Source organism: Protopterus annectens, chromosome 1.part0 (assembly GCF_019279795.1).
Source record: "Protopterus annectens isolate FY-2018-M chromosome 1.part0, PAN1.0, whole genome shotgun sequence".
Taxonomy (NCBI): Eukaryota; Metazoa; Chordata; order Ceratodontiformes; family Protopteridae; genus Protopterus; species Protopterus annectens.
In genome coordinates this window covers 67,684,077-67,756,165 of record NC_056725.1, presented here as the reverse complement: position 1 = coordinate 67,756,165, position 72,089 = coordinate 67,684,077, and the positions used below count along the sequence as shown (strand labels likewise).

The 72,089-nt window shown below is 38.9% G+C and overlaps 1 protein-coding gene across 2 annotated transcripts; it reads right to left on the bottom strand.

Annotated features, from left to right (window-relative positions):
* Positions 1-29,318: 29,318 nt before the first annotated feature.
* LOC122811864 (homeobox protein otx5) lies at positions 29,319-71,313 on the bottom strand. Of its 2 annotated transcripts, XM_044084116.1 has the most exons (4): positions 70,946-71,313; positions 61,047-61,198; positions 37,154-37,776; positions 29,319-29,901 (listed from the first exon to the last, which is right to left on the bottom strand). In XM_044084116.1, exons 1-3 carry the CDS (start codon positions 71,040-71,042, stop codon positions 37,156-37,158), a joined length of 870 nt encoding a protein of 289 aa, XP_043940051.1. In that variant the 5' UTR covers positions 71,043-71,313; the 3' UTR covers positions 29,319-29,901; positions 37,154-37,155. The 2 variants fall into 2 exon arrangements, with proteins under 2 accessions (XP_043940051.1, XP_043939966.1); XM_044084031.1 differs by lacking the exon at positions 29,319-29,901 and having other exon boundaries at positions 36,571-37,776; positions 70,946-71,312.
* Positions 71,314-72,089: the final 776 nt, after the last annotated feature.

Sequence of the window (72,089 nt, the reverse complement as noted above, 5' to 3'; positions counted from 1 at the left end):
AACACATATCCTAATAGAGACATACATATATGTGTGTATAAAACATTAGTGAAACCTTACTATAAATAAGATGTGCTTCAAACACTGGTCATAGCTAAAAACAAACAGTTATATAACATTATTTAACATTTAATCTCCTGTTTTTTAAAACAGGCTTTAAAGGAATTTTGTCATTCAGACCTGGACTGACATGTGCCTTGAATCTAATAATCCATTTTATCTCTGTTCTTTCCGTGTAATTTCTGATATCCCCCCCCCCCCTAAAATGGGTTATTTACCTGGAGAACCATACATTTGAAAGTATGCATAATATCTGTTTCTAGAACATGTTTAGATAAAGCATTGGTACTGGACTGAGTACATATTTGATAAAGGTGTTCTCTTATCCTGTCCCTGAACCTTCTATCAGTTTTACCTACATAGAAGGCAGGGCAGCAGGTACACAATGCAAGGTAAACTACGTGTTCAGTGTTGCAGTTGGCAACAACGTCAAACAAGAAACATTGTGATGTAACTGGGTGGACAAACATATTATAATTGTAGATGTAGGAGCAGAAATTACAATTATTACATGGATAAGTACCTTTTCTATGAGAGCCATTGCTAGAGGCTTCTATCATGTTAGGGTAACATAAAGTTCTATGCAAATTCTTTTTATTCTTAAATATAAACTGTGGATTTTCACCCACAATTTCTTTAATTAATGGGTCAACAGTTAAGACCTTCCAGTGTTTATAAATGATCTCTTTAACATCATTAAAATCATGTGTATAAAATAAAGGACATTTCTGTATAACTTTCACATAATTGTTCACTCTTCCAGGGTTATAACAACTAGAATACATATTTCTACCATAATCAGAAAAATATGGACAGGCTCTGTCACTCCTGTATTGTTCAATGCTTTGATAACAGCCAGATATTTCATGTATGTTATATGATCTGGCTAACAACCTCCCTTTAAGGTCTATTAATTCATTCTCATACCCCTCTTGGGTTGGATTGAGCCTGGAGGCTCTGATGTCTTGTCCTTTAATAATGTTGTTAAAGACAAATTTCACATGCATGCTCCTTCTATGTAACAAACTATTCCTATAACAAGGTTTCCTGTAGACACCAGTATTAAGTTTACCATTAATCAGTCTCTCTATATATGCATCCAAAAAACTGATCCTATAATTAGACTCATCCATGGTAAATTTTAAATAATTTGTGAGTGAATTCATTTCATCAAGAAAAGTATACAATTCACTTTTGCTACCTGTCCACAAAAGAAAAAGATCATCTACGAAACGTTTGCAGAAAATCACAAATTTCTGAAAACTGTGTAGGGGGAATAAATATTCCCTTTCCCAGATAGCCATCACCAAGTTGGCGTAGCTATTGGCACAAGGCGTGCCCATAGCCATGCCATCTTTCTGTATGAACATATCATTATTGAATCCAAAAATATTATTTTCCAACACTATTTCAAGTAACGAACACAACAAATCTACTTTAGTAGGTGTGAGTTCAGTATACTGTCTGAGGTACTTATGAATACTTTCTGTGCCTTCTTGGTTAGGAATAACCATGAACAATGACTTAACATCTAAAGTCACTAAAAAGTAGAGCAGAGTATCTTCTATTGTATCCATTTTAATATAGAGATCTAACAAAAACTGTTTTGTATGCTTAAGGATGAAAGAGTTCTTATAAACTATAGGCCTTAAGGTTTTTTCAATATAAATCGAAATGGGTTCAGTGACCCAACCCCTACCAGCCACTATTGGTCTCATTGGGGGGTGGGCTGTGTTCTTATGTAACTTGGGTAGGCCTTGAATAACAGGTATTAAAGGATTCTCAACCCAGAAAAAATTAAACATCTCTACACTAATAATTTCACTCTTCTTTAGGTCCTCTAGAGTGTTATAAACCCTTGTAACATGATTTTGAACATCTCCCAAAGGAATAGGCATATAAAACTTCCTCTCATCAAGCATTTCGTACATGAAATAATTATATCCAACCATGTCCATCACTACTACTGGCCCGCCTTTGTCGGCTGGCCTGATGATAATGTTCTTATCATTTTTCGGTCTTCTCAATGCTGATCTCTGTCGGTATGTTAGACTACCTTTCTTATTTTTATAAGAATGGTTACATAGATTATAAATATCTTCCTCAACCATTTTGTTAAAGGCATCTAGTAAGGGCTGGTGGTTAGGAATAAATGTACTTTGTTTTGAAAAGTGTGGAACTTGAACATTAGTATTTTCATTTCTAAAAAGTAACTTCAACTGTACATTACGAACAAATAATCTGGTATCTAAAATAGTATCTGTGAGATCACTATTACTGGTAGGTATGAATGATAGACCCTTATTCAACAATTCGGTTTCATCTTTGTCTAAGGGTCTATGGGAAATATTCCATACTATGTTGGTGTTAATGTCTCCCACATTTTCTTCAAGGCAGGTCCTTTCTGTTCTCCAACAGATGCTTTCCTTTTCTGTCTCCCCCTGATCATGGATCGACTCCTTCCCCTTCTGGAAATGTCGGTAATTAGGAAAGGGGGATGGGGTGTATCAAACCTGAGCAACTAGTGGGATGAGATACCTTTCTCCTAACTACTGGTTCATGGTTAACTGATGTAGTTGAATTACTACTAGAATGTAAATTAACTACTTCTGAGTCTCTGGTGTTACTGGCCCTACTAGACCCTCTACAGTCATCACTAATACGAATATCAATGCTATCTACTGATATTAACATGTTGGATGCTTCAGTTACACTAGCAGAAAAATTACTGTCAGTAGTTACAGCAGTTCCAACATTATCAGCACTAGTATTGTTTGTAATATTAACATCAACTACAGGACTATTCACATTCATAGAACTGAGTGTAGATATATGTACAAATCTATTTCTCCCCCTTGTTTGATCTTGTCCATTATTGAAGTTACGAGGCCAAGTAAACACTTGACCATGTGAAAAATAAAAAATGTCTCCTTTTAATTTGTGTCTCTTCTATTCAAGAAGCTGTTTCTCGAACAGGAAGACACTGTCAAGTAACCGTTCCATCATCCGTTCGACTTCTACAGTTGGAAATTTCTCTAACAATTCAGTTTGTTGTTTTCTAATCATTTCTTTAAGCCTATCTTCTTCCGGTTAAAAGAATTCATTCAGCAGAGACATATAGTTCAAGCTCACCTGAATATTCAATTGTTGCCAGCGGTATAGCAGTTCCGGGTAAGTAGTTCCAGTGGTGGGCATTTTTAATACTTGGAGCCCTCTCGGTATAATCTTCTTTTGAATTCACGCTTCAAAAATGATAGCGTTGCATCTGCAGCTGTTTGAGCTTAAGAAAGTCTGTTTCTAGTGAGGCAAAGGCTTCACTTAACTCATTGAAATCAATCGCATTGTGTACGCTTTCATTTCCTGCATCCACTGCCTCATACGCAAGCAATGGATCGGCGTCTCCAGCCACACAGCTCAAAAACCGAGCTTGATAGGTTGTGTCCTTTATAGGTTTTCCTGGATTATACAGTAGTTCCACAATATGATTAAGTTGTTCGGCCATGGTTCCCTGGTGGTGGTAGCAATAAAAATATGATGATGTACAGCAAATAAATAAAATGCAAGCCACCAAGGGGTAAATGCTCCTAAGCCAGTCACAGGCAACAATGTAAAGAGAATAAATAATAATACTTAGGAGCAACCCAATACAAAGTAGAGTCTCCAGCATCAATCAAACGATAATTAAATGACAAAAATGATGAATGGTGGAATATCCAAAGATGACTTGTTCTTGATAAAACCAAATATATTTTATTTAGGCACACAAAGGAGGTAAGCGCTTTCACCAAAAGGCTTCCTCAGACCATTAGCAAACAAATAATCAAGCCTTTAGCTGCCTTATGTATAACAACTGATTAATTGAGTAATTATAATCAATGACATCACCAGAAATTTAAAGTCAAAAACCAGGTGATGTAAACATATCATGAGACATATATAGATATAACATTTCCCTTGTATAACAGCTTAATACTGTATCAGGTATTAAAAACACGTATCCTAATAGAGACATACATATATGTGTGTATAAAACATTAGTGAAACCTTTCTATAAATAAGATGTGCTTCAGACACTGGTCATAGCTAAAAACAAACAGTTATATAAAATTATTTAACATTTAATCTCCTGTTTTTTAAAACAGGCTTTAAAGGAATTTTGTCATTCAGACCTGGACTGATATGTGCCTTGAATCTAATCATCCATTTTATCTCTGTTCTTTCCGTGTAATTTCTGATATCCCCCCCCCTAAAACTGGGGTTATTTACCTGGAGAACCATAAATTTGAAAGTATGCATAATATCTGTTTCTAGAACATGTTTAGATAAAGCATTGGTACTGGATTGAGTACGTATTTGATAAAGGTGTTTTATTATAGGTTCATAGGTTCATACTAGGCTATCTGCCCTAGGGCATTTATAAGCTTAGCCAGAGTGTGTTTGGCTTTCACCACTCATTTTAAATTAATTTTGCTATACCCTTTTTCGAGGTTAGTATACTGTGTCTCTGTCTAACAGTGACACAGAAGTGATACCCGGGGTAAACCTACGATCTCCCATCCACTCATCAAGATTCCTCTTGAAGAGAGTCAATGAGGGACTCTGCCTAACCTGGACTGGGATTTTATTCCAGAGTGAAGGGAGCCTCTGGATTATATATCTGTCCCTCCAGCATGTCCTATTTATTTCAGTGTTGAGGTTTAAGTCTCTTGAGCGCATAGCTCGATGGGATTTGGATTTTCTGAGGTGCAGCATGTCCATTAATTCCGGGTTGGACATGGCTTTATACGTCAGGCACAGATCACCTCTGAGCAGGCGGTATGCCACTGAGTAGAGCTGGAGTTTCTTTAATCGGGCAGCATATGGCATCTGTTTGAGCCCTTTGATCCTCTTGGTGAGGTACTTTTGGGGTCTTTCCAGTTGCTGCAGGCGTCTGGTAAGGTACATCCCAAAAGGGGCATTGTACTTAATTATGGGCCTGATGAGGGATGAGTAAAGAGGCACGATGACCTCCCCTGATCTAGATGTGAATCCCTTCATGATTAGGCGGGCTATATAAAATGTTTTTCTAACCACTTTGGCCACGTGGTTGTCAAATGAGAGATTGCTATCAACTTGGGTCCCCAGGTCCCTAATTACTACTTCTGTACTTAATGGATTACCACCTATGTGGTAATTTGTGGGCACTTTGCTTTTGCCAAATGACTATACACTTTTTGGCGTTTAGCTTGAGGCCATGGCTCTGGCACCAGTTGTGTGTTTCTATGAGGCCCTTTTGGAGGCTGCTTGTGTCAGCTGGAGAGTCGAATATGGCGCCCAGTTTGCAGTCATCTGCGAACTTGGACAGCCACAGTCCTTCCGTGTTGGCCTGTACCTCCGAGAAATATATACCGAACAAGAGAGGTCCCAGGACTGAGCCTTGTGGGATGCCACTTGTGACTGGTTTGGAGTCTGACATGGCTCCAGCAATTCTAACCATGTGAGTTCTGTCCTTGAGCCAGTTTGCAACCCATCTAGTGACACAGGGGTTTATATTTAAGCTGGTGAGCTTATCTATAATGCCGGAGTGGGGTATTGTATCGAAGGCTTTTGCGAGGTCCAGGTAGGCTGTGTGGACCACGTTCCCCTCGTCAATGGCCTTGGTGACTGTTTCAAAGAAATCAACCAGGTTTAAGAGGCACGATCTGCCCTTAACAAAGCCAAACTGGGTAGGATCCAGTGTCTGTAGGTCCCCAATATCTTTATTTATGAGGTCCATGATGATCCTTTCCATAGCTTTGCAGACCAAGCTAGTCAGGCTTATGGGGCGATAGTTTCCAGGATCTGTTGAGGCACCACCTTTGTGGAGAGGGACCACTGTTGCTGTATGCCATTCTTTGGGTACATATCCTGTAGTAAGGCTGAGATTGAACGGTAGTTTTATGTTTGGGTTTAGCTCTTCTTGGAGTTCATGTAGGACGCAGCCCGGGACACCGTCTGGTCCCATTGAAGCTGTGTTTTTTGCTTTGGAGAGGGCGGCTCTTACCTGAGCATCTGAGATGTCAGGGGGGCAGCACTCTGCTGGGATAGATATTTGCCCTTTTGGTGGGGAGGGGGGAGAAGTTTGCGCTGAACCTGTCAGCTAGGATGTTGGCAATGTCTGTGGGTTCGGTGTATGTTTTGTCATTTTGGACTAATTCTGAGCATATCTGGGAATTCCCACCCAGGTTCCTAACATAACTAAAGAAAGCCTTGTGATTATCCTTAGTGTCCTGTGCAATTTTTCTCTCGAAGCTGGCCTTAGACGATTTTATGAGTGCCCATAGTTTTTTGCTAATACTGATCAGAGATACCTTCCCTTTTTGGGATTTTGCACTATCAGGTAGTAGCTTCCTCCTTCTATTGTACAGTTTGTTTATGGCTGGTGTCCACCAGACAGGATGTCTGCCTTTAGAAGATTGGGTCTTGGTTTTATTTGGGATTGCATGATCCATCCATTCCTGAAGGTGTTCAGAATGCGTTTATAAAGGATTTTGCAGTCTGGGCCATATTTTCCACAGGCCCGGGGGCTTTGAAGGATTCCACCTCGGTTTTGAGGAGTGTGAAATTTGCTTTAGAGAAGTTTTTCACTGTGGTTTTCTGGGCAGGGGGTGGGGTCGGGATGTGAATATCCAGTGAGATTAGTTTATGGTCTGATCTTACCAGTGAGGGATACACTTCTGGTCTGGAGCATAGAGTCCCCATGTTGGTGATGATCAGGTCCAGTATGTTTTCCCCTCTTGTGGGAGGGTAACAAGTTGTTCCATAGCATTTGAGTTTAAAAATTCTAGGAACCTTTGGGCTAGGGTGTTGGAGCTAGAGTAATGCTCCCAGTCTACGTTTGGGTAGTTGAAGTTGCCCAATATAATGGTGTTTGGAGAGACCTTCATATTTTCCAGTGTTCTCAGGAAGGCTGAGTGGGGTTCCTGGGTTTGGAAGGGTGGTCTGTAGCAGGCTATAAACTGGAAGGCAGTTTTACCCACTGTTAGTTGCACATGGATAGTCTCTGATGCTTCATGCTGTGCCACCAACCTGGAGGTGTGGGTATCTTTGACGAATATTGATACTCCCCCTCCTTTTGTGGTTTGGTCCACGTTTTGGGGCTGAAAAGCATGGTATGAGGTATAACCTGGTAGTTCTGGGGTGCTCTCGGGAGCCTTGAACCAGGTTTCTGTTACTGCACAGATATCAATGTTCTCCATGCTATGGAGAGTTTTGAGTGCATGCATCTTGAGGTTTAGACTTGAGTAGCATTACTCTTAGTTTCTTATCCCTTGTGATACCTATGGAGGTGGGTTTGTCTTTTGAGCCTTGCCTAAAAAAGGCACAATGGGGGTATCAAGAGCCTTTGCCAATATTCAAAAGCCCAGGGGTGACAGGTGCAAGCCGTCCCTAGCGAAGCATCATGGCTTGTCGAGCATGTCATCCCAGGCTGACAGGCATTGGATCCCCTTTGAATGACACCAATACTTAAGCCAATTGTTGAAATTGATCATCTTGTCTTCATATTGTGGCATCATTCTTGGTGAGGGTAAGATGCTACTTAAGGTCAGGGTCATACCAGCCTGGGCTACATGCTCAGAGAGCTCCTCTATGTCTCTTTTCATGTAGTCCAGGGAGGTACATCTCAGGTCATTCACACCAGCATGGACAATGACTGAGTCATATTTGTACTTGCCTTGGAGTGACCTGAGTGCTTGTGTTATGTGGCGGATCCTAGCGCCTGACAGGCAGCTCACTGTGACCTTCTCCTTGTTCAGCCTGGTGAGCAGGACGTCAGTGTGCCTGACGATAGAGTCACCTATTACAAGTGTATCAGGTGTGTTGTTTAGCCTTAAGGGCTGTGACTGTTTGGCACACTGACTTTGTGAGCTATGTGTTGCACGTGTTTTGTTTTGGGGTAGCGGTTGCTTGGGTGTCTGCTTTGGAGGTCTCTGCTGCTTAGGCAGATTTTTATTTAGAGCCTCCAAGTATGTTTTTGTGTGTTTATGTGTTTGGTTTGCTGTCATGGTAGGTCTATGTGAGACTGGAATTGTAGTGAGTGTAGTTTCCTTCTCCTCCTGACTGGTTATGCCAGTACTGAGTTGAAAGAGCTTAGCCTCCAGTTTGGCTATATGGTTGCATCTCTCACATGTGTTGGAATTTGTTGGGAGGAGGAGAGGGTTGTCTGTGTACATGAGGCAGTTGTAACATTGCCTCCAGATTCCCAGATTCAGCAGCTGGAATTGAGAGGAGATTGACAACTGACCTTTGGACATGCTAGAATAGTATTGGGAATTCCTTTATAATTGAAAAAAGGGCCAATGGGGAACAAGGTACTCAAGGGGAGTTTGTGAGGGTATAGTGCTTTTAATTTTTTAGTGCTGACTTAGTGAGCAAGTGCCAGGTAACTTAAATGCAATATGTTACAGGTAACTTAAATGCAAAAACGACAAACAGTAGCTTTCTTTCAAGTGAAACAAGGAAAATAAGTACAGTAAGCAATGCAGATATCACTAGGGATCCAGAGAAGCGCTGAAAAGCCACGTTTTAGGTGGAATTAGTGTTTCAGGGAAATAACAAGCAAACAAACAGCAAGCATACAAACAAAGCTAGATTCAGCAGGCCTGGATCTAGTCTATGCTACAGCAAACAAGGTGTGCCAATTTCAGTAAGAAACAGTTCAAATATACAGGCACTATAAGCCTTTAACCAGAAATTCCCAGCTCAGAAGGGCAGAGTCCAGCCTCTCCTCCCACAGGAGTGCAGACCACGAACCTTCTTAATGTAAAATAACTGGCCTGAAGCCCAAGTGCTTAAACCAGAACTAATACACTTTTAGAATAACAGACACTGAGCCCTCAATCAGCAGTTCCCAACTTAGAAGGATGCAAGTTACCTGTTCTGCCACCACAGTGCAGGCTACAAACCTTCCTAATGTAAAACAACTGGTCTGAAGCCCAAGTGCTTAATCCAAAAGACTTAGAATGATAGCTTCACTTTAATCATGTTACTACCAAGCAGTAATAAATACAATTGAATACTTTAAAGAATGCCTGGATTAGTGCTCAAGTTATACAAACAAAGCTAGATTCAGCAGGCCTGGGTCTAGTCTATGCTACAGCACACAAGGTGTACCAATTTCAGTAAGAAGCAGTTCAAATATGCAGGCACTATAAGCCTTTAACCAGAAATTCCCAGCGCAGAAGGGCATAGTCCAGCCTCTCCTCCCACAAGAGTGCAGACCATGAACCCTCTTAATGTAAAATAACTGTCCTGAAGCCCAAGTGCTTAAACCAGAATTAATACACTTTTAGAATAACAGACACCGAGCCCTCAATCAGCAGTTCCCAACTTAGAAGGATGTAAGCTACCTGTTCTGCCACTACAGTGCAGACCACAAACCTTAATGTAAAACAACTGGTCTGAAGCCCAAGTGCTTAAACTAAAAGGCTTAGATTGAGTTACACCAAGCAGTAATAAATACAACTGAGTACTTTTAAGATGACACAAAAGCAAAATAAAGTAGGAAGAAACGCAAATACAGTAAAAGCAGATACATTTTTTTTTAAGTGGAAATGTCCTGTCCCTGAACCTTCTATCAGTTTTACCTACATAGAATGCAGGGCAGCAGGTACACAATGTGAGTGTGGTTATTCTGGGAGAGAGACTGTGATAGCGCATGAGTATGTTATTCAACAATGGACTAATATTGCTCAACCATTTTTCTGTCATACTGATAAGACAGCCCCTATGAAGAGTGGCTGTTAAATGCATGGTCACATTTAATAAGAGCACTTCTATGGTGAAAGAGATCATTAATAAACATTGGTTTATTTTGCAGGATATTCCTGAGTTCAAACACTTAATATCTGATAAACTAAGTTTTGGATATAAACGATGCACTACACTTAAGCAAACCTTATGCTATAAGGAACAACCTAAATATTATTTTAACATTACAAGTAAAAAGCAGGGCATGTTTAAATGTAATGACTGTATTTATTGTAAGTTTATATATGAACATTCCCCAGATTTAATAAACTCTGTGTAGGAATAGTGCAAGCCCTATACGGAGTGTACAGTGGCCATGTATGCAGCTCCCCCACGCAGTGTGCCTTGCATATTAATGAAGGTATGCTACTGAGGGAGAGCCATGTAACAAGGTTACTGAATCAGTGTAGGGGGTGTGTTACAGTGCTCGGATATGTGTAACATACCCCCTGTACTGTCAAGGTGCCTGATGGCACTGAAATATAAAAGTTAAATGTGTTCTCTTCCCAAGTGTTTTTCTCTTCCAGGGGGTATGTTACAGTGTCTGGAGAAGGGTATCATACCTCCTGCACTGTCAAAGTGCCATATAAATGTTAAAATGTCATTTCCCTTTTTTTTTCTTTTTTTTTTTTCTTCTTGCGTTGGCGCAGCACTTAGCAATGAACACATACCAGCCATCTAAAAACAGAAACTAGATGCTTTTAATTTTAATGGAATAAGGTCACGTTTAAGCATAGCTGAACAGGTTTAAGCAGCACAGCATGGTGCATCCCTCAGCAGTGCTTAATCATAACCAGATGCTGTATAGAAATGTATAGCTGAAATCTTCACATTCACATTATCTGAATGGTTAGAGTCATGGCCTTATGTGCAGTAGGTGAACGGTTGAGATCCCTAGACAGGCCATTCAGCTTTTACATCCGATAGCATTAATATATAATTGTTTTATTGATGTAGTTATTTATATTTGATAACCGGGTTACTGCAGCTGGTCCAGAAGCCCATTTTCAGTGGAGATGCAAGGAGAAAAGACCCAGCTCCACATAAGTGTCCAATACATTACAGTCACATCCCAAGATAATGTAATTAAAATGCATAGGTTAGGTCATGTACAGTAAAATACATACAGATAATAAAGTATCATTAATGAGAAATTCATGTGAATATATATTTATTATGTAAAAGTCTTGTTTGCCCTTATCTAAGCTATGCTAAGCACTGCTAAGCCAAGCCAAGCAATGCTTAAAAGGACCTGTTTTAGCAGTACTTAGCAATGCGTAGCTCTTCTTAGCTGGTTTGGGCAGTACTAAGCAATCCCAGTTTAAGCAGTCCTCAGCTCAGCTAAGCGGGTTTGTGCACCGCTAAGCATTGCTAAGCACTGCCAGTTTAAGCACTGGTGGATATGAACAGTACTAAGCAAAGCTTAGCATTTATAAAAATGTTCCAATGGTGGCAAAGGTGGGAAAACAGCCTTTTTAAGCTGAACAGGTGGGAATACAGACAGAACCTGTTGATGTTTGATCACTGCAGGAGCTATGGCTGGAGTTGGAGAGGGTCTGTGCTTCCGGGCAAAGTGCTGGGGCATTTTGGAGTCCAGAGTCATGGCTGGGCTCCTTGTCAAAGACTATGGTGACTGGCTGCTGCAGGGCCAGTACCAGGGCTCTGAATGCAAGTCAGAGGCCTGGAACTGGCTAGCACATTACCTCACCACTGCAACTGGAATCCCCCGTACTGGTGAGCAGGTGTGTCATCATTATGATAACCTGATGCAAAGAAAGGGGGAGCTCTTGGCCCAATGGATCCAAGATGCTCGGGACCCCAATGCTTCAGAAGTTTGTATGTAAAGGAACCACTGATTTACCAAATTCTAGTATGAATATCTGATAGACAGGTATGCATATTGGTGTGGTTTCTCCCCACAGCTGCAGAGGAGAGGGCTTACAACCTAGAAGCCCATGCAGGGCACCTGGCCAGGATGCGTGGATAGTGTGGTGAGTACAGATATATCTTGCAATATATTGTAATCTAATTAAAAAAAAGAGTACAGTAGTAACTGCTATTAGGTATAGTCTGTTGTGAGTGCACTGCAATGGATGTGTACATAGACCTGGTCACTAAGTGAGTATTGCCAGGTACAGTTCATTATAGATGGAAGCATGAAAAACACTACTGTTACAACAAGAAAGTTACTACAGCATTAATAATGTTTGGGAATAACATATGTATACTGTATTAATAATACATATTCTGGTAATAAAGTACACTGGAGCTGAAAATGTGAAGGGAATAAATTAACTGCATTCCTAATCTACAGGAAATACAGTACAACTGCAGTCAGAATTACAACTGCAGTCAGAATTGTGAAGAAATAAAGGTAGTACTGCATAGATTGTGTGATAACAGATGCATTCTGATGCCTGCATTATTTAAAGTTTAGAACAATATTGTCAGCTGTATACCAATCACTGTGTCATGTCACCCTCAATAAATCTGTGTTCTGCCAATTGCTGTGTATATTCTTGGCTGTTGTTCAAGAAAGCAAATATTAGAGGTTTTGTGAAGTAAACATGGGTATAACACCATGAAGTGACTGAAGGTTGGCCAATAAATAACTGTCACGCTAAAGTGTAAACGTGGAGCTGTACTACAAGATATAATGCAATATGATATTTGTTCTGCACTAAGATCTGAACCTAGAGTAGTACTGTCCAAGGTATTATAGTGTGTTTCTCCCAAGATTGCCTTGTGTTAACCTTTTCATTTCAGCTATATGTATCCCTGAATGCAGGTAAGCTGATGCAGGCAAGTATGAAAGTGTAATAGCTGTAGACTGCAAATATACCATCTGCAAATGTGTATGGGTCAGGTAGGCAACCCAGCACCCTGATATGGTCTGTACAGATCACACATATTCCCATCCACTGGGGGTTAATTGTGTACACCTGCACTCCAAGTATTAATACACAGTTCACCTATGTGTGTCATGCATGAATCTCATGCATGTATGTTCAACTGTCACTGCAGTCTTGTGTGACACTCTACCTATATTACCAGGTCACAATTTGTCACCAGGTGAGCTTTAGGTACATATCACTCAGTCAACACACAGCAGTGGTCCAGTAGCTCAGTGTGATAAGAAATAAATATGTTGTTCATTTTGCCACACACAGACCAGGGTTTGAATCCAGGGACAGGTACTAAGATATATTTATAGTAACAGACAAGTAGTACTGACTATTTATAGAAACAGTTATGTGCTGTTAACAGATATTCTTCCCACAGAACTTACAGGTAAATAAATGTCTGTAGCTGCATGAAGGGTATAGTAATGTCTGTGTCCAGATCTAGTAGTGCATAAACAGCATTTATCAGCAAGTTGATGATACTCTATTAAATAAGACAACATGAAGTACAGTGCTATTCAAAGTTAATAAGACAAATTAAATGGTCTGTTGTTGGTATGGCTGTATGTCTGCTGATGGTCTAACCCTGTAAAGTAGGCCAAAAGGGGGTTCACAAGGTAGGCACAGGCTTTAAAATGTATTGGCATTGCACACATATAGGCAAGAAATGCACACAGCAGCAAGGGGCTATACTTACAGACATGCACTGAGTTGCCATTGTTGGGATTAGAACCACTACCTATCTAGCATTATACACTATAATGCTACATAGTTACTGCATGTTCCATGGAGCTTATGCATTTATATAGTGTCTGCCACTGCTGTTGGGGTGGATGACATCAGTAGCTGCTGACAGGGAGGCCACTGTTGTGGAGGACAGTAGTCACAGGGCCATAAAATGAGAGACTATTGCACAGACGTAGGCCTGTTGGGTGTGTGTATTCTGCTGTATGTGGAATATACACACACACACAAGGTGGGTGATGTGAGATGAGAACCCGTACCTACCTACTATTACACACTAGAGCTCACCATAATATTTGCATGTGCCACTGGTTACAGCTGGTGTATGACTGGCTGCAGCACTACATCACTCTATGCCTTTCTAGGTCTCTCTGTCTCTCTTCCCCCTCTGTCTGCCTCTCTCTCTCTCTCTCTCTATATATATATATATATATATATATATATATGCCTCTCTCTCTCTCTATATATATATATATATATATATATATATATATATATATATATATATATATATATATGTTACCTTTATTAAACTCTCAACAGATCCAAATATATCTTATATGTGCCACATATGGATAGATAAGGGTAATCATGTCTGAGGGGATAGGGAGAGACAGTTAAGGTTTACATAACTGTATGCACAGAGATATATGGGCATCACAGTTGTATAGTCAGATGTGGCTTCAGACATGGGCTGAAATTAGCTAAGTGTAGGAGCATGCCCAGTATGACCATCAATACTTACAATGGGACTCCAGGCCAGACCTACCTGTACTCCAGTCCAGGATTTTGTCTGCTACAGCCAATTGTCTGCTAAACCTGACAAAACAGTGAAGCACCTCCCTGATATAATGCCTGAGGGATTTCCTGGCTGTGTGCTGTCCATACTATATAATATAATGGATCTAGGGTGTGTACAGAGTGTACTGGCGTGAACAGAGGTTTGCATAATATGTCTGGTACATTTGACATAGCACTGTGATTTTTTGGTATGTCAGTGGTAGTTAATTATAGCTTGATGTGAGGAACCACCAACAGACATTTTGGTTGTTGACTCCATACACTGCAGGAAACCCATGCTACTGCATGAACTGTGCTATTCTGCACTTTCTACATTTGACTGGACAGTAGTTCCTTCTTTCCCTTATATGTGGGCCTTCTTCCTGCCCTGCTCCAGTTCTTGGCTTTGTCCACAGTTGCTGCTCTATGTAGCTGTAGGTATGCTGTGACTGGGGTAACAGATGTAATACCACACACAGGGCTATGACCTTCACATTTCTGAGTGTGCTTGTTTTGCAGGCTGTCCAGCATTTTGCACCATACATCTATTCTAGTCCTCAGATGGTTTGTGTTGTACTGTTATTATAAGGCTACATGCTGCCCATACCTCTCAAAGTCTTACAGCCAGTAATCTGGACAGGACCATATAGAATGGTGGGACACAGGCCCAAACATAGGAACATGATTTTAATACTGGTCTTACAGTTGGTAGAATGGTTTTGTATAAGCATGCATTTTCTGATTAAGTCTGCATCTGAACTGTCTGTCATTATTTTCTCACAGCAACCTTTATTGATGTGCCAATAGTTTGCCTGACAACTGCAATGTATGACAAACAGAACAGATATGTGAGGCATAAATGTGGACACTCTGCAAAACCCTGTACATTTGTGGAGTATGGATGGTGCCCACTGGCTTGTAAGTACTGACACAGTTATGTGACAGCCTTTATATCCTAGTGCTACACTGACTTGTTAGAACCTGCTGTTCTACTAGCCATTGTCCAGGTTACTCAGGGCTGTGTACTGTCCATATCTGTGCCCCCCTGTCCCGCCATTCTCTTTGGCTTTGTCCAGCTTTCTTGCAGTAACAAATACTGACATATGGACATTCTGTAGAACTCCTACCATAGGTGTAGCTCACATGCAAAAGAGTAAGCACAACCAGTCATGAACTATGTACCCTATCAACCACAGTAATGTACTTAGCACACTAAGCCACAGCAGCCACCAGACACTGCAGTTTACTTCCTGACACTGTCAAACACAGACATACATAACACATTGACCCCTGCATATTGGGGAATGGGTACATGTTACCAGGTTGATTGGGACAGCCCAGAGATTGTGCTGTCTGCTGGTCTTACCTTGCAAACATACTGTCACTGAAGTTGTATAGAAACACAGGTGTGTTGGGGATAGGGGACTTTTGCATTGACAATCAAGCATCACTCCCGTGACCCCAGTGTTTGTAATTCCCTCGCATAGTGCAGTGGGTTTTGCTGGCTTGGGGTCTACTGCATATTATAGGGCAGCCAGTATTGGGCAGAGGGTTCCTGTTGCCCCACATAGCTGTCAATTGTCTACAGCTATCCTGATAGCCCACTCCATTCCTTTGCATACATGCAACAGGTCCATGCATATGCCACCACAGTCTACTACCCCATTCATTTCTTGTAAAGAAGAGTGACTTACCTTGTGCCTGCAGCAGTTGAGAGAACAGTGCTGCAGGTCTGACTCTGTCAGATGCATGCAGTACACAGCCTAGACATGGTAAGGTAGAGGTTGTGTGGTGTGGCTGGCATCCTTTTTTCTATGTATGTGAGTCAGAGTGAGGTGTCAGTCCCTAGGTTGTCAGTGCATGTGCTATGCATTGCCTCTTTGTCAAGGCCAGGGCACACTGGGCATGCCTATGTCTGCCTACAGGGATAGGTTCAAGGGGTTCCTCCTCCAAGTCCCCTGTGGCTGTGGGGACCTTGGCACTGGTAGGGGGCTGCGTGTCCCTACCCCTGTAATGTTCCTGCTGCAGCTGTTCCTGCAGAATCATATGGTGTAGCATGGCACATACTGTGAACATGTGGCTGGAGAGTACTGCAAGGCTCCACCAGATATATCAAGGCAGTGAAACCGTGACTTGAGTAGCCCAAACATTCACTCTATTATGTTCCTAACGTATGCATGTGCCTTATTATGGTGTTCTTCAGTAGGTGTGTGTGCATTTCTGATGGGTGTCATCATCCATGGTTCCATTGCTTAGCCAGCATCCCCCAGTAGATGGCCATATGAGATGTCCCCCCAGCAAACGTCTGGTACAGCTGTGAGGCATGCCAGATGTGGGAGTCATGATAGCTGCCAGGACACACATTCATGATAATGCCCTGGACATTGCACATGACCTGGCAGTTGATGGAGTGATACCCCTTGTGGTTGATGTAGACCCTACCCGCTTCAACAGGTGGTGATTTGATGTGCATGTGTGCAGTCTATGGTACCCAGTACCTCAGGGTAGTGTGTTACATGGTGGAAGAGGTGAATATCTCTGACCATCTCCTCAGCGGTGCGGGGTAGATAAATGTGCTCACTGGCATGTGCTTGCATGGCATCCAGGAATTGGAGTACCCAGGATGCAGATGCCTATGAGATCCCCATTATGTCCCCAGTTGGTCTTTGAAAAGTACTTGTAGCTAATATTCTAAGGGCTACACATGCCTTTGTTTCCACTGGGATGGGTTCCCCTCTGTTGGCTCTGGGTCAGAGCTCAGTGAATTCTTATAGTATATGTCTCTGCCCAACCTGTACCACTCTACAATCTCCAGCTCATGTTGTCCCTGGAAGGTCACCCTGGTCCTAAACACACTTCTCCTTCTCAGTCTAGGCCTATTGTCAGCATCATCATCTTCACTGACCTCAGCCTCAAGCACATACAGATGTAGCAGAGTAGCAGCACCCCCTAGCACTTTGTCAGTTAAAATTCCCAAGTGTGTACTCCAATGGTGCAGAGTATATGTGAAAAGCAGATTGTAGGGTGTATGCATACTTTATAGTAGTGTGTTGCAATTGCAGCCTGTATGATTGGCTCACTACGCTGCATTCCACCTGATAGGTGTATCATTGGGGTTTGAATGGGCCAGTGTCTGTTGAACAGGGCTTATCAGTTATTTCTACTTGATTGGCTTTCCCAGGCTATATTTTTGTTTAATTTTTTTCCCTATTTCTTTCACTCTAAGCAGTGTGGTGCACCGCACAAACCTGCAGTGCTAGTGTAAACAATGTTCAGCAGTTTTGACAATCCCCCAACCACAGGCAAGCTCAGCTTTTCTTAAACTAGCTAAAACATGCTCAGCAGAATCAGACAGACCCTCCCTTGCTTAGCTGTATTTAGCTGAGCACGAACAGGTGCTGCTGACCAACAATCCGCTTTAACATACTGTGACACACCCCCTTTTGATGTCAGCTACCTGTGCTACCACTATCTACATGGTTCTAGCCCTACCATGGGTTGTATCTGCAGACACCCTTGCCCTTATTGCTATTCAGTAACCCCAGCTCATTTACATAAAGCTAATTGTGTACACCCTGGATACTTCACTACTCAGGGGCCTTCCTCCACAGCAACTGACACCTGCTATTGTAATACTCTGCATCTTGGGCACTATAATGCAATAAATTTGGAAATGTCTACTTTACACTTTTTTACACTTTTTAATTTTTATTTTTACATAACTGCATGTTTGCTTGGCACTGTGTGCCTCATAAATGTAATATATGTAGTAAAAAAATATATTTTTAAATGATTTGCATTGCTTTCTGGACTCACTGGCCATAGTTTTGTCCATATGCATGCCTAGAGTACAATAGCCACCCTTTTTTGAAGGCTTTTACAGCCCCTGTTTAAATTTTATAATCCTGCACATGGTTTCTATCAAAGTACATTCCCTAGACCAACACGGCACCTACACGGGTGCCTGCTTTTTGAATCGTAAATTGACCTAATTTGCATGGTTTTCACTAGCTTATGAGGTCATTTGCATTCTGCAGACACCTCCGTGTCTGCAAGCTCATGCATGCCCGTCAGCCTTGTTTCCTGGATTGCTCGGTGGCCATATTCCATGTTCACGCTATAACACTATGCATACATGGAGAATCGCTCCATGTAAGCTTTATCATTGGCATACATTTTAATATTTAAATGAGGCATGTCCCAGTTTATGTAGCAGGAGTATAATAGAAGGCCAACTACTGAACCTTGTGAGACACAAGAAGACATGGTCCCTGTGAGGGAGAAAGACTTCTGGACATAAATCATGAAGGTTTTATTAACCCAGTAATTTTGGAGCCAGCTGCACACCTCTTCACAGAATTCATAGTTTGTTTATTAAGAGGTTGTAGTTTACAATATAAAATGCTAATTTCACTGGACAGTAGTAAGAAGAAATGTCTTCAAGCTATACATGTCACCTATAGTTGCTGAAGTATACCCAGCAAAGAAGCCCTCAAGTGGGGAAGGCATGATAAATTATATAACGTCAACTTGATACTACATGGAACATGACATTGTACTGATTTCAGGCTATGGGGATAAGCTTGGACTTTCAAGTAGCTCAGCATATAATAGGGGATGGGGATGATGTAATGTTCTGCATAATATACTAAAGTAATGTTTTCATTGCAGTAAGGTGCTGGAAAAAAGTACTTGTGTTAAATATTCAGCCTGGACAGTTTTGGTATGATATGTCTAATTGCTTTGTGGTGTTCTGTATCTGTGTCAGTCATTCAACACTGCTTAGGTGAAAATCCTGTGTAATTAAGCTCCAAAGTTTGTCATTCTAACCCAAAGTCTATAGAGTGTCTACTCCATGTACATCTGGAAAAAGCTGGAGAATGCTGTTAGCTAACAGCTAGTTGCTGTCCAATGCACTGCAGTATGCAACACGTTTTAGTTGCAGCATCAACAGTAAGAAACATCTTCTGCACATAGGCAGAATGATTCTGAATGAGTTACACACAGTCAACTTGCATGTTATTTTTTCCACACAGTCAACTTGCATGTTATTTTTTCCTCACGTCATTGCCTTTAAGTCACAACCATAGCCAACACATTAACAGAAGGTGTGTATACACAGACGCACGTTTGCATATGCAATGTAAATGCTTACATTCATTATAACACAAACAGTAGAGCGTGTATGAGAACTTACACAAAAAATAACTTTGCTAGCATAAAGTTTTAAGATGAACAACTGCTATATGCTTTCTAAAGCAGTTGTGATATAATATGTAAATTGTATTCAGTTTTCTCTCAAGTACAAGCTACAGGACATCATGGGCTAGGACTACTAGTCGTGCAAATGATACTTGTCTTTGATGCATCTCAGCACACCTGAGGCAAACGGATGCTGGATACACTACAAAGTATTCTGTTTTATTCTTTAAATGGTCAACTTTTTGAAGATGATACTAAATAGTCCTTTCAGTTTCCGTTTTGAACATATCTGAAATATTGCAAAAGTTGCTTTTTTCTGTTCTACATTCTAATGTGTAATACTTCCCAGTAGAGCTTTACAGGTATGTATAGAGTAAGTATTTTTCAAAACTTGTCAGTTAAACAGAACATTGCATAGTTATCTCTTGACTCTTTATATAGGAACAATATGAGACAGGTGATCACAAGGATCATAATTTGCAAGTTCTTGCCATCCCTTTGGAATACGTAATAGTACTTATCTGCCAAACTGAGCACAGCCAGGTGGGTAAATTTGTATCTACCCATCCAGTCATCAAGCCTAGCCTTCGAGGTTGCAAAGGTAGTACTTTGACCTGCATTGATAACATATTCCATAGGCTGGGAATAGTTGGCATGGTTATGCTATCCCTCCAGTGAATCTTTTTATTTTTTGGTAGTGTAACTTTAGGACCCTAGTGCAAATATTTACAGAGCAACTAGCTTTGTGAAAAGATAGGAGGTCAAATACGACAGAGACTTTTATAGCTCAAAAAGTAAGATACAGGTCAATTATAAGCAGCCAGTAGGCTGTCTGTAAGGAGAGATGTGTTAATCCAGCAGGTCATTTGAAGGATTCAAAAAATGTATTGGTCATATTTTTTCTTACTTTTGCATTACATCACATAATGTATGAAGTGCCACACAGCATTTCCAAAACACTGATGAAGGTTTCTGGCCACTGTTTTGCAAAGAAAAAAGTTTTGAAGAGAGCTCTTTCCCTACCATGATGAAAATGAATTCAAAAAGTAAACTTTAACCTCAGTGTCATCATGGTAGGGAAAGTGTGAAATACGTCAATAGACTTAAATGACTTCTTTGGTCCACTTGAATCACTTTTCAACTGAAGCCTTCAGTCAGGTTTTGTGCCCAAGGAATGGCAGAGAGCCACTGTTATTCCCCTGCACAAAGGAGGTCCAACCAATGATCTGGGTAACTACAGGCCTACAAGTCTTACCTACCTCATATGCAAGGCCATGGAAAGAATAATCATGGACATGATGAATGAGGACATAGGTCACCTTCAATCACTGGACCCATCTATACCTTTCAACTGTACACATTTTCGCAGAATTTCCAGATTTTTTGCCTCATATTTCTGTTTCGTTTTTCATAAAATTGTGTTTTTCTGGCAAATTAGTGAAAAAATCATTGAAGACAGAAGTTAGAAAATAATGACAGACAATTGAGTTTCAGACTTCATACCCTTCAGAAAATTCATGCTAATGCAAAACCTATTATTCTATCAACTTTTCTAAGTTTGTAAGAGGAATATTTAAATCTGGCCCTATTTTTGGGCCTTTGTACCACTGTTGCATATGGCTTTGTCCAGATTTCTTGCTCTAAGAGGACCCATAAGATGGGCTCATCATAGTTTCGATTTGCTAAAGGAAGGTCATGCCTATTAAATCTGGTGAACTATTATGAGAGGGTCACAAAAGCATTGGATGAAGGTAAGACCATGCACACAGCTTACCTCGACCTGGCCAAGGCTTTTGATACAATACCCCACTCAGGTATTATAGACAAGCTCACTAATTTAGGTATAAACCCTTTTATCACCCACTGGATAGCCAAGTGGCTCACTGACAGGACCCAGGATGTCAAAATAGGTGAGGCCACCTCCAACAGTCCAATCACTAGAGGAGTTCCCCCATGGCTTGGTACTGTGCCTGTTCCTTTTTTGGCATCTATTTCTCTCAAATGGAAGCAAATGCTAATGGTTTATGGCTGACTAAGTCTACAGATGATTGTAAGTTGGGGGTTATCATCAACTCCCCTGCAGACACTAGCATCCTTCAAGAATGCTGTCTATCTATGCTACCCTTTATTAGTCTATCTCTGACTAATAAATGGTGGAAAGGCCATGGTCTTAAACTCAATGCTAAGAAATGCGTAATTGTACACTTTGGGAAGTCAACCATCCCAGCTAATTACTATGTTAATACTCCCAAGAGTCGACCTAGTGGTCAGGGATCTGGGTATGCACATAGACAGTAGACTTACCTTTGACCACCATGTGTGCCACAGTAGTGAGGAAATCCTTTTATGTTGTATAACTTATAAGTAAGTGCATGGCATGTAGGTCCAAAGAGGTCATTATCCCACTATACTCTGGCCTTATCAGGCCAGTCACCGAGTACAATGCTCCCTTTGGTATGTACCTGGCCAGGCATATGCAGCAACTAGAGCAACCTCGGAGGTTCCTTACAAAAAGAATACAAAGTGTAACAAACCTGCCTTATGCAGAGTGCCTTAAAACCCTTTCCCTCTACTTAGACTCCTAGAGATTGCTGAGGGGGTGATCTATGCCTGACTTACAAGGCAGCTGCAATCACCACACTTATGAATCCCATGCATACTCGTAAGTCAGTCAGTGGCAGAAATACAAGGGTTAGGGACCAGAATTTTTTCTGTGACAAACAGAACATGTGGGAGAGACAAATGTGTGTCCCAGAGACTGCCCTTCCTATGCAACAGGCTTCCCATTCATGTGAAGCTATTTCTCTATTACCCAGTTTAAGTGCAACCTGGACCAGTGGATGGAGAGCAGGAAATTTACACCAGGCCTGGCACCCATGTCCCTTATGGACATAGGTAGCTTATAAATACCTGGCTCAAAATGTCTTATTTGGATACAGGACTTCATTATTCTTTCCGGAAAACTTGACCAGGCTTAGAAAGGCCCCTGGTTTGTTAGCTTAATAATCTATGAATCTGTGAGACAGCTCTCACTATTCCTACAGAGACATCACAAAGCATGCACTAAATTCATTTAGGCTGTGGTTTAATAAAGTGTATGAAGCTCTCTCTTAAAAGACAGCTCAAATACATGTGAAATGAGGACAATGCAAATGCATCACAGCACTTAATTCACTAGATGCACTGATGCACCTTTTCTTGCTTAGAAATCTTTGAGGACTTTCAAACTGAGCAGTATGCTTGATTTGTACATGCCAAAGGGGGTGCTGGATTTGTTGGTGGCTCTGATAAATAAGAGAATTAACTGGACCAGGTAGAAGAACTTTCTGGCTATTTGGGACTGTGATTATCAAATAAGACCAAAATGTCCACATAACTCTCTTATGGCAACCTTTGTCTGAAACAGAGTACCATTTATAACATATGAGGTAAAAACAGTGTGTGCATATTCAAACCCTTGCAGGAGCCAATTAGTATCAATGGAAAACCATGTAAAATAGTACTCAGCTTGCTGTCAGTCAACCACACTTCTGGCATATTTGCTTGGATGTCTGCAAAATAAATGCTGAAGATGAGGAACCCTGTACTACCCTACTTTTATGCTCAGTGAGTGTACCAGCAACTTTCAGCTTTGGATATCAAATGGTTTATATTAAATTCATTTATTTTTTCATTCATAGCAATACTGGGGGCAATGACATGCGCAAGCATTCCGTAACTATTGTGCCTCTGTAACATTTTAAAGAAGCTTATTAGTTCCAGGCGACACATTACTGTGCTGTATTATGTGTGGTTAAAAGGTAGACAACTCACATTTTCCTTTTTTGTCAGATACCAAAAACACAGAACACATATTTTCAAAACTATTTATTTTTCCAAAAGTTATTTTTTTTTTGTCAATGATTTTGAGCTGTATAGCAAATGGGCTTGCACAGTCAAATAATAAATAGTCATCAAAATATTTTACTGGAAATTCCTCTCTATATCACAACACATTATACAGTTATCTATAATAGTTACAAAATATAGTTGCTCAGTATTTTAGTGCACAAAAGTACCTTTCATACAAACAATTGTCTATCCTTTACTAAAATTAAATCCTGATCCAAATAAAAATGTTATTTTCTATTTTATAAGCAAAAGACCAGATCAAGTAGCATATGCATTAGTGGATCAAAAATGCCCACAGTAAACACTTTAGGACAAGCACAACCATTTTTTAAAATGTTCATTAACATTTTATATTCCGAGTTATAAAATAGTTTATATAATGTATATAGAGGTATGTAGAAAAAAATGGCAGTTTAGTACGACTGTACAAATCTTGAGAACATGAATATGCATGCAGATTTGTAAATACCACATAATACAATTTTCACAGTCATCCATATACCGTGATGTTGTCACTAAAATATATACAGTCATCTTTGTATGCCTGACTTCAGGTTGCAAAAAAGCTAAATTCACATTTACTTAAGCTCTGCGTTAAATGTAGTATTGCTTTTAGCATACTTGTATGTGCCAATATGAATGTTGTGGAAAATAACAACATGTAAAAAAAAAAACAGTTTAACTTACAATGTCAATACATAATCTGAAGTTGGGGTTATGGATTTAGAGAACTGTTGTCTGTGTTAAAACAAATTAGGTAATACAACAGCATCAAATAATTTCACAACAGAACTTTCTTTTAATAGAAAATATTATACCACACATTTGTTTACATGGGAACAGTACAAATTATTCTCAGAAAGCAGGTTACAAGGGCATAGACAAGCACATTCCAAGGATACCACAGTGTGTACTTTTTTTTAACCTTAACAACATTACCATGGTTATGATCACTTAGTCAAGCCCACTGCAGTCAGTTTGATAAATGTCTTTCTTACTTGCAGGCTGAATACAACCATATCTTGAAAAGTTATGATATATAGAAGCAAAAAGCAATATACTGTGTATGGGATGGGGGGGGGGGACTACAATCTGGAAGGAAAATTTCACCCACACTCCTGTACAACTGTGCTATTTCATATTTGCCAGTGAAAAAATTATCATATAAACAGCCACTTTCCACAGTCAGTTACTCTCTAATCACTTGTGACATTGACACTACAGCTTACTACGTTATCTTTTGAAGGCTAGAGATGTTTGATTAGATCAGATAATAAGGCTCTACTTATTAAAAAAAAAAAAAAAAAAAAAACACAGCAGCAGGGCTAGCCTCAGTCAATGGTCCTTTCTGCCCATGAATGCTATTTAAGCAAAGTAAGGAGTGACTCTTTCAAATTTATAAGAACAATGAAGAGACTAGAAAATGTAAAGTTTACAGTTTACCCTGCTGTTTCCATCCTTAAATCAGCTTTTGTTGCGAGACACAAACCTACTCTGCCAATATACCTGTGTTGCGCAATACCTTCTATGTCACAGAGCAACATTATAAAATGCAGCATTTGAATGTTTTTTATTTTTTTAATTAAAACTAGAAAACTACAGGAATGAGCTAGCCTTGATACAGAACTCTGCAGAATTAAAAAAAACATGGTAAAGAAGGAAAGTGCATACCATGTAACGACTAAAGATAGTCATTAGTAATTATGCCAAAGCTTACACTAATGCACAGTACAACCACTTGCATAAGTATATAAACTCCGCTGTACCAAACAGAATCAAATCCAGAGCCCCAAGTAAAATCAAGCTACCATGGTGGATTTACAGCATCAACAAACTCAATGCAAAGCACTTGCTGTCCAAGAAAACAAATGAAAGGCCCCAACAATGGAAAAGCACCCTGCAAAGCCCCAACAATGGAAAAGCACCCTCCTCAGCCTTAACAGGCAAATAAGACAACTTGTCAAATCCTCCAAGAGCTCCTTTGAGAGAAACCTAGCAAGTATTGCCAAGGATAACCATAAGGCCTTTTACAGCTACATATGTAACCTAAAGGGTAGGACCCAAGCATGTGCAGACTGGTGGTCAACGTTATCACACACACTGACTCCACAGACATAGCGAACCTGCTAACAGGTTTGCTGAAAACTTCACTCCCTTATCCCTTCCTATCTTAAAACAAACCAGTATGCATGGATTTGGTTGTACGGCCAATTGTCGAACACAACATGTTCAACTGCAGAACACCAGTTTGGCATAATTGTGAACGTAATTATGTCGAAACACCAAACACCCCCCCCTTTTGACCCATGGTAGTGCTTGTTTAGGTGGTAGAGTGGTCGGAAATATCGAATTTTATATGACATTCCGACCATTCGACATTTAAATCTTCGACATATAAGTTCGAAGAACATCCTGTTCGACAATTGGCCATACAACCAAACCCATGTAAACCCAACAAACCTTCCCCCAACCCCCCCCCCCACCTTGTGTATCTGAAGAACAGGTTCTCAAAGCCGTGTCCAAGGCAAAGAACACAGCCTCTATGGAACCAGATGACATTGCAGGCTGTCTTCTAAACAGGCTAAAACATAAACTAGCATCACCACTAACTACCCTTTTCAATCATAACCTTACCACAGGATTTGCTCCCGTGGAATGGAGAACAGCTACAGTTATTCCCTTCCACAAAGGTGGTCTAGCAACAGACCCGGGGAATTTCATACACATAAGCCTGACCAGCCTCATCTGTAAGGCCATGGACCATATTATTATGGACCTCATAAATAAAGACATAGGTGATCTCCCAAACCCTGGATCCTACTCAATTCAACTTTGTGAAGAGCATATCCTGCTTGTTAAATCTGGTGGATTTCTTTGAAAGTGTGAACAGGGCCATCAATGAGAAGGGTTCCTATTAGATAACTGAAGACGTTTGAACTTAAAACAATGAAAAGGCAAAATAGCGAAGCGGCTTTTAAGCAAATTCTTTCCCAGGGAAAGAATTTGCTTGGCCGCTTCCATTACTTTGCCATTTTCGGCACTGTAGTGCGATCTCGGAGTTGGTATATTTAAGTAGGGGGTGTGTGGGCACAGGCCCCCACTTTATGTATTCTTTCAATTTTTTTTTTTGGAACAGTGATTTTTTTTCACTTGGAGGGGGGGGGTTGCTGTTCTGAGCTTTTGAGATTGTAAACTTTCATTTACATGGGGTCGATTATTCATTGTTCGTTTTTTTAAGCATTCAATGATATAATATAGACCTGATGAGAACAATCTGTGCACACAGCATACCTCAACTTGGCAAAGGCTTGCTAGGCTTAAAATGACCTCCGGGATGGTAGCCTAATAATCTCCTGTAATCCTGTGATCCTATGATAAAGTTGTATACAATTAGAACTTGAGCATTCCCGACTATTGGTCTTCATCTATTCTCAACTATTGGTCTTCATCTCCCTTCTTCATGTCTGTAGAGGTTCTTGTTTCTTCCCACCTCACAAAAAAAAAAAAAAAAAAAAAAAACACATTCTAGTTGATTAGAGCCTTTTGAGCCATGAAAAAGATTCCACCCCCATTTTCTTCCTATTCCTTCGTAAAACAAATGGTTCCCCAAATTCCCAGTTAAAAGAACTAAACCTACAGTAACAAATAAATAATTCACATTAGCATAACAGACTAAACTCCAATGCATTCCCTACCTCTGGAACACACTAACCCTGCATATCAAGCAGAGTATCCTCAAATTCTGCCAATTTTATCTTGCCTGCCGGAGGGAACTTTTGAATATGGATTATTCGCTAGACAGACTGATTGACCAGTACTTGTCTAGGAGTCCTATAAACTTTAAAAAAGCAATGATAAATTTAAAAGAATTAAAAAATCTACAATAAAACAAAGTTTGCATGCAAATGCACATGCCTTTTAACATCCTTTAGAGACTCAAAAAATAAATATTAATTGGGTAAAACACACTAAGGACCAGAAATCTCTTTCTCAGATGTTGGCCTGCTCAGGGACACATAAAAAACATAGAGCATGCGAGTAATTTTTGGAAAAAATATCATGTTGCCTATGACTTGTTGCCTTCACCAAATCTGCTGTCATACAAATATTTTTGTTAGATAAGTGAACTGATCTTTCTGATATGATCTAGGCTACAAGAGCAAGGGTATATACAATCTGTGTGTACATATATATATATATATATATATATATATATATATATATATATATATATATATAAATATATAAAATGTATGTATATGTACTCACTTGCACACAAGTACATTTTTGCAAGCTAGGAAACAGCTGAATTAGCCAGAGAAGATTCACAAAGAGATCGGGGTGGCAGTAAAAGCTCCACTCAGACAGTGAGCAGAGGTTAGGTATTTGCATACCTGGAGTTTTGTAGTAGAAATCTTAACCCCAAGCTTGTGTTTTGCCCTACTACTAACTGATCTCTACAATGTTATGAGAAGTAGCACACTACACCCACTCCATTGTAAGACAGTAGTTCCCAGCCATTGGCACCATCAACATTATACAGAAAAAACATGGCACAGTGCATTACATGCTCTATTCAAAGTCATAACAAGTGATTTTTTTTCCCCAGGTCAACCACTGTTTGTAATAATTTGGACATATTCGAAGATGCAATGTTCTTGTTTAAGGAAGAAGAATATACTACCAGCAGCATACTCAGGAGGTAGAGAAGACTTTCTGCTTCCTCAACAGAACTCTTAATGGACCCAAACTTTTGCTAACTTCCACCTCAAAAATGGATTCTTCCATTTGAGAAAACATACTACACTTAAAACAGTGGTCTAAATCGAAAGTAAGCTCACAAATGTTCTCAAATTTAGACATTTTCAACTTGTGATCCTTACGAGTCTAGCAAAAATTAACTAGTTTATTGATTCAGACTCAAATCTCCCCAATTCCCAAATGAGCAAAATACAAAAATGGCAGTCTTCATCTTGAGTTTCTCAGACCTAGTCAGCTAAAAACTAAATTCCTAACCAATACAAAAACAAAGAAATATACCAAAGATGTAGAAAATTTGTTGAATTTGGTATTAAAAACTATTGAGTGAATCAGCCTTTGTCCCCTCCTCCAAACACTGCAGATCACAATCTGAAGTGATGCGTACAAATCATCAAGTCTCAAATGATGCTTAAAATGAAAATAAAAATATCAGACTGTGGGAATGACTAAGTGCACAAACAGTTACCTCAGATGCCAGTTCTTTCTGCAAGTCTCTGAAATAAGCCAAAATGTATCCAAAGAGTTAGATTCCCACACTGTCTGCTTTGGAAGTCACAGAATAGTAAGGTCTGAATATGTATATACATCTTTCAGGCTGCTGCTACCTCTTCAAAGACCTCAAGAGTAAGCAATTTACAAGGGTAAAAGTAAGCCTTTTGTGCATTTTCCAATGACAGCTTTCATGTACCGAATGAATACATATCAGAAATTGTTATCCCACGGCGACAGTTACTGATGTGTGAGGAACCATGACCTCGTGTGTCATTTTTAAATATGCAAGACAAATATTCTAGAAAAGAATACCAAAATTAAAATACACACACACACGCACACACACACACACACACACACACCACACAAATACAGCCAATTTATCAAAGTGTAGTATAAATAACCAACTCTGCAGTCAATAGCTGATAATAAACAATATATTACATACTCTAATGCATGCTTCACCATCCATCCAAGTTTCAGATTATCAATATATTAGCAAGAGATCTTCACCTTCATTATTGCTTATACTGAATTTCAAGTATATCTTTCAGTGTGCATGACAACTGGAACAAGAAAAAAAAAAAAAAAAAAAAAAACTTTTTAACTGCATTCTAAACAAACAAATACGGATACTCTTATGGTAGACATTTAGTACTGTCTTAATGGAAGCTACATTTCCCCGAATGTTATATGTTTTGGAAAATAATACATAAGTTAACTGATTCTGTGCAGTCATTTATTGTTTTTTTCTTTTTAAGATACAAAACCATGAAACTTCAGCAAGAACTCCAATGTCAAACTATGTCAGGAGATTGATGATTAAAAATTTGTCTAATCAAGGGCTAGACCCTGACATATTTTCAGAGACAGACACTACAAACACTAGGAGTACATTATGTAACTTACTTAGTCTGAGCTGTAACAGAAATTACTGGAATTATTTGTTTTGTTGCTAGATCTGTAGAACAGAGTGGAATCTAAGGTTAAATAAGTAATAAAAAAAGTTAATAATACTAAAAGTGGTTGGCTGTTTTATGAACACAATTTGTTCTTAGTGGGAAGAAGTTTGACTTGCACATATACTTATTCACCCCAAGCTTTGTAGAAAACGGTATCCATTCTTCATGGGGACATTCAAGGTATATTTAGGAGTCACTCAGACATGTTCTCTGATAACCATTGTACATAGTAGCTGAAACTCCTTCACTCCACTTTAGAAATGAAAGTTGTAATTTCCAAACAGTCTTAGGAGTCTGAACATCAGGGTGTGAACCATCCATTCATATCCTCAGTTCACCTCCACTCCTTGTGTCTTGCTTAGAAATCTTTGAGGACTTTCAAACTGAGCAGTATGCTTGATTTGTACATGCCAAAGGGAGTGCTGGATTTGTTGGTGGCTCTGATAAATAAGAGAATTAACTAGACCAGGTAGAAGAACTTTCTGGCTATTTGGGACTGTGATTATCAAATAAGACCAAAATGTCCACATAACCCTCTTATGACAACCTTTGTCTGAAACAGAGTACCATTTATAACATATGAGGTAAAAACAGTGTGTGCATATTCAAACCCTTGCAGGAGCCAATTAGTATCAATGGAAGACCATGTAAAATAGTACTCAGCTTGCTGTCAGTCAACCACACTTCTGGCATATTTGCTTGGATGTCTGCAAAATAAATGCTGAAGATGAGGAACCCTGTACTACCCTACTTTTATGCTCAGTGAGGGTACCAGCAACTTTCAGCTTTGGATATCAAATGGTTTATATTAAATTCATTTATTTTTTCATTCATAGCAATACTGGGGGCAATGACATGCGCAAGCATTCCGTAACTATTGTGCCTCTGTAACATTTTAAAGAAGCTTATTAGTTCCAGGCGACACATTACTGTGTTGTATTATGTGTGGTTAAAAGGTAGACCCACTCACATTTTCCTTTTTTTGTCAGATACCAAAAACACAGAACACATATTTTCAAAACTATTTATTTTTCCAAAAGTTATTTTTTTTTTGTCAATGATTTTGAGCTGTATAGCAAATGGGCTTGCACAGTCAAATAATAAATAGTCATCAAAATATTTTACTGGAAATTCCTCTCTATATCACAACACATTATACAGTTATCTATAATAGTTACAAAATATAGTTGCTCAGTATTTTAGTGCACAAAAGTACCTTTCATACAAACAATTGTCTATCCTTTACTAAAATTAAATCCTGATCCAAATAGAAATTATTTTATAAGCAAAAGACCAGATCAAGTAGCATATGCATTAGTGGATCAAAAATGCCCACAGTAAACACTTTAGGAAAGTCATTAACAGACAAGCACAACCATTTTTTAAAATGTTCATTAGCATTTTATATTCCGAGTTATAAAACAGTTTATATAATGTATATAGAGGTATGTAGAAAAAAATGGCAGTTTAGTACGACTGTACAAATCTTGAGAGCATGAATATGCATGCAGATTTGTAAATACCACAATACAATTTTCACAGTCATCCATATACCGTGATGTCACTAAAATATATACAGTCATCTTTGTATGCCTGACTTCAGGTTGCAAAAAAGCTAAATTCACATTTACTTAAGCTGTGCGTTAAATGTAGTATTGCTTTTAGCATACTTGTTATGTGCCAATATGAATGTTGTGGAAAATAACAACATGTAAAAAAAAAACAGTTAAACTTACAATGTCAATACATAATCTGAAGTTGGGGTTATGGATTTAGAGAACTGTTGTCTGTGTTAAAACAAATTAGGTAATACAACAGCATCAAATAATTTCACAACAGAACTTTCTTTTAATAGAAAAGATCATACCACACATTTGTTTACATGGGAACAGTACAAATTATTCTCAAAAAGCAGGTTACAAGGGCATAGACAAGCACATTCCAAGGATCAGTCTGTACTTTTTTTTAACCTCAACAACATTACCATGGTTATGATCACTTAGTCAAGCCCACTGCAGTCAGTTTGATAAATGTCTTTCTTACTTGCAGGCTGAACAATATAACCAGATCTTGAAAAGTTATGATATATAGAAGCAAAAAGCAATATACTGTGTATGGGATGGGGGGGACTACAATCTGGAAGGAAACTTTCACCCACACTCCTGTACAACTGTGCTATTTCATATTTGCCAGTGAAAAAATTATCATATAAACAGCCACTTTCCACAGTCAGTTACTCTCTAATCACTTGTGACATTGACACTACAGCTTACTACGTTATCTTTTGAAGGCTAGAGATGTTTGATTAGATCAGATAATAAGGCTCTACTTATTAAAAAAAAAAAAAAAAACAGCAGCAGAGCTAGCCTCAGTCAATGGTCCTTTCTGCCCATGAATGCTATTTAAGCAAAGTAAGGAGTGATTCTTTCAAATTTATAGGAACAATGAAGAGACTAGAAAATGTAAAGTTTACAGTTTACCCTGCTGTTTCCATCCTTAAATCAGCTTTTGTTGCAAGACACAAACCTACTCTGCCAATATACCTGTGTTGTGCAATACCTTCTATGTCACAGAGCAACATTATAAAATGCAGCATTTGAATGTTTTTTATTTTTTTAATTAAAACTAGAAAACTACAGGAATGAGCTAGCCTTGATACAGAACTCTGCAGAATTAAAAAAAACATGGTAAAGAAGGAAAGTGCATACCATGTAACGACTAAAGATAGTCATTAGTAATTATGCCAAAGCTTACACTAATGCACAGTACAACCACTTGCATAAGTATATAAACTCCGCTGTACCAAACAGAATCAAATCCAGAGCCCCAAGTAAAATCAAGCTACCATGGTGGATTTACAGCATCAACAAACTCAATGCAAAACACTTGCTGTCCAAGAAAACAAATGAAAGGCCCCAACAATGGAAAAGCACCCTGCAAAGCCCCAACAATGGAAAAGCACCCTCCTCAGCCTTAACAGGCAAATAAGACAACTTGTCAAATCCTCCAAGAGCTCCTTTGAGAGAAACCTAGCAAGTATTGCCAAGGATAACCATAAGGCCTTTTACAGCTACATATGTAACCTAAAGGGTAGGACCCAAGCATGTGCAGACTGGTGGTCAACGTTATCACACACACTGACTCCACAGACATAGCGAACCTGCTAACAGGTTTGCTGAAAACTTCACTCCCTTATCCCTTCCTATCTTAAAACAAACCAGTATGCATGGATTTGGTTGTACGGCCAATTGTCGAACACAACATGTTCAACTGCAGAACACCAGTTTGGCATAATTGTGAACGTAATTATGTCGAAACACCAAACATCCCCCCCTTTTGACCCATGGTAGTGCTTGTTTAGGTGGTAGAGTGGTCGGAAATATCGAATTTTATATGACATTCCGACCATTCGACATTTAAATCTTCGACATATAAGTTCGAAGAACATCCTGTTCGACAATTGGCCGTACAACCAAACCCATGTAAACCCAACAAACCTTCCCCCAACCCCCCCCCCCACCTTGTGTATCTGAAGAACAGGTTCTCAAAGCCGTGTCCAAGGCAAAGAACACAGCCTCTATGGAACCAGATGACATTGCAGGCTGTCTTCTAAACAGGCTAAAACATAAACTAGCATCACCACTAACTACCCTTTTCAATCATAACCTTACCACAGGATTTGCTCCCGTGGAATGGAGAACAGCTACAGTTATTCCCTTCCACAAAGGTGGTCTAGCAACAGACCCGGGAATTTCATACACATAAGCCTGACCAGCCTCATCTGTAAGGCCATGGACCATATTATTATGGACCTCATAAATAAAGACATAGGTGATCTCCCAAACCCTGGATCCTACTCAATTCAACTTTGTGAAGAGCATATCCTGCTTGTTAAATCTGGTGGATTTCTTTGAAAGTGTGAACAGGGCCATCAATGAGAAGGGTTCCTATTAGATAACTGAAGACGTTTGAACTTAAAACAATGAAAAGGCAAAATAGCGAAGCGGCTTTTAAGCAAATTCTTTCCCGGGGAAAGAATTTGTTGGGCCGCTCCATTACTTTGCCATTTTCGGCACTGTAGTGCGATCTCGGAGTTGGTATATTTAAGTAGGGGGTGTGTGGGCACAGGCCCCCACTTTATGTATTCTTTCAATTTTTTTTTTTGGAACAGTGATTTTTTTTCACTTGGAGGGGGGGGGGTTGCTGTTCTGAGCTTTTGAGATTGTAAACTTTCATTTACATGGGGTCGATTATTCATTGTTCGTTTTTTTAAGCATTCAATGATATAATATAGACCTGATGAGAACAATCTGTGCACACAGCATACCTCAACTTGGCAAAGGCTTGCTAGGCTTAAAATGACCTCCGGGATGGTAGCCTAATAATCTCCTGTAATCCTGTGATTCTATGATAAAGTTGTATACAATTAGAACTTGAGCATTCCCGACTATTGGTCTTCATCTATTCTCAACTATTGGTCTTCATCTCCCTTCTTCATGTCTGTAGAGGTTCTTGTTTCTTCCCACCTCACAAAAAAACACATTCTAGTTGATTAGAGCCTTTTGAGCCATGAAAAAGATTCCACCCCCATTTTCTTCCTATTCCTTCGTAAAACAAATGGTTCCCCAAATTCCCAGTTAAAAGAACTAAACCTACAGTAACAAATAAATAATTCACATTAGCATAACAGACTAAACTCCAATGCATTCCCTACCTCTGGAACACACTAACCCTGCATATCAAGCAGAGTATCCTCAAATTCTGCCAATTTTATCTTGCCTGCCGGAGGGAACTTTTGAATATGGATTATTCGCTAGACAGACTGATTGACCAGTACTTGTCTAGGAGTCCTATAAACTTTAAAAAAGCAATGATAAATTTAAAAGAATTAAAAAATCTACAATAAAACAAAGTTTGCATGCAAATGCACATGCCTTTTAACATCCTTTAGAGACTCAAAAAATAAATATTAATTGGGTAAAACACACTAAGGACCAGAAATCTCTTTCTCAGATGTTGGCCTGCTCAGGGACACATAAAAAACATAGAGCATGCGAGTAATTTTTGGAAAAAATATCATGTTGCCTATGACTTGTTGCCTTCACCAAATCTGCTGTCATACAAATATTTTTGTTAGATAAGTGAACTGATCTTTCTGATATGATCTAGGCTACAAGAGCAAGGGTATACAATCTGTGTGTACACATACATACATTATATATATATATATATATATATATATATATATATATATATATATATATATATATAAATATATAAAATGTATGTATATGTACTCACTTGCACACAAGTACATTTTTGCAAGCTAGGAAACAGCTGAATTAGCCAGAGAAGATTCACAAAGAGATCGGGGTGGCAGTAAAAGCTCCACTCAGACAGTGAGCAGAGGTTAGGTATTTGCATACCTGGAGTTTTGTAGTAGAAATCTTAACCCCCCCCCCAAGCTTGTGTTTTGCCCTACTACTAACTGATCTCTACAATGTTATGAGAAGTAGCACACTACACCCACTCCATTGTAAGACAGTAGTTCCCAGCCATTGGCACCATCAACATTATACAGAAAAAACATGGCACAGTGCATTACATGCTCTATTCAAAGTCATAACAAGTGATTTTTTTTCCCCAGGTCAACCACTGTTTGTAATAATTTGGACATATTCGAAGATGCAATGTTCTTGTTTAAGGAAGAAGAATATACTACCAGCAGCATACTCAGGAGGTAGAGAAGACTTTCTGCTTCCTCAACAGAACTCTTAATGGACCCAAACTTTTGCTAACTTCCACCTCAAAAATGGATTCTTCCATTTGAGAAAACATACTACACTTAAAACAGTGGTCTAAATCCAAAGTAAGCTCACAAATGTTCTCAAATTTAGACATTTTCAACTTGTGATCCTTACGAGTCTAGCAAAAATTAACTAGTTTATTGATTCAGACTCAAATCTCCCCAATTCCCAAATGAGCAAAATACAAAAATGGCAGTCTTCATCTTGAGTTTCTCAGACCTAGTCAGCTAAAAACTAAATTCCTAACCAATACAAAAACAAAGAAATATACCAAAGATGTAGAAAATTTGTTGAATTTGGTATTAAAAACTATTGAGTGAATCAGCCTTTGTCCCCTCCTCCAAACACTGCAGATCACAATCTGAAGTGATGCGCATAAATCATCAAGTCTCAAATGATGCTTAAAATGAAAATAAAAATATCAGACTGTGGGAATGACTAAGTGCACAAACAGTTACCTCAGATGCCAGTTCTTTCTGCAAGTCTCTGAAATAAGCCAAAATGTATCCAAAGAGTTAGATTCCCACACTGTCTGCTTTGGAAGTCACAGAATAGTAAGGTCTGAATATGTATATACATCTTTCAGGCTGCTGCTACCTCTTCAAAGACCTCAAGAGTAAGCAATTTACAAGGGTAAAAGTAAGCCTTTTGTGCATTTTCCAATGACAGCTTTCATGTACCGAATGAATACATATCAGAAATTGTTATGCCACGACGACAGTTACTGATGTGTGAGGAACCATGACCTGCGTGTGTCATTTTTAAATATGCAAGACAAATATTCTAGAAAAGAATACCAAAATTAAAATACACACACACACGCACACACACACACACACACACACACCACACAAATACAGCCAATTTATCAAAGTGTAGTATAAATAACCAACTCTGCAGTCAATAGCTGATAATAAACAATATATTACATACTCTAATGCATGCTTCACCATCCATCCAAGTTTCAGATTATCAATATATTAGCAAGAGATCTTCACCTTCATTATTGCTTATACTGAATTTCAAGTATATCTTTCAGTGTGCATGACAACTGGAACAAGAAAAAAAAAAAAAAAAAAAAACGTTTTAACTGCATTCTAAACAAACAAATACGGACACTCTTATGGTAGACATTTAGTACTGTCTTAATGGAAGCTACATTTCCCCGAATGTTATATGTTTTGGAAAATAATACATAAGTTAACTGATTCTGTGCAGTCATTTATTGTTTTTTTCTTTTTAAGATACAAAACCATGAAACTTCAGCAAGAACTCCAATGTCAAACTATGTCAGGAGATTGATGATTAAAAATTTGTCTAATCAAGGGCTAGACCCTGACATATTTTCAGAGACAGACACTACAAACACTAGGAGTACATTATGTAACTTACTTAGTCTGAGCTGTAACAGAAATTACTGGAATTATTTGTTTTGTTGCTAGATCTGTAGAACAGAGTGGAATCTAAGGTTAAATAAGTAATAAAAAAAGTTAATAATACTAAAAGTGGTTGGCTGTTTTATGAACACAATTTGTTCTTAGTGGGAAGAAGTTTGACTTGCACATATACTTATTCACCCCAAGCTTTGTAGAAAACGGTATCCATTCTTCATGGGGACATTCAAGGTATATTTAGGAGTCACTCAGACATGTTCTCTGATAACCATTGTACATAGTAGCTGAAACTCCTTCACTCCACTTTAGAAATGAAAGTTGTAATTTCCAAACAGTCTTAGGAGTCTGAACATCAGGGTGTGAACCATCCATTCATATCCTCAGTTCACCTCTACAAAACTTGAAACTTCCAAGAGTTTTGATCTTTGTAATCCAAACAGTCAGCTGCACTGAAATTGAGTTTCCAAGAACCAGTTTGGTCCTTATAGTCTAGGCAATCTACAGGGCTGAATCCCAGACCTGCTGTGCTGTACCCTTGTGTGGACAGAGAGGCTGGAGATTGGCTGAGATGGCTGCCCATTGTTGGGGTAGAGATAGGGCTAAGGGCAGCACCAGGAGCAGATAACTGAGAATGCATTGGGGAGAGGTAGGAACTGCAATCTAGGCCACTGAAGAATGATGTGGACCCTCCATAGCTCTGGCTGTAACCAGGGGCTTGGCTGTAGGTCATTGGGTAGGCTGCTGATCTTTGCATACAAGGATTTGTAGAAGACAGGGGGTCAGGAATTGGAGATATTGAAGCAGGACTCCATATAGAAACAGTGGCACTTGTAGAAGAGCTAGGAGTCACTGATGTGCCTACAGATGGAGGACTGTACTGACCATTGGTGCTAGTCTCTGAATTTGTCTCTCTGGCAGGCGAACTTTTCTTTTTGGTTGGCCGTGGCTTGGTCTGTCCATTGCTTTGCTGTTGCTGCTGACGGCATTTAGCTCTTCGGTTCTTGAACCAGACCTATTTAAGAGAGCAAAAAAGTAAATTAATTTTTATCTAACTGTATATTCACTTTCAAAACTTCTAGATTTTCAGAGATGACAAGTAAATGATCTTGGCTTCAATCCAGCTTTTCCTTTTTTTTTTATGATGATGTAAATGATATATGAAATGGAATTTGTAGCATATTCTGTACCATCATGTAATAGACAATTCTTTATTGGGGTAAAAAACATTTCACTAGACGTGAATAGAAAATTAAAAAAAAAACAGTGAGAAAACAAATCTCATTAAACACTGATTAGGCTGACTTGTTGTATGTATGTCAATCCTGTTGTTCATTTACAACATCTGATGGGTGCGAGGAAATCATGTAAATTCAGTGGACAGAACACACACACCAATACACATGTACTTGCATACTTTCAAGTCAGTGTCATATCATGGAGGGGGTTATGCAAAACATCATATATTTTTCCCAGGGAGTTGATTCAGCCTTCCAGATTATATAGGTGATGTCCCACTCCAAATAAAATCTATTCTCAAAAAGTAGCTGCCATTGTCTGAAGAAAAATCAGTCAGGCAAACTGTATCAGCAAGCTATTTGCTGTAAATATAACCAAATGTCAGCTATTACTTGGCAAAATATTTTCCTTTGTGAAATTTCCCCCAATTCTTTCAATATCATTCATGCAAAGAATCAATGACTGGATCAGAAGCTGCCCCCCCCCTTTGCCAAGGAACGGATGTATTGTGTATTTATAGCATATTTATGGAGCACATTAACCATGGTCTGACAGAGAGAAAGTACATGTGCGTGCATGAGTGTGCATTTCTGTCTAAAATTAATTTCAGATTCATTGATTATACAGACATAGCCAGGCAAACAAAGTCCATTTTTTACTCAGCTCCATTTGACTTGATTATTTTAGTCACATTGCCTTCATGTACTTTAAGAATGGATTGCTTTGGTCATCTCTCACAGCCTGCTGTTACTGATAAAAACGTTTATTTTTCTTTCACAAAGCTGATGCATGCTATGGGGTTTCTATATGTTCTTCGGTATTACAGATGTTGTCCCATATGGAAGTTCCATTCAATTACCAACATTAACCTTTGGAGAATAAGCAGCAATGGAGTAAAGGAAGAAAAGCAAACATTTTCAGTGGGCACGTGCATTGTTATGTAGTGCAAATTCTATTACTTTCTCAGGGTCTGTGTAAGGTACAGGAGTTCAGCAGAGCAGCACAACCTTCCAATGAGAGACAGGGAGAGGGAGAGGGAGACTCTGTATTTGTTTGGGGTGCAGGACAGGTAGCCATCTCATAGGATCTATATATCAGGCACCCAAATGGATCCCCTCCTTAATACCAATTCAGTTATACTTGGGTATTTGTTAACTAATGTTCTTCCCATCTCAGAACATGTACTTAGCATTTTATAAGCATACAAAGTCCACAAAACAACTTGGTAAAAAAATTAGAAATGTCAAAATAAAATGCTAAATTAAACTAAAATTCAACCTCTCTCTTTCTCTTATGGAGATTAGTTTAACCTTATCTGAAGATTATCTATCCTCCCATCCCCCTCCATGACTACAGAAGGAAACTTAGGATGAAGTAGGGATGTGGTTGTGAAGTAGGCACAGGTGAACCAAACATTCTAATTCAAGATAAATTGAAAAGCAGACATTTATTAACCAAGGACAACTCAAATGGTCAAGTATTAACTGTTCATGTCTTCAGAAGTCTTAATCAGTTTCTCTCACTTTTCACTTCTATTCACTCCTTTATCAGTTTCAGTTCTCAATGGAAAATGACATTTTACATTTCAGCTTCCCTTTTTAATGCTGTAAGGTACCATCTGTGGTCACTCAAAATTAAATTCTTTGGCATGCTCTGCCTTCTAACCCTATTTTATGTTTAGCCTCTACTTCATAATACCAGGTATAAATGTTATTCCATTCTCTACCTTGTCTTTTAAGTATAATGTCATTTTATATTCTGTCACTATCAACTATGGCTGCAGTTCACGGTAAGAAAAAAAAAAAACATGTTGCTCTCATTTGTTTTATGTTGCCTTTCTGTGCTTCAGATTGTCCTGTAAACATTAAAATTGTACCAAATGCAAGGCCTTATACATTCTGAAATCTAACTGACACATCACAACTACCTGGAAGAGACACAAAACCGATAAAACCGAACCAGGTATGACTGACAGTGCTGTGTTTTCTTGCAGCAGGCTTTAAGGATTTCACATCATTTTACTCAGTCAATACTGCAGGTAAGCAATCACCTCTCGACTCTAATTAAAACCTGTTTCTTACACCACTTGGGTGGTGAGTCTCCATTTTATGAAATGGGCTGATCATTTTCTGATCCAAACCCACTTACACAAAGAGTTTAGGATTAATGCTATGAGCAGGTCTTATTCTCCCTACTTCCTGAAAGGTGCTACAGCACAGTGGTGATGCCAAGGTTTCACTAATAGCACTCACAGAATCCTGGTGATAAGACTTGAGATATTCACTGAGAGCACACCAAACAAGTACTGATCAGAAGAGGATGGATGATCCTGAGAAACTCCCGAGTAAAAGAAAATTGATGCCAAATTTTGTCACAATGTAGTTTAACAGACTTGCTGCATCACTGTTGAGTGGGTTAATTTTAACCAATGAGCAAGGAAAGTACCGGTCTACCTTCACCATAACAATGCATTCAAACCATCTGGAAAAGAAGATGATTTAGTTAAATACAGACCAGTTCATGTGTCACTAACAAAGGTGCTAAACATGCCATTAATTTAACCATCCTTAATCTTTACCACATTTATTTATTTATCCAACATTTGTTTACTTGTAAAGTCCAAATGGGACAGAGCCCATTTTCAGCAGAGACCCATGGAGAAATGCTCCAGATACATGTCTTTAGAATGTGGGAGGAAACCAGAGCACCAGGAGGAAATCCACACAATCACAGGGAGGACGTGCAGACTCTGCACAGAAGGCACCCCAACCGAAAATTGAACTCGAGAACCTCTTGCTGTGAGGTGACAAACGCTAACCACTGCAGCACTGCATCACCCACATGGGGCTATATGTACACAAACTGTCTTTCTCTGTAAACAATGTAAACAGGCCATGGCAGTAAATGCATTTTACAAAAAATAGGGTATCGTCAGTTGAACCACAGTTGCAGTGGGTGCTCCCACACCACCCTTATTTTAAGGACTTTTTTTATAAAATCAGATGTACACTCTTCTTCTTCTTCTTCCAGCTGCTCCCATCAGGGGTTGCCACAGCAGATCAACTGCTTCAATGTCTTCCTGTCCTCTGCATCTTGCTCTGTCACACCAACCACCTGCATGTCCCCCTCTCACCACATCCATAAACCTCATCTTAGGCCTCCCTCTTTTCCGGTTACCTGGCGGTTTCATCCCTAGCATCTTTTTCCCAATATACTCGGCATCCCTCCTCAGCACATGTCCAAACCAATGTAATCTTGCTTCTCTGACTTTGTCTCCAAACTTTCCAACCTGGGCTGACCCACTAATATACTTATTCCTAATCCTGTCCATCCTTGTCACACCCAGTGCAAATCTTAACATCTTCAACTCTGCCACGTCAAGCTCTGACTCCTGCCTTTTTGTCAATGCCACTGTCTCCAACCCATATAACATAGCTGGTCTCACTACCCTCTTGTAGACCTTCCCTTTCACTCTTACTGGTACTCGTCTGTCACAAATCACTCCTCGTCTGTCACAAATCACTCCCGACACTCTTCTCCACCCACTCCACCCTGCCTGTACTCTCTTCTTCACCTCTCTTCCACACTCACCATTACTCTGAACTGTTGATCCCAAGTATTTAAACTCATCCACCTTCACCACCTCTACTCCCTGCATCCTCGCCATTCCTCTATCCTCCCTCTCATTCACACATGTGTATTCTGTCTTAGTCCTGCTGACCTTCATTCCTCTTCTTTCTAGAGCATATTTTCACTTCTCCAGGGTCTCCTCTACCTGTTCCCTACTCTCACTACAGATCACAATGTCATATGCAAACATCATAGTCCAGAGAGACTCCCGTCTGATCTTATCTGTCAACCTGTCCATCACCATTACAAATAAGAAAGGGCTCAGCGTTGAACCTTGATGTAATCCCACCTCAAACACATCCGTCACTCCCACCGCAGACCTCACCGCTGTCACACTACCCTCGTACATATCCTGTACCACTCTTACATACCTCTCTGACACTCCCGACTTCCTCATACAATACCACAACTCCTCTCTAGGCACCCTGTCATATGCTTTCTCTAAATCCACAAAGACACAATGCAACTCCTTCGGACATTCTCTGTACTTCTCCATCAACACTCGCAAACATCACATCTGTAGTGCTCTTTCCTGGCATGAAACCATACTACTGATCACTAATCATCCCCTCCCTTTTTAACCTAGCTTCCACTACTCTTTCCCCATAACTTCATGCTGTGACTGATCAATTTAATCCCTCTGCAGTTACTACAGCTCTGCACATCACCCTTATTCTTAAAAATCTGTATCAAAACACTTTCTCCATTCCTCAGGCATCCTCTCACTTTCCAAGATTTCATTAAACAATCTAGTTAAAAGCTCCACTGCCATTTCACCTAAACACCTCCATGCTTCCACAGGTATGTCATCTGGACTAACAGCCTTCCCGTTCTTCATCCTCTTCATAGCTATCCTTACTTCCTCATTACTAATCCACTGCACTTCACGATTCACTATCCGCACATCATTCAACCTTATCTCCCTCTCATTCTCTTCATTCATCAGTCCCTCAAAGTACTCTTTCCATCTGCTCAATACACTCTCCTCGCTTGTGAGTATGTTTCCTCATTATCCTTCATCACCCTAACCTGCTGCACATCTTTACTAGCTTGGTCCCTCTGTCTAGCCAATCAGTACAGGCCCTTTTCTCCCTCCTTAGTGTCCAACCTTTTATACAACTCATCATACGCCTTAGCCTTCGCCACCTCTCTCTTTGCCATGCATCTCATCTCCTTATACTCGTCTACTTTCTTCATCTCTCTGACAATCCCATTTCTTCTTCGCCAACCTCTTTCTCTGTATACTCTCCTGTACTTCTTCATTCCACCACCAGGTCTCCTTGTCCTCCTTCCAGATGTCACACCAAGCACCTTTCTAGCCATTTCTCTTACTAGCTCTGCTGTAGTTACCTAGTTATTCGGTAACTCTTCACTGCCACCCAGTGCCTGTCTTAACTCTTCCCTGAACATCACCTCGCAATTACCATTTTTCAGTTTCCACCATTTGATCCTTGGTGCTGCCCTCACACTCATCCTCCTCTTCTTGATCACCAATGTCATCCTACAAATCTCCATCCTATGCTGCCTAACTACACTTTCCCCTGCCACCACTTTACAGTCTCCAGTCTCTTTCAGACTGGCCCTTCTACATAAGATAATAATCCACCTGTGTGCATCTTCCTCCACTCTTGTATGTCACCCTATGCTCCTCCCTCTTGTTAAAATACATATTCAACACAGCCATGTCCATCCTTTTCACAAAATCCACTACCATATGACCTTCTGCATTCCTTTGCTTAACACCATACCTACCAATCACTTCTGCATCCTCTCTGTTCCCTTCACCAACATGCCCATTGAAATCTGCTCCAATCACCAGTCTCTCACTCTTGGGTACAGTCATCACCACTTCATCCAACTCACTCCAAAAGGTTTCTTTCTCATCCATGGCACACCCAACTTGTGGAGCATATGCACTAACAACATTCATCATTACACCATCAATTTCCAGCTTCATAAACATCACTCTATCCGACACTCTTTTCACCTCCAAAACACTCTTAGCATACTGTTCCTTCAGTATAATGCCTACACCATTTCTCCTCCCATCCACACCATAATAAAACAATTTGAACCCGCCTCCAAAACACCTAGCCTTGCTCCCCCCCCTTCCATCTGGTCTCTTGCACACACAATATACCAACCTTCCTTCGGCCCATCATATCAGCTAGCTCTCTCCATATACCAGTCATACTGCCAACATTCAAAGTTGCGACCCTCACTATCACAGTCCTAGCCTTTACCTGCCTTCGGCCATGCCTTCCACCTCTTCTACTGATTCAAATATTATGTACCTTCTTACCAGGATAAGCTATCCACCCACAGGACTATCTTCAGTCATGAGGGACCTAGCTACTATAAACCATTTGCTGTGGCATCTCTCATTCTGTGCCATTCTTGTTGTTAAATAGGAGGATAGGTCTGTTTCCTAGCCTTTCAAAGGGTAACATACACAAAAAAGAAAAACAAATCCAACTCTTCCCTGACAGATACAAGTATAAACACAGTGCGTGTTATAAACACAGCGAGTTTCCTTGATTGTTATATTTTAAAAACTCTCAGACACTACAGCATTCTGTTTTTCTTTCTATATATTTGTGTTCACTTGGTATTCTGGAGCTAATGCTGTATATGGTACTTCATTTTCAACTCCTCCACAATCAAGATAGGTATATTTATCTCTGCTTTTGCATTTAAAAGGGATAATTGGCTAGGCTTAAAAATGGCTCGCAAGGGCAGTTAGCTTAGTACTAACCTATGAACCTATGAACAGTTATAAAAACATGGTTAATAGCTACATTCAACAAAATAATAATATTAAATACAAAGGCACAATTACTTTATGTCAAAGAATAAGGAATCACGAGTTATATAGTAATACAACGTTTACAGGTACCATACCTCTCAAACTCTTAAGCAAGAAATATGGACAAAGGCCCAAAATAGGGACAATTTTTAAATATTGCTCTTACAAACTAATAAAGTTGATAGAATAACAGGTTTTGTATCAGCATGAATTTTCTGAAGGCTGTGAAGTCTGAAACTCAAATATGTCATTATTTTCTAACTTTAGTCTTTAATTAATGATTCACCACTAATTTGCCAGAAAACCACAATTTTAGGAAAAACGGATCAAAGATATAAGAGGCAAAAATCTGTACAGTTGAGAGGTATAACAGGTACAGTTGTATAAGTTAGGTAAAATTATTTAAATACATGCAATAGTGTCTATCAGTGCATTACACATCATACCAGAGTCCAATTGGATGACAGACACACAGTTCTGTGTACAAAATGCAAGATAATGCAGGTAGGCCACGACTGTTCCTTAGCTGCCTATTTAATGGTGGTATGTTAGCAAAGAAATAGGGTTATGTAGGGGGTATATTAGTTGGGGATTAATTTATTTACTGAAGACTTCTTTCCAGAGACATGGAGGCCAGACCAGAGATGAATTTGCAATTTTCCACCCAATGTTCAAGGTTTCATTTGAATAGGGTCAGTGATGAACTCTACTTCATGTAGATGGGGAGCGTATTCTATAGGACTAAGATCCTTTGAGACACATATTGGTCCCTCTGTCATATTCTTTTTATGTCGCAAGCAAAGTTCAGGTCCTTGATCTAGTGTTTGTGGTGCTGTTTGTTTTGTGGTGCTGTTTGTTTTGTGGATATGGAAGAGCTCAATCAGAGCTGGATCCGAGGATGCCTAATATGCTAGGCACAGATTGTTTATCATTAACCACAGAGATAGGACCTTAACGTGATCTGTGTAGGACAAGGTATTTATACCCTGGATTTTCCTGGGGAGGAACCTTTGATGGCACTTTTAACTGCTGTGTGTGCCTGGTTAAGTGCATGCCAAACAGTGCATTGTACTCAATGATGGGCCTTATAAGGGCAGACTAGAATGGTACAATAACTTCCTTGGACCAGGATGCCATGCTCTTACTTATGCGTTGGGTGACTTAGAATGATTTTCTTACCATCTTGGATACATGTTGGACAAACATCAGATCATTATCTACATATGTTCCCAAATCCCCAATATTGGGTCAACTCTTAGGGGTGTTCTAGCGATTAAGTAATTAGCTTGGGTGGACAATTTCCCAAACGGCACTATAATGTATTTATTTACATTGAGTTTTAATCCATGGCTTTTGAACCAATCATTTGATGGTGTTAGATCCTCTTGTAGGATGTTGGTGTTGATGAAATTTATAACAGCTCACAATTTACAGTCCTCTATGAACTTGGTGAGCCAGAGGCCTTTGGCATTAACCAAGAAGTAGATGCCAAACAGGAGCAGGCCCAACATGGAGCCCTGGGGTACTCCAGTGGTAACAGGTCTCTTGGTTGAGGTGGTCTCATCGATCCTGACATCTTGGATCCCATCTGTGAGCTAGCTGGCAATCTATTCAGTTATGCAGGGATTTATGCCTAGTTCTGAAAGCTTAACAATATGGTATTCAACACCTTGGCCAGGTCAAGGTAAGCAGTATGCACTGCTTTCACCTCATCCATAGCCAAGGTGATCCTCCTGAAGAAGTCTACCAGGTTAAGTAGGCAATACCTTCTCTTAACAAATATACACTGGGATGAGTCAGTATCTGTAGGCTGAAAATGTCCTTGTTGATCATTCCATGATATTTTGTTCCATGGCTTTGCATATCAGATTTGTGAGACTGATGGGTCTGTAGTTCCCAGAGTCAGTTGATGGTCCACCTTTGTGAAAAGGCCTGACTGTTGTGTCCCTCCATTCACCTTGCATGTAACCTAATTTGAGGCTGTACTTAAAAAAAGTTCCTCAAGTGGTCTTGCTAGGTCATGTTTTAGACGATTTATGAAACAACCAGGAATATTGTCGGGGCCCAAATAAGCAGTGTTTTTTACCTTAACGAGCACCTCCAGGACCTGCTCCTTGTTAATAGTTTTGAGATACGCTAGAAGGGATTTCACAGCGGGTAGTGGGGGAAGTGGGGAGGTTAAGTTAGAGGTAAATTTATCAGCCAGTAGATTTGTCACCCTGGTCAGTGAAGGTTATGCAATTTACCACCAGTTCTGCACACTGCTGGGCATTACCTTTAAGGTTCCTTACAAAGCTGAAGAAGGAATTGTGATTGTGCTCAGTCTGGGAGGCTAGTCTGACCTCATAATTTGCCTTGTTGGATTTTATTAGACCTCTTAGTTTCTTGTTTAGTTGAATTAGAGAGGTCATGTCCACGAGATTTGCTCTTGATTTTGTCATGATTTTTTTTTTTTTTTTTGGTTATATAACCTGTTAAGATAAGGATTCTACCAGTGTGGTTTGTTTTTTCTATTAGAGCCAAGCTTACTTCTGGTAGGTATGGCAGCTTCATTGCAACCATTTACATGTTTATACAGGATTCATGAAGGTAACTTTGTACAGGTAGCTGAGTTCTCGGGGTTTGGGGGAGCCATGAATTTTGACTGTCACTTAAAAAGGATGTAGTTTGCTTTAAAATTGTTCCTGTTATGGGTTTAGTTGCATTTTCTGGGTTGATTTGATAATTTTGAAGGAGACAGCTATGTGGTCTGACTTCATCACTGCAGAAAGGACATGGGGGAAGGGGGAAACTGTAACTCCGTCCCATGCTGGCACTTACTAGGTCCAGTATGTTTGATCCTCTGATTGGAGAGTGCACTATCTGGTCCAGGGCATTTGTGCTGATGAAGTCTAGGAAACATTGTGCCTGTGAGTTAGAGACAGTAAGTCTCCCATGAATCAGGTATTTGGTTGGAGTTCTGAGCTTCATAAGTCATAAAAGTTGACCTGTAGGTGGCCTGGACATGGATGAACTCCAGGGTATCATCCTGTTTAAACAACCATGTGTTGTATTTGCCATTAAACGTAGATTGAGACACCGCTACCTTTAGCCCCTGTATGTGCTGCTGTTTGTGGAAGGCACTGTAGCCTTCCACTGATGGAGTACTTTCTGTGGTTTTAAACCAAGTGTAGGAGCACTCTTTCTCTGTTTATTTTTAGAGCAATGTTTCATACATAAATACATATTTAAAGTGCCTCTAATGAGCAGAAAATGTGCCTGTGGAACATAAGGTGCTCCAGGGGAGGCAGTGCTTCAGTTGACTTGACATTCAAAGTTAAGTTAGTGGCTTGCAAGATCATACAAGTACAGACCTCACAGGAATTAGAGGAATGACAGGTGATGCCAGTGAGATAAGTATTGTTAGTAATTGCTTGTTTACAAAAATTTTGCTCGCAGTGCGATCTGACATTTAATTTTGCTCAGAGTGCGACCTGACATTTTTGACAATTTTTCTGGTTTTGTAGTTTCTGTAGGCAGTTGAAATGAGGGGAATGGTGAGGTGACATAAATGTTCTGTTTTTAAAATGTTGGCAGTGATTTGCTGGATATTCTGAACAATTCTAACAATATTTCTCGATTTTTGATTTTGGTTGAGGGGAATGGTGAAGTGAGAAATGTTACTTCTGTATTTTACACTACTACTGGCAGTGATCAACTGGATATATTGGGCAATATTTCTGGCTTTGTGATTTACATGTGCAGCTGGAATGAGGGGAATAATGCAGTGAAAAGTGTTCCTACTGGTTTTTACTGTAACTCTGCCAGTGATCAGCCATATATTTTGGACATTGTGTGGAACAACTTGGAATACTTTAATGCGTGTGAGCAACTTGTTTGTGTTGACTGTGGAGCTGAAATCATGTTACATAGCCATCGGGTGTTGTGGCCATCACTGTTAGGTGGGGGTGGGTTTGTAACTGTTAGGTGGGGGTGGGTTTGCTGGTTGGAAATAAACAGACCCTCTTCACTTTGCTCAGTTTAAAAACACTCGCTGTCTGGCTTTGAAAGCCTAGTGTGCTTTTGTGAGAAACAAACTACTTAAGTGGATACCTGTTATCTACTGACATAGTAGGTATAATTGCTTTGGTGTCTTTTGTGGAATAAAATGGACAGCTGCCTGCTGCCTCTTGCTTATTATTTTTGCTTTGCAGGACAAATGGGATTATAGGAATTAACATGCAATAGTTTAAAGGGTGGCAAATAGTTACCTGGTAGTAAAGTGAAATACATTACACAGTCATCCTCTTTTTATCACAATCAGATGTCTGAATTGTACATAGAAGTGGCTTTTTGGTGGGGGTTGTCTGGATGAAAGTAACTGCCCTGTTGGTCACTTTCTCAGTTTTACAGTCATTTCTCAATTAAATAAAGGAAGAAGGAATAAATGTATCACAGATTACCCAGACCTTCATGTATGGCGTCTACCAGCCCCCAGAAGTTCTGAAGGGTGTATAAGTGGAGTCTGATATGGGCTTGGTAATCGCCTCTGCCCTGTCTAAAACTAGCCGTGCTTATGGGTGTACACAGAAGGTCACTGTACTTGTGAGTGGGGCTGGCAACACTGTCATTATTTCTTTGACATTCCTCCCAAACCTCAAAGGTCACGAAATCCAGGATTAGTTTTCTCTACCTTGTGCCTGCTTAGTTCTGAGATTAGTCTTGGGTCTAGAATTACTCGTTTTATTGTTGGGCTGGGTCTAGGGTCTAGAATTACTCATTTTATTGTTGGGCTGGGTCTAGAATTACTCATTTTATTGTTGGGCTGGAGACAGTGTGATCATTACTGCTTTAACTTTCCTCAAACATCAGTGGGGTGCACAGAGAGTCACTGTAGCTTGTATGCGAGTACTGCACTGTCTCAATATAAAAACATTTTGAGCATATACATGTGACTATTTTTGGAAGAGAGCAAATGACCCTGCTGGTATATCTGACAGCAAATATGGGTTATTCAATTTTTTTTCAGTTTTTTCTCAGTCTGAATTAGAACGGTACACAGAATGTGAGTGTCTTTTGGACGTAGGAGGTGAAGAGGCATGCTTGAAATATGACCGTGGATATTTGTACCTTATTCATTTTAATCACAATTTTAACATCAGAAGAGGTACACAGATAGTGGCTACCTATTTTAAGGTGGGGTTGGGACAGCAAGTACTATTCCTAGCTATTATATTTGTATCCTCGTATACATTTGTCTACTCATATTATTGTGAACTGGTGTTTGGTCAGCTTTAAACATGAAAACTTGGATGCAACTGGATTTATTCTTGAAATAAAAGACTGAATTTCTTTTCCGTATGCATAGTATTTGCTCAGGCCATCATTGGATCAAAATGTTGGGGGGAAAGCTATGAAATGCAAATCAGAGCACCTATAATCCCAAAGCGTGTGTGTACCAAGAATATATCAGACCACTAGCTTAACTAAGTTGAAAGTAAGATTGAATTTCTTTCCTCAATCATGGTTTTATTCAGGCTACCTTTGGATGAAAAGATGGTTTAAAAAACTAAATTGCATCTCAGAGCATCTAGAAATGCCATGGCTTCTGGGGTCTAGTGGACCCCAGTCCTTAATAGAGTTACAGCCACTGTAATTATAGTATGGTCTTAGTCAGTTAGGATGTGCTGAAAGGATGCAGGAAAAAATGAAGAGTATTTTTTTTTTATTGCAGCTTCCGTTCAGGCACTCGTTTAAATAACTCTAAAGTTCATCTCAGAGCATATACAAACATCATGGCTTAATACAATTATTATTTCTGTGGCAGTTATTACAGTGTAGTCTTGGTCAGTCAGAATGTGCTGAAAACATGCAGAAAAAAAGTTGAAGAATATTGCTAAACTTTCTCTTACCTAAACTTTCTTTTGTCAGGGTTTTTATTCAGGCAATCACTTGGATGAAAAGTTTGTTAAAAAAAAAAATCTAAAATGCACCTCAGAGCATCTACAACTCTTACGACTTCTGGGGGACCTTGAGACCACCAGACCCCTGGCTTAATGCAGTTGTTTCCTCTATAATTATCAGGTCTTGCTTAGATTGAGCATGTTGAATGATTGAAAAACTGCAGGAAAAAAAACTGAAGAGTAAAACAAACTGATAAAAATGAAGGAAAAAAGGTAACCTGGATATTGTGAACAGGTCAGGCTAGAATGGAGGGTGGCACCAGACAGCCTTTTGGCAGTGGGTACCAGTTTACCTAAGGATGGCCCTGACTGGGGCATTCTAAGAACATGTTCCAGATGTTCATTAGGATATCATTTTTTTTTTAAATCTGGAGCCTTGCAATGGTGCAGTGATTGATGTTTCTACTTCACTCTGTCTAGATGGAGCCAAGAGAACAATTTGTATGCACTGCAATGGTGTACAAAATGTAGCATACTGACGCATACCACCAACCAGATACTTGCAATATTGATCCAAAATGATGAAACTACTGGCCTTAATAAAGGGCCTAATAGGCACAGTAACTTAAGGATGCAGATTACTTGATTTTCAAAATTTGGAGTGTGACTGCATGGGTGAGTGGATGTATTTATGCACTTGTACCCATGTCTGTTTCTTTGTCAAAGTACAGTTGAAAATATCATTCGGGACCCAACTAAACAACAGTAACACACGGCTTCTGTAGGAAAATAAGATAAATCAGAAAAACTAAACTGTTAGATGTAAAATGATAAGAAGAAGGCCAGAATGTATAATATTAAACTGAAACAGAGTCGGGCACAGCAAGTCCCACAGATTTGGGGGTCATCGTTAACAGATGAGGGACTCCCTCAGTCTTTCTCACCTTGCACTTTATAGCCCTTATACTGTGACTCAGGCCAAAAGCAAAACATTGTGAGTAAGATTAAATAATCGGTGGGAAGGTTGGCATAGTGGTTAGGGTGTTTAACTCTGAGACACAAGGTACAGGATTTGATTCTCACATTTGATGGAAATTGGATAGACTTAAATGGACCACAAGGACAGCTAGCCTATGAACATAAGTTAACTACATCAAGAAAAGCATGATTTTCGAGGAAATGGACTGCTGCAAGCCTTTTAGTCGTTCTTTGTTATCCAACATCAATCTTAAAGTCACATATGACAGTGATAGATGGATAGGAAGGCAGGCAGGCAGACATTCACCTTTCTGTTCCCTATTCCCAGTCCCTCTACATCAATGAGAACTTGAAGAATCCCAAGGAAGGATGTCAAACATTCTAAACTACAAGGCTTCACACTGTTAATATCAACAGTACAAGGTAATATTTGCTTTATCTGCAATAAAACAATGCACCAGCTGCACAGATGGTGTAAAACATGCAGAATAATTTATTAAGTATAACTGTACATTCTGAAAGTAGTGGATGTAGCCACGGGAAATGGAACCTCCTCTGCATCCCAGTATGTAATAGCAATAATTCAGTTAAAATATTCTGGGACATGTTTTACACACACTATGTGTATACTGGTTATTAAGACAAACAATTGCTACATGGTTGTCCTTCATGTACTGGTTATTAAGACAAACAGTTGCTACATGGTTGGCCTTCATACATTTACCAACAGTGTGCTTTGCCTCTGTGCTGTCCAGCACTTACACGTTTACATGCAGAAATTGTCTTACAGAGGTAACTTCAATACTTTTTAAGCACTCAAGGTTAAGCACTCAAGGTTTAATCTTTATCTACCATGCTGCAGTACATAAAAAATGTCATGCCCTGTGATGAACTTAGTTCCATCCAGGATTACTTCTCTGCCCTGTGCTCAATGAATGCCAAGACAGACTCTGTCCAGCAACCCTAAAATGGCTAAAGCAGGTATCATAGAACGTATACTAAACAGTCCAAACAAATCACCTACACAGTTAAAAGACTCCAAAGTACACTTTAAATCAAACCAAAAAATAAGAAATAAGAAGTCCAATGCTCAATGACTGATAAAATGACAAAGCTTTCAAGTAAAACTCCAGTATCTAAAACACAAGGCTTAAGATTAAGCAGCCAGTCAAATCACACAATCAATTAACTACATTTAAAGTGTCCATCGATAAAACAAGTTAAAACATATATACTCTAAATACCAGGTTTATCTTTTAAAATTGGTTTAATGCTCACACTAGTATTAAGTCCTAGAGGGTGAACAGCTCGAAAATATTTTGTATTCAAATGTTTCTGTCTTATTTAGAATACCCCCCACTATTTGAAAAAATAATCTGTAAAATTCAAAACTTAAAAATTATGTTGTGATCCTTCACTAGATATATGTTTTGCTAGAACATTTGCGGATACATTTCTGCGTACATCCGACATATATGCGCTTATTACCAATGTAAAAACTATTACATTATATACAGTGGGCAAAATATATCAAATTTTCTGTAGTGCGTGTGCCCCTTGCCCTAAATATGAATCTTTCCCCACTAATTGAATGTCCAACATGTTAAAACATGCAGAATAATTTATTAAATATAACTGTACATTCTGAAAAGTAGTGGATGTAGCCATGGGCAATGGAACCTCCTCTGCACCCCAGTATGTAATAGCAATAATTCAGTTAAAATATTCTGGGACATTGTTTTACACATACTATGTGTATATTGATTACAGTTGCTACATGGCTGGCCTTCATACATTTACCAACAGTATGCTTTGCCTCTGTGCTGTCCAGCAATTGACACTTTACATGCAGAATCTTACAGAGGCAACTTCAATACTTTAAGCACTCAAGGTTTAATCTTTATCTACCATGCTGCAGTACATAAAGACAGACTCTGTCCTGCAACCCTAAAATGGCTAAAGCACGTATCAAATAATGTATACTACAGCCTTACCTGCATGGTTATCAAACATACCTATGCCAACTACAACATTCCATACCTGAGCTAAACACCAAAAAGCAAATATGGGCTATATTCAAAGTTCTCCTGTAAGAAACCCAGAAAAACAAACCAGCTCCATAAAACTCTGTCAGTGTTACACATGAGATGACAACTTATATAAATCAGTCTTACATTAGGGAACTCAGCATAAGAGAATTCAGGTCAGATGAAGCTGTATTAGTAACAAAATAAAGCCTTTAGATGTCATGATGGAATGTTTCATGCTAGATTAGCATGTGAACTGCAATTTATATTTGTTTGTTTATCAGGAGAGGGGACAGGTACAGAACTCTTTTCAATCACTTCCTGGGCCACAAGGCTATGACAGACAGATACACAGATAATTTATAGATAAGATCAACAACTAGTTAGCTATACTGAATGTTGCAAAACCTATGCATAAAAGCATTTCTGAAAAGTGTGAATCAGCAAGCTAATTGTAGTAGATTATTTGACAATGGAAATATCAAGTATGAAATAAAATTAGCCCATACCTCTGAAACACTTTATATTGAAACACTTTATATTCTTGCTACAAGGAAGCTTTTAGTTTTTTTTGTTTGTTTGTTTTTTTTTTTTTTTTTTTTGACTAGTAAAGTGTTATCAGTTTTGGTTAGCTCACCAGGGAGTTTGTCAAAAGATCTTTCACAAGTGAATATAGTGAACTGAGCTCTGGCAAGTCTTAGTTCATTGCTCCCCTAAGGAGAATGAGCTGTGACATGAAATAGAAGACCGGCAACAAGTGGGATACAGTAGTGTTCTTTAAGGAGCGTAAAAGTAATAGCGTGTCAAGTAAGAGGACTGAAGCCACTCAGTATTTTAAATTGTGTGGAAATTATGCTTATCGGGTTTGACAAGGGTTATCAATTGAACAGTCTTGTTTTCAGGGGTCTGAAGTAAGGAAATGTTATGAGTAAAGACAGGGACAAAGATAGGGAGAGCATATTCAATTCTGTGAACAAACATGTTAATTACAGTGGATTTTCTTAATTCAGGGATGAGCGAGTATGATATTCTCTAGGCAGCTTTCAGTTATTGCAAGACTTTTTTTTTTTTAATATGGTTATCAAAGGACAGTGTGTCATCAAATGTTACACCTAGCTTTTTGTGTTCCTTAGCATATGGAATTAGTGTAACAGGAGAGTCACATTTCAGGACTAGTTATCACAGCTAACTTTCTAGCAGTACCACAAACCATGGTTGTGGAATCAGTGGCATTGGTAGTCATCAACGTATTGGATTAAATCTCTTTCTGTACAATGGCAAAATCATGTTGCAAGGATGAAGTTTAATAGCTGTGACTGACAACAACACAGTCTGTATACATGATGACATTTCTGCTTTCAGGTCACAGGCAAACTGCTTATGGACAGGGAAAAAAAAAAAGAGTAAAGAGCCAAGGACAGAGTCTTCTTCACCATCACCCAGTGGTGTAGCTAGCTATTCTGATATACAATGCCATAACTCAATCTGACTCCGCTGCTCAACAAAAACTAAAAACAAAAGTGTCCTCCCCTCAGACTTCAGAAATCAAATCAAATAAAATAAAGGTCTTCTTTCTTTTGAAACTATAGCAAGAAGCTGCTACAGTTACTGCTGCACTTCAGTTCTAACCACAAACACAGTACCGGCAGTCATTCACTTCTGAATGCCAGTAATGCATTGTAGACTGACTGGTGTCTGCACTGTGCACCTCCAACACCTTCCTCCTGGTGCAACTGGCCCCTTTGCCTTAGCCCAGCTACACCTCTGGCACCGTGTTTCAGTAACGGAATTAGTGAATGAACTGTTTTTAAGGTAATTAGAAAACCAGGAGGCAACTTCAGAGGAGAAGCCATAATCGGATAGTTAACAAAATGAAAGACTTCATTTACCTCTAGAAAAATGGCACCTGTAAGTAAACCTTATTTCATATTTGAATAAATGTTGCGAGGAGGAAAATGTCAGTCTGATTTCTATATTCGGGGTAAAATCCATGTTGTTTGTTGGAGAGGTTTACTTTTGTATATAATCAAGAGCTGTAGATTAACTTTTTACAAGTGTGCATAGGTTAGCACTTTGTAACACTAACAAACTCCAAAAATCAGCTGTTAGCTGTAATAAAAAAGCTACATCATTTCAGACAATATTTACTGGCAGCAAAATAGCTAGTTTTCTTAATAGAACATTATTACAAGTATTGGGTATAGCTCAACAGGAAAATGCTCATGGGAGCTGCATAAATTGTGTAATTTACTGAAGAGAATATAGGCAGTTCATTCTTTTTCACTGAAATGTCTATAGTACTGGTCTAACTCCACCCCCATCCACGATTCTTAAAAAGTTACTTTTCAGCATCTTAAGTGTAGTCGCTAAGAGTTTCTATCACATTCAGTAGCAAAGGGTACTAGTTTTATCCATGTATCAGAAAAGTAAGCCTTTTAAACATCTGGTTATATATACCTACTTCAAATATTTTGGAGGCATGTTAAACATCATATTCTTGAGATTTGCTTTAAAATAAAAATATTGGCTCTAGATATACACCCTTATGTTTCAGAAAGTACAGTTGTGTAAAATCTTACCATAACAATAGATGTCCTTCTCTTCACTGTTGCAGTTTCCAAAAAAGGGATTTCTTCCTGCCCAAGGCAATCAGACGATTAGCCAGTATACAAACGCCTAATGATCTTGTATGTGCCGTATATGCTCAACACACAGAATGTAGGGCATAAAAGGGATGTACAGATGCAACTACCCAATTACCCAGAACTGAATTGTCCCAGGAGAGAACAGTCTTCATAGGACAAAGGAGTCCATGTACATCTAGATGGAAAAAAATGCAATGCAAACAAGTGGGGGTTGAAGGGAGGGAGCAAATAGTGAAGAGAAGGACATTTACGGTTATGGCAAGATTTTACACAACTGTACTATGTCCTTCTATACCACTATTACAGTATCCAAAACAGAATGGAGAGTAAAAAAGCACAAGAAACAGAATGGGAGGTGGAAGGCTGAGAAGAGCCCTCAACAGCCCCACATAAAATGGTTTCGGCAAAACCTGCTCTGGCCCTAGAAACCATATCCAACTTATAATGCTTAAAGGTATGCACTGAAGACCAGACAGCAGCTTCAGGGATGGATTTGGTGTCCAACCCCTTGATGAAGGCAAGAGATGAGGTAACAACCCTAGTGAAAACAGTTCTAACAGAAGTAGACAGATTTGCCATGAAAAATAATAACAAAAGGAAATGGCTTTAGATATCCAGGAGGAGATGGTTTGCTTAGAAACAGGCAAACACAATGACCTGGGATGAAAGGAAACAAAAAGCTAACCAGACTTACAAATAATCTTAATTTTATTCAAATAGTACCTGAGCTGTCTGTGCAAATCCAAGGTATGCATGAGCCTGTGACTAGCAGACTGAGAAGAAGGGAAAAAAGAACAGAGTTGCACCAACTGATTCAAGGGCAACTCTTACTACCTTGGGCATAAAAAGGAGGATTAGTATGAAGGGACATCAGAATGGCCATAAGGGTCTGGAGCTCAGAAACCCTGAACAAGCAACAAAACAGTCTTCCAGCTACAATGTTGCAAAGAAGGAGAATCTGCAGGCTCAAAAGGATCCCGAGTCAATTTTTCCAAAACAAAATTAAAAGGTCCCAAGGATGAGGAATATGTTTTTTTTTTGGAAGCCTAATATGCAGGAAGCCTTTAAGAAATTCTTTCACCTCAAAATGAGAAGTCAAAGGAGGATTCAAGGGAGAGATAAGCAGAAATGTATGACAAATGGGCCTTCAGGGAAGAAGAGGCCAGGCCAGATTGGAGCAACTCACACAGATAAGAAAGGACGAGAGAGACTCCTACTGAAAAAGAGGTCCTGGTTACAAGCATGACACCAGACCAAAAATATTTGGCCATAAGATTTTCTGGTTGAGGGTTTCTTTGCCTCCTGTAAAACCCTGAGCATGTCATCAGAAAAGAGGTGCTTGAAAGAGATCAAAACCCTATCACCCACAGTGTCAGTTGCAGAGTGGACAAGTGAAGATGGCGAGAGGCCCCTTTGTCCTGTGTGAGGAAATCCAACCTGTGAGGTAGTTTGTCATGATTCCCCATGGCCAGATGCATTAATAGAGTCGACCAGTGCTGTCTCAAACAAAAGGGAGTCATTAGAAAGATTTTTTGACAGTCCAGCTGAATTTTTGTAGGACTCTTGGAAGAGAAGAGGAGGGGAGGAAAAATAGGAGGAAAAGCATAAAGAAACACCCCTCCCAAAGGAAAAGAAAGGGCTTCTGTCTTGATGGCATGGCACTGGAACAGTAGACATGAAGCTGCCTATTCAGAGAGGAGGTAAAAAGATCTACCTGAGGAATAGCCCACTGGTGCACAATGTTCAGAAACACGTCGCTGTGAAAAATCCATTCATAACCCTGTGTTTTGGACCTGCTCAGAGAATCTGTCACAAGATTGTGCTCTGAAGGAATGTACACTACCTGGTGAGAGACATTCCAAGTCTGAAGAGGCATCCTGTAGAGGAGAGAAGATTTTGTGACCCCCTGCTTGTTGACAGACCACATCACTGTAGTGTGGTCTCTGTACATCTTCAAGGGGCCTGGAGAGAACATTGGGTGAAAGGCCTGAAGGGCCAGAATTAGAGCCCTCATCCATTTTATGTTGATATGGTCTGACTTCTAATTGGGAGACCAGAAGCCCTGAAATTTCAGGTGACCCCATGTTGGAGGCATCCATGAACAGCTCTTGAGAAGGGAATGGGGGCTGAATGGGCTGGCCTGGCTTGAGACAGAACTGTTGAATCCACCACTCAAAATTCTTCTTTAGACAGGGAAGGAGAGGAACACTGAAATTCAGAGGGTGGCAATGCTGCAGCCAAACCAACTTGAGGTACTACTGAAGCTTCCACATGTGCAGCCTGGCAAGAGGAAGCATTGGAATTGAAGACACCATGAATTCCAGAGCCTGACGAAACTCCCTGGATGGCATGGCAAATCACAGGAAGAAGAGACTGAAAGAAGGTTGTCTTTTCTTAAAAGGGACAGCAGGCTTAGCAAATGCCATAGGTTCTGACCTTTGGTGAGATTTGATAAGAGAATCTGGAACTTCCACCCTGAATATCTGCGGAATCCCTCAAGGATCCTCCAAAATAATCAACCACTATTTCCCCTCGACTTCCAGAGCAGACAACTGCAAAGATGTGTTGACAGATCCATGCTGGCCTCCATCAAGGTCATGACAGAGGATTCCAACATAGATGCTAAATGACCTACAGAGCTGTTACCTACTTCAAGGGGGATTCCCATTGGAAACTGGACACCTAAAGAATCTGGCTGAGATTTCCTGGACTTCTTACCTAGCAGAGTATCTCAGGGTTAAAGGATTCTGCCAAGTTACCCTAGAATAACTGTTCAAGCTGTTGGTTTTCAAGATAAATGGTCAGGAAAGACAAATGGCTTTGGAGTGTTTTCGGCACAAATGCCTTACAGACACTACAAGAGGTATGGTTGTGGGAAGCACCCAAACAAAAAAGACACTGTTCATGATGATCCTTATGGAGAATCTCTCTCTCACACTGACATTTTTCCCTTTTGGATGACATGAACTCAAGTTACCGATAAAAAAAAATAAATAAATAAATAAAAGACCAAGAACCAAGAAAAGTAAAAAAAAACAACCCCAATGGGACAGTTATCTGGCGTTGCTAAATATTCAGTACAGCAACATGGCACTCAGACCAAATGGCAAACAATAGCATTCAAACTGGCGGCAAAGTTCTGCATGGTTGTGTCTGTACATACCTAGATGTGACATACAATGCAAAGATCTTTAGGCTTTTGCATACTGGCCGAGTGTCGGGCCTTGCCTGGGTGAGAGATCCAGTCTATGTGGAATACTGCAACAGTGATACAGGAGAATATTTATATTTTTATTGTGAAAGGTAGAATTAGAAGGGCTGGTTTACTTTCTCTTACCAGATGTGTCTACTTTCAGTTGTTTCCCTACCCTTCTGAAAATTAGGCTTATTTTCACCGTAATAATGATCTCACTAATTCTGACCATGTTGGTTCTTGTGATTAAACATCTCTCCTTCACAACAGGAGAAAGAACGAACTTCTAATGAAAGGGATTGACAATAAGAAAGAAACTAAAGCTTTAATGCAGCTTGCAGGAATTTGATCATTGAATATTTGTATTAAATTTTAATGCTGCCATAAAATATATTTCTATATGCCAGTGGAGAAAATGATCCTGTAATACAGGAATCTGATTACTCACATTTGTCAGTTGCAGACAAAAAAGCAAAATGAAGTATCTATGTATGTACGTTAAACACAAGTACATGATTAAGTACATGATTTTGTATGAAGTGAAACAGAGGCTTTTCATGGTTGTAACATGTAACAGACAAAATCTGTGTCATCAGGCAATATAGTTTTAGGCTCAGCAACACAGTTAGGAGTCAAGTTCTACACAACAAACTTAAAGGCATGTACTTTACTTAAAGGAACCAGTAATGAGGAATTATACAGTACCACAACTCCTAAATGTGTAATTCTCCCAGACCTAAAGAAATTAAGCCCTCCAATAATAGACAACACAGACAGTAGAACCAGACTGCTGATGTCAGAAAAAAACATCATTCTTACCTGGTACAACCATGAATTTAGACATTTAAAAGTGTATGGCTGCACATATATCATATTAGTTACTGCCTCTAATGGATTTTATTAGGCCTGTGTTCATATGTTGATGGCATTCTGTACTTTTACTAATAGAAGAATCTGTTTGGTGTATAACCGCAAAGCTTACATCCATGGAGAGTTTAAGGCATAATACTTGTGGATGGGCAATGGTAGCTTCTTTTCATTGTTAAACAGAAACAGGAGCATTACAATACAATCATAGGTTGGTACTAGGCTATTGGCCCTAGGGCCTGTAGAAGCCTAGCCATAACAATTCCCTGGCTATTTCTTCCCACACTATTTACTTCCCTGGACCCCTTTCTAGCAGGGCAACTGACATGATCCCTGGGGTGAATTTCTTTTCTCCCATCCAATTGTCAAGGTTCCCTTTGAAGAGGGCCAAAGTGGTGCTCTGCTTGACATGTATGGGCAGTCTATTCCAGAGTCTGGAGAGTCTCTGGATCAGGAACCTATCCCTCCAGCATGTTTTGTTTATTGTGATGACAAGGTTTAGATCTCTGGAGCATGTGGCACTGAGGGATTGGGATTTCTTTAAGTGTAGCAAGTCCAACAGCTCTGGGTTTGACATGGCTTTGTATGTGAAGCAAAGATCGCCTCTGAGTAGACGATATGTGACAGAGTATAGCTGGAGTTCAACACTCCCTTTTTTGTAAAATTGTGGAAGTTGTGTCACACTGACCTGCCATTTTGCCTGAAACAGAGGGAAAAGATCAAGAACAGTATTGTTAACCATTATGGCCCACTAGCTATTGACTTCTGAGATCTGCCCAGACAGAGGAAGGCAACTGCATTAGTAATTCTGTAATCTTAACAGTAGCTCATTTGAATCACAATAAAAAGTAAAAAAAGAATTCACAACAGCTACACAACTCATAATCTGTTCTGATGCTGCCTACTGAAACAAACATGAAAACCACACATGCTGGTGGTGTACTTTAACTAGTTTTACTTGCATTATGTAGCTGAGAGAAGCATCGTTTTGTCATAAAACATAAGCATACAAGTGTACCTGTACTCTAGACTCTGGAAGATTAATTTTCAGAGCAACCTCCTCTCTCATGAAAATATCAGGATAACGAGTCTTGGCAAAAAGTGCTTCTAGAATGTCAAGCTGTGCACGTGTAAAAGTTGTCCGTTCACGCCGTTGCTTACGTGGTGTAGCTGTAGAATGTAAAGGGGAAAATTTAACAAATGTAAAGGGCCATTACAGTATGTGCTCTTCATCTAAAGCAACCAAACTATTTGTACATCAGTATTGTGTTCGTCTACTTAGAAACATATAGAAAAGGGGGAGGTGTAAAAAATATATATACAGTAGCAACCCAGAAATCCACAACTTTCCATTTCTATATAATATTCCCCTTCCACCTTACAGAAGCCAAATTTTTCTCAACATTTCAAAAACAATTTCTGGGATTAAAACTGTGATTTATACTAAAATGACTGCAGATTTTCATTGAAACAATACAAAAAAAAAGACACAAACATAGCTTTTTCATTAAACACTGAAGAAAACATTTTTGTACAGTTAGCGGCTTTATAAATTATTTGTAGCAATACTAGAAAAGCAATCTGTTCATACTTCCTTATTACTACGGCTGCTTCCCAGTGGTCTCAATAAACTAATGCCCTTATAAATAAAAACAATCAGAAGAAGCCCAAAGGGATGAGATGCAACTACTGGGTAGGAGACATAATTTGAGACTGCTAAAGGGAAATGATGGTACACATTTAAGTCAGTAGAAAGGTGCCTGGAGCAGTTTATACCTAAAAACAGGAAAACACCCAAAACACACGAGAAAACAAACAAAAAAAAAGATGCAGAACAATTAATCTAGCACATTAAATAAGGTGAAACATCACCGATGATTCAGGCTGCCATATTTGAAAACCACATAGCTATAAGCATTGATTATACAAAATTAATCACAAAATGTTACATTAAAATCAACTCCTATCAATTCTCTGATAAAGGAATGGATGTCATTAGAGCAAAACCTCCACATATAAATGTCATATGTTCATAGAGGATAAACTAATCTATGGTCCTAATTGTCTTCCTGTAACCTAGTGCATCAATAAATATGTTGCCTAAAAAAAAAATCAACTTTACTCTTAAAAATAAAATAAAATTTTGCATCAGAGCTCCAATTGATGCAGACAGCCTGTTTCTGGTTAGCCTAACATGAAAACTGCATACATAAACACACCCACACGTTTATATACATAACATACACATATGTGCACAAAACAAAATGTATCCAAGAGAGAAAAAATATATAGTTTCTTTAGTTTTTCATTTACACTACTGAATATCCTTACTGCTACATTTGCAAAATTCATTCTTCCTCTTTGTTAAAAATATAAGCATCAGTGCTAATAAATGCAGGTGTATAAAGTCATTTCAGCAACCATTATAGGTAGTGTCTCTACAGATGCTTTCAAAGATTTGGCCATTCCAACACCCATCTTCTCAAAATTACTCCTTTTTCACTTCTGTACCATTATGCAGGAATCTGTCCATCAGTCATAGTGTTTCCACCCTTGGTATCTCTAACTTTGCTTTGATTTTTTTCAGGATTCTAACTGGTTTCCTGAAGTGTGTGTTATTCTGTTAAGCCCCCCCCCCCAGCTGCCTCTGTTAAAGGGCCACTATCCTGCTCACAAAAAAAAAAAAAACACAGGTGTGTACTAGTAATTTATGAATTATGCCATTATGCACTGAAAATGTTGTATCTAGCAGGCAAACCCCTTCAATTTTCAGTACAACCACACTTCTGTTTTGTATTTAAATCAGCAATGTGAATATAGGTTAAACATAATTGCAAATACATGTTTTTAAATGTTAAAATGCAATATGTAACTGAACAGGAATGAGCACACTGGAAACAAAATTACATGTGTGTGCTATTTGAATGTCAACATACAATGTAGAAACACTGGACTGGCATGCTGCTACTGAAACAAAGAATAAAATGTGTATAAACAAGCTTTTGGTAATGAAGATGTCTATGCCACTGAAAAAAAGTTAAGTAAGTTAAATGTCATTTAATGTGCTGGTTTATGCAGCACAAATAATGAAAATCAATGTTTTTCACATTCAGTCTGTTGATCTGTTCAAATCAGGATATGGTGGTTGATGCTGTACTCACGGATACATTATTAAACAGAATGATGGACACAGTTTTGTCTACAGAATAAAATACATGCAGTTATATAAAGGTAGACAATGAAAGCTGCAGCCGGGGACTGTAGCTTTAAAGTTTCATAGGTGTGCATAATCCACCAAACACTATCACGTTAGCCATTTTGGGAACATATTTACTGCTGTTTGCGAGTCAGAGAACTTGTGTTGATACATGAAATTCCATAAAGAAAAAAATAGGAGGCCAACTGTACAAAATCACAAATTAAAACATTTGAAGAAGAAAATCACAAAAGTGTGTATTGTAGAATGCATTGGAGGTGATGGTTATTGTTACTCACTCTGTACATACACCAAACTGAAATATGTTACAACATTATAGCATATAGGTGCTAAATTTAGGTATGTTAGGATAATAAAGCAATTTTCTTTCAATGGTCTTTGTCAATGTTCTGAATAAAATAAACTCCAAATTAATCACAAAAGAGCTTCTTGCTTCCACTATGAGTGGATGAAAACACATGCACCAAGGATTGGAATCCCCAAACTAAATTTGCAAAAAATGCCAAAATAATTGGAAGAGGCAGGCCCCCTGTCCTTGCACCCCTGATAAGAGGGGCAAGCCCCCCAAACTTGGTATTGTCTTCCTGCACTCTCTTTATACTCTGCTTATAGCACTCAAAGTCTACAAGTCATAGAGAATAAAACTACCAGGTTTGACTTGCTTGCCAATGTCTGTGAAAACCACTGCAGCCTTCTGAGTTACCTAAATTGGTTACTCATTACTGAAAGGTCCACCGATCTTGTATGCACCTTCCCATATAAAATTCTAAAGTATGGCTACTGACTCCTTCTGAAGCAAAAACTCAGGGAACAATCCTTACTCCTAAAGAATTCACGTGAGAAAGATCACTCAATGTCCCCCCCAACCTTTAAAACAGTCTTTGGTAAAAAGCCTTCTCAGCTCTCAGAATGAATTAACAGCTGAAACAAGGGATCAAGAATGTTTACCAAGTTTAAGAAGTCCCCTTTTGAGCACCTTTCAATGACACTGCTTGTAAAGGATTTAGGGATAATGACTAAACTCTTTAAAATGTTTAAAATTCTAAAAATGCTTATAAGTCTTTCCACTGTTTTCCTTTGCCATTTAGCTCTTCTTACTCCAATGTTCTCTTTAGTCTCTCTGAGTCGGTCTCTAATCTCTACTCAATTCCACTTGAAATGCCACTTTCAGTTAACCAATAATCTACCAAATGATGACACTATTAACTAAAAATAATGCTGAAATCAAACAAATATGCACAGTATTGATTCAGTACCATTAAAGCAGTCAGACGACATTGCTGGATATTAAATATCCTGTCAGTGTTGCTACAAGCTTTGCCTAATGGCAGCCACTTAGTAGAAAGAGAGAGAGTATGAGCACTTTTATACAAAATGATTTACAAAAATAAACCTTATTACCTGGAGTGATCATGCCTGTGCTGTTGTCAGGTTAGCTTTCTTGCTGACATATTTTCCATGACGAACCGAGTATTTTAATTGATTATAAATAATGCTGATGCAAAACACTTTTTGGCAAAACCCAGATTAAGCTTTTCTCGTCCGTGCAAGAGGCACAGTAGTACTACAGATCCCAACAATCAAGCATCACCCATGTCTTATCAAACATAGTATAATGGTGTGTGGCAATGGACATGAAGAATGTAGGCCACTTCATATGTATGGCATGTTTTTCTCAAAACTTTCTTTACAACAATTTTCAATTAAAATGTGGCAGTTTAGATTTACAACACCAGAATTAAAAAGCTGGAAACTGTGTATTTGAAAAAAAAACACTTGGTATTTAATAATCACACGTGTACAGCAGCATTTTAATAAACTGATAAACACTGAATATTTTTTTGTATTTAATCATCACCGTTCGAGGCATTATAACAAACTGATAGTCCCCAAATTATTTTTCCTCCTTCGGTAGGGTTGCCACCTTCTGAAATACCCAGAGTGGGACATTTTCTGCAAATATTTGAGATCTTGCAGGACTAGTCCAAAGGAAAAAACTTTACGTTTTGCCAAAATAAAAGCTTATTCTTGTAGTAGTGAAGATGATTATGCTTTTCATATAAAACATTTAGGCGTTTTAGATACAAAATAACCATTTTATGCAACTAAGAACGGTTATGAAATACTTTTTTAGGACAATTGGCATTTTTTTTTTAGTTTTTCTTGAAGGACACAACTGACCAAAGAGGGGTAAACCCTATTACCTTCGGTGGTGGTGGTGCGGGAGGTGCCACAAAGAAGTAAAAACAAACCTACAAAACAGAGTTAAAATGCTAATTATATGCTGAAAGCAAGAATGTTTTAAAGCCTAATTATCAGAAATACCAACAACAGATGTTTTATACGATAATATCTGAAGCTATACATATTATATTGTTGCATTTCTTGTTTAAAGGACCTTATACAAGTTATACAGGAGGATCGGTTTAACAGAAAGAGAACCAAGTTAATGTCAGCTTCCAGACATTTCTGAGTCAGTTTGGTAACATTAACTCAAAATAAAATGCAGGATAGTTAACATTTTAGAAAGACTGATACTATTTCAGTTTTCCCCGCAGATTTTAGAGAGAAACAACAAAAATATTATTGTACTCGGTTCAGAATTATATTTCCTCAGTTACTTAGGGCAAACTATCTTGCTGTCCCCATGCCCCCCTTTCTTTCTGGAAGTTGTAATGGGAATAGAGGTAAAAAATCACTAAATCTACTGGGACACGAATTACAGTAAACGGTTTTCATGTAAAGCTACGGAGTCCCTAACTTTTGTATTGTAATTATGTAACCTCGTTGCTGTATGTATATTCGGTCAGTGCTTACTGATGTATAACAATCTTCTTCTTCTTTTGGCTTTTCTCAGTAAGACATTTAAACGTTCCGATTTAGAAAATGAGGAAACACCGTTTAGTTTTTGCTAGCAGCATAAAAAAATCATTTTCATATGATTAACTAGGACACATATCGATAAGCACTGTATGCTCAAAACTGTATTGTTAATTGCATTATAAAGGTGTTGATGGCAAATGTCTCACCAGTTTTAGTTGTAGAATGTGGTTTACAAATAAAATATCACCATATTGTTATAGCATGGCTACATATGAAAGATGCACAATTTATGCTGAAGTAGGAACATTGATTCTTTTTAACCCCCTACTGCAACGAAGTTTATTTATCAAATTATGAGTAGTGAAAATAAGGTCTATCTTTTGGTTGTCACTTCTGTACCAAACACGTCGGCTTTTATGTATATTTTCAGTTATTTAAATAGCTTTGAAGTCAGGCAGATTTCTGATTTCTTTTTGCAAAAGCTGGGGTGGCTAGTAACAAGAATGCTTACCCGATTAAGAGAGCTGAAGATCCTGCAGCAATTTTAAAATACAATCTCTTAATCTTTGTAGTCCTACACCTTCCTGTATCTATATAATTTTGACCTGTACGTTTCACTTACAGAAATTCTGAAGAAACGCCTTTTCCTTATAATTTTAAGTATTAATCCATCCCACCATTACTATTATTGAATATAAATAATTTGTTAAATTCGCTCCGTGATAAGACATACATGTTATAAAAACACTATTAATAGTAAATAATTATTTGTATATTATGTAAAGATATAATTTTACACAGTATTATAAAATTTGACAAAAGTTACTTCGATAAATTCGAATATGTTACGCACGGGAATTTGTGTAAGATATATAAAATAAAAGTACATATAGTCAAAGATGCAAGTGTTATGAGCTGTTTAAATTTTAATTTGCTGTATGATCATTATTCAAAATGTACATATATTTCTCACACGCGCACACATACCTGCATATATGTAAAATATACATGCACACATTATACAATAAATACACGTTTGTGTTTTATACACATACACCCGGTTGTGCATGCACTCGTTATGTAATAAACGCGTGTGTGCTTAATATATATATATATATATATATATATATATATATATATATATATATATATATATATATACATACATACATGTCATACATATATATACACACACACATTGTGTATCAGTGATGGAGAATGTAAATAACCAATATCCGCCATACCACAAAGAAATAATAATAGACATAAAGATACTTAGAAACACTGTTTACGACAAGAACGTTTTATAGCCTAACACGAAGTACCAATTACAAATATACGTTTTGTACAATAATATCTGAAGATATTACTATCCGAAGGGATAAATATTATAGTGTTTGTTGCATTTTACATACATAATATGTATATGTGTCATACCTCTCAAACTCTTAGCCCAAAAATCTGTACAAAGCCTAAAATAACCTGGTACAAAGGCTCAAAAAAAAGGACAGAAACTTTTTGCAAGAACAGGATTTGTCTCAACATTTATTTTCCGAAGGATATGAAGTATAAAACTTTAAAATTTATGTCATTATTTAGTGCCTTCATTTCTCAATGATTTGCCAGAAGACCACATATTTTATAAGGAATAGACTTAAAATGTGAAGAAAAAAATCTGGAAAGTTGACAGCTATGACGTGTTTTATATGTGTGTGTTTGTGTTTGCATTTATTATGGATCAGTCTATTGAGGTTTACAGCGTAAAACATTTAATCTAGAATAATTCATTGGCCCCTCTCTGCGACAAACTTTTAGCTGATATCTACAAGGCACATTTTGTAACTAAATCAATGGCAAAACCGATCTATGACGTATCAATCCACATATTTTCCTGTTATTTTAACTACATCAACCACAATCCACAGTCACACTGTTTTCTATAGCAGACGTCATGTCGAGTGCCCTATTGCGGCTTTTTGCAATGTTTAATTTGTGGATGATTGGCTGCTCTAGATTTAATTGCTCTGCTGTCACTCGGCAGGTTACTTTTTAGCTCAATGCGAGCTATACCTCAATGAGCCTAACCCGTTTTGCAATTCAATACATAATCGTTGCCCTCTAAAATGTCCCCACACCCACCTCCCTGTGATAAAAGGCGAAAAAAGCTGGCTTTGTTTTGAGGTATTTCAGTTGTATTTATTTATAAAGCTACCTACTCCTTACATTCAGAGTGCTGTGTAGTTTAAACATTTTATTAACACGCTTCAGGGGTCACAAAACATCAGTCAAAAGTGACCAAATCAGCTTGAGCCAATGTTTACACCGCCAATGGCTTAAAAATATATTAAATAAAACAGTATAAAGAAGCAAATGGAGAGCAGCTACCCAATGACAACATAACCTCTTATTTTATTTTTTTTTTTTAATATAAAATACCGATAGTCCTCTTACAAAATGCCGGGTAGGCTGTCCCGCCTTTTTATTTAGATTTTAATTTTATTATTGAAGCAGAGATGAAATCCAAATTAACACCCAACAAATCCTACAAGGCATCTCATTCAGTTAGTCGCGTTCTCCCTCTGAAAATAACAGGTTTCAATAACTGTTCCTGCCGAAGATAACCCAGAACAAAATGTAATGTATAACTGGAAAACAGACTAGTAGCAACATCTGTTTTCTTTACTTGGAAGCTTTCTCAACGGTAAGCAAAAGTTTTCGCTTGCTCTGAATTGCTGATATCCTATCCACCATGTTTTGTTAAAACTGGATATATTTAACCTGGAATAGTAGACTATACAGATTTCACATTGTTCGCAGGTACGGTACAAGCATTTAGAAAGTATCTTTGATTTGATGGTTTTGCCCTGCAATTTGGCACTATTCTCTCCATTGCTGGGGTTGTTGTTGAGGTAAGCAATTTAAATATATGCCTTACACTCCTAGGACACAAACCTGTCCTTTTTTTTAAACAAACTGGCAACAATACAGCAGATGCAATACATTAACTAGCGTGCTCGGTACCATACCTCTCATTAATCCCAGAGTTTGTTTCAGTTTTGCCCCTTCATTCGTTATTTATATATGTACACACACATAAATGCTTTTTTTATGGTATGATATACTTCTGAAGAGTACAGACGATCAATATCTGACCTCAAGTTCTATTAACTTTTCTGTGGGAATTGGGGTGATATTTAAAAAAACTGTTCACAATTTTGAGCATTTGTCCGAGCATTATTTAATTATGTATTTGTTTTGTGTAGAATCATTAAGCAAAGCAACTGTGACTTTTCAGCACCCATTCTGCCAGCACATGATGGCCTCCACCTTTGGCTGATAGTTGCACAGACTAGGAGGCTCCTTAGTAACTGGTTTTGTTTATTTGCAAATGATGACATCCTGCTAAATCAGACAAGTACAATAAGCCCAAAGCGTTTCTGAACTGACGTCTCCAACTACTCGAGGGACTGGCAGCACTGAAGACTGGCAGAGAATGATCATGTCATTTTGTGACTGTTGTACCGAGTTACTCTTTCCACTAAAACAGCAACAGACGTCAGTCTACACTGCTGAAAGGTTGGCCAAATTCTGACATTCATTTATGTCAATAAAATGGGCATATCTTGTAAATCAACGAGTCTGAACTGAAACATGTCACAAGTTTACCTGTGCTTAGTACAAGATTATCCAGTTTAGAGTGGGCTTCAGAAAAAATACACGTGCAAATCTGTTAATTTTCATCCTTGAGATCGAGGCACTATGGCAGAATACACGTCCGTCTCTCTCATTTAACATGAAAACATGAGACTTGTATTATTTACCTCCTGCAGTGTCTTAGCGGTGTGTGTGTGTGTGTGTGTGTGTGGGGGGGGGGGGGGGGGCATACCTCTCAACTGCTCAGATTTTTGCCTTACGTCCCTCATACAATTTTGAGGAATTGATTCAGAATATAATGACAGATATTTGAGTTTCTGATTTCATACCTTTCAGAAAATTCATGCTAATACAACACCTTTTATTCTAGCAACTTTTTAAGCCTTTGCCCCCCCCCCCCCATTTTTTGTGGGGTCGTCTAGATTTCTTGCTCTAATAGGTTGAAAGGTATTGGTGTGTTTATGGGGGGGGGGGGGCTGAGCTGGAAAAGAACAGACAAAAATGTAAAAGAGTCTTTTGGAATTAAAGTAATGATGAGAATCGGGAAAACGGACAGCAAGTTAGCCTAATGGCTTCAGATCAAAAATATTTCCAGGTAAGACTACTCTCTCACCTGTACACGTCAGATACTGAACTATCCTAAATTACAGGCAAATAACCCTGGGCACTTATGACAATCTGGGAAAACACTCATTTACCGACCCACACATCAGATCTTAAAACAGCTAATATGCTCGAGCTGCCATTTCTAGGCAGAACACAGTAGGATCAACTTGTTTTTGCACAAGATTATCAGCCTTGTTGAAAGCAATCGAGTCATTGCTTTCCCTTCAACTATGCGAAGTAGGAGTTGCATGAAACACAAGCTAAGTGTGTGATAATGACCAATTAACCCTTTCCTCCGGTAAACTGAGATCCCAGCAGGTAAAATTAAAGGTCTGTCACTTTCTGATTACCTTGACTGTCGAAATTATTTTAAACTGTGAAAAAGGCAGGGGGCCCATAACGCAGAAGTGCAGGCCTATATCTCATGTAGCCCTCAAAAAAAAAAACAGCCTTACTTGTTAAACACTGTGATGTTATCATTAGTTTTATACTTCACAAATACATGTCTCCAAAATATGCCCTTAAAGAAGTTTAACAAATAATTATCTGTAATCCGGGCTCCATATTTTCCTGGAAATGATTACTCCACATGTCAACACTGGAAATGTTGCACTTACTTGGATAAGCCACAGCTGAATGAAGTAAGTCCATCCCCGGAGCAGTTAGAGTTAACCCGTTCATTGCATAATGAGGCTGCTTAATGTAGGACATCATGCTCAGGTGCTTCCTTTATAAACCAAGATAAGGTAGTTGTCTCCTAGTTTCACCCTTCAGGGACACTTTCAAGTACTAAACGAGCGAGCTCCACCTAGACTTTGAGACTTCCTTCACCGGAGTAGAAGCAGTTTCGGTGACGGCCTGGAATGGAAGAGAAAGGTAAAGACAACATAAATAGCAACAAAGAGGCGGTGCTTGTGGGCGACTGGGAGGGGCGGAAGGCCGGCCTGGGCGGAGGGTGCTCATTCTTCCCCTAGAGTGCGTATTGCATGGCAGGGGAACTGTTCTTGGAATAGGCACTCACCAAAGGACAGAGCCTTCCACTTCCACCCAAATTGTTGAGTCCAGATAATGCTCTCCTACAAAACGCTGCCTATTTAAATGATAAACATGAACCCGCCCCAGACACAATCTCACATGTCCTAATATTTTTGCCTGGAACCAGCACTGATAAAAACTACAATAATGGTCCAACATCTGCTATCGTTGGATTTGCTCATCTAGTAATGTAACATTTTCGACGTAGCAGGTATTTCACTACCACATACCTCTCAACTGTCCAGATGTTTGCCACATATTTTTGAACCGTTTCTCATAAAATTGTTTTTTTTTTTTTGCAAACCATTAAGGAGTGAAGCCAGAACATAATGGCAGACATTTGATTTTTAAGACCTATATCCTTCAGAAAAAAATAATGATAATGCAAAACCTGTTAGTCTATGGACTTTCTAAGTTTGTAAAAGCAATACTTTAAATTAAAGTGTCCCTATTATTTATTTTTTGGGGCTTTGTTCTCCCATTGTCCAAATTTCTTACACTAAGAGGTTGTTGCACCCCCTAACACACACACACACACTTGCTTAAACCTTAAAACAAGCCTAAAAAACTTAAACAGTAAGAGCTTTGAATTTGACGGGAAAACAATACGTAACAGGTTGGATAATTTATATAGAAACTGAGTTTCTCGTGGTTCTAATCTGTCTCACTTTACAATGTACAAACTCCTTATGCATTTTCATAATCGCATATTCAATAGATTCGTGT

What these genes read in the sequence shown, in the direction of transcription:
- LOC122811864 (XM_044084116.1), bottom strand. Translation starts at nt 71,042, where the DNA reads ATGATGTCCTACATTAAGCAGCCTCATTATGCAATGAACGGGTTAACT. An exon ending in TTCAGCTGTGGCTTATCCAA is followed by an intron (nt 61,199 to 70,945) that starts GTAAGTGCAACA and finishes TACATTCTACAG; the next exon opens with CTACACCACGTAAGCAACGG. An exon ending in TTCCAGAGTCTAGAGTACAG is followed by an intron (nt 37,777 to 61,046) that starts GTACACTTGTAT and finishes TCTCTTAAATAG; the next exon opens with GTCTGGTTCAAGAACCGAAG.